We start from the raw sequence: 72089 nt of genomic DNA, 5'->3' as shown, positions 1-72089 counted from the left end.
TTAAAAAAAGAAAAATAATAGGGAGTTATAGTCAATAATAAAATAGCGTCTTGGGCTAAATGACATAACTCGTAAGGAGCATACAAATACCATAAGATAAAGAGTGAATAAACATGTGAAACTAACCCGTAATACGAATAGTACTTCATGCTTTAAGTCATTCATTAAATTATGGATTGAAACCTACGAACATTCATTCATTTGTTTTTATATAAATAATCAACAAAAAGTAATACATAAAAACCTAAATTAAATCAGAGAAATAAAACTACAAGTTAACAATAATCATTGTTATGACAGAAGTATACAATCAACAAAACCAATAGAAATAAAACAAACGAAATTCAAATATATGTAATATACAAGAATCGGTTTACAGAAAACATACTTGTATGATGACTACACAGAAAATATAATCACAAAAATTGTACAGATTGAGGCCTGCTTTGCAGTGTCCTAAGATATAAATTTCCCTGATAGGGATCTGTCAAGAGGATACAACAATCAACCAATATCTTCTCTTGATTCTGACGAAATTCACTATGTTCCCTTCATTGTTTGTGGAATACGAAATTATATGAGGAATATGTGTGTGGTTTTTCTGAACCCGAAATCTGGTCTTTGATGATCTATTTATAGATATACATTGACTGTTTTTCCCTCCAAAAACTGCCAACCGAAAATAACTGTCAAGACAGTTAAAACAAATTTAACAGATTTGTTTAATATAAAAATAAAAGTCAAAATCGGAATTAATATATATATATATATATATATATATATATATATATATATATATATATATATATATATATAAAATGTAACTAGTCAATGAGACCCCAAGGCCCAAGCCCAATCTTTTGACCATTAAATATATATATTAATCTAAGTCTTTCAAGACCAATTTGACTAGCCCAATCATCAAATCCAACCCAATCCCTTTAGTCCAAGCCTTTGATCTAATTGGTAAACAACCAGTAGGAGGCTTTTTAAGGGAGTATAAGTTTCCTCTTTCTTCCAATGTGGGACAAGTCCCATAGAGAAAGTTTTCATTTAACAAAGTTCCAACAATACCCCACATTTTCTATTCAAACTCCAACAATACCCCACATTTGAATAGAAAATAAGTGAACTTTGATATTCAAATCAGGGAAGTAAGATATGACATGCATCTGAATAGGTGTTGTAAAACTTAAACCTTTCATAGTGAGTACTGCTTGGGTCTACTTGGTGGATAGTGAACTAGAGTCTTGAACTAACCACTTTTTATAGTAGAATAAAAAACAAGAAGTATCACACATATCATATCTAAGCATATATCATTTCTTACCGATGTGTTCATTTCGGCCGTGAACAATCCTTTTTTCATGAGACTTTTAGAGAGCTTAGCCATATCAGCTCCCAAAGATGCGACCTCACATCCATCTCACATAGGTAATGCTAATCTGGAATAATCCGTACTATTCCACTATAAAAGCTATCAACATTATTAAGAATAAAGAATTCATCCCTATACCATCAACGAAAAAACACAAATAAATATCATAGGAGTGAGCATACCTTTGTGTTAGTGCTTCTTTGAGTCTTCCCCAACTAGTTGTCCTATTGAACCTAGACCATGGGATCTTCAATGTTGCTAGGTTAGGTTTCCGCCAGGTGGTGACTCATTGTGTTGGCTTTAAGCCTATTCCCCTCGATGTGAAGAGAACTTGCTCTCTACTAAGGCCTTTTGTCAAGGAATCAACTATATTTTCCTTTGACTTTATGTAACTAATGGAAATGATTCCATTCTTCAGCAAGTCTCTTATTGTAATATGTCTGCGCCTAATATGTCTCGACTTGCCATTGTATATCTGACTTTGTGCTCTAGTAAGAGCAGCCATACTATCACAATGTATGCCAATGGCAGTAACGGGTTGAGGCCACAGAGGAATACCTTCTCGGAAGCTTTTAAGCCATTCAGCTTCTTCAGCAGCTTTGTCTAAAGCAACAAACTTCTCTTCCATTGTAGAACGAGTATTCACAGTTTTCTTAGATGATTTCCAAGAGATAGCAGCTCCACCAAGAGTGAACACATATCCACTTGTGGATTTTGCCTCTGAAGTATTGGAAATCCAATTTGCATCACAATACCCTTCAAGAACAGGAGGATATCTCGTGTAATGCAATCCATAATTCATAGTATGCTTTAAATATCTAAGCACTCTCACTAATGCATACCAATGATCTTTCCCAGGATTGTGGGAGTAGCGAATCAATCTACTTACACTACATGCTAAGTCTGGTCTTGTACAATTCATAATATACATTAAGCTACCAAGAACTTGAGTATATTCTAACTGAGCTACACTATCACCTTTATTCTTCTTTAGATGACTAGAAGCATCAAATGGGGTGACGACCGGCTTGTCATCATAGTGTCCAAACCTCTTGAGTACACTTTCAATATAATGGGACTGAGTAAGAGTTTAACCATCTGGTCTTCTTTGAACTATTACACAAAGGATCACATTTACTACTCCCAAGTCCTTCATGGAAAAGGAGGAGTGTAGCATTTTCTTGGTTTGATTGATCACATCCAAATTAGTGCCCATTATAAGCATATCATCCACATACAAGCATATGATGATACAAGCATTCTTGTATTGTTTGACATAGACACATTTATCACATTCATTAATTATAAATCCATTAGAGAGTAATGTGTTGTCAAACTTCTCATGCCACTGCTTTGGAGCCTGTTTTAGTCCATAAAGTGATCTAACTAACTTACAGACTTTGTTTTCTTGACCTTTAACCGCAAACCCTTCAGTGTTGATTCATATATATCTCTTCATCTAGTTCACCATACAAGAAGGCAGTTTTCACATCCATTTGGAGTATTTCCAAATTATGAATGGCTGCAATTGCTACTAATGTGCGAATTGATGTAATTCTTGTAACAGGTGAATAGGTGTCAAAGAAGTCTTGACCCTCTTTTTGACGATACCCTTTAGCTACTAAACGAGCTTTGTATTTCTCAATGGTACCATCAGGTCTAAAATTTTTCTTGAATATCCATTTGTGCCCAATTGGTTTTTTCCCAGGTGGCAAATCTCCCAATTTCCAAGTGTTGTTCTGCACAATGGAGTCAATCTCACTTTTGATTGCCTCTTTACAAAAGGGAGCTTCAGAAGAATCCATAGCATCCTTATAAGTTTGTGGTTCTTTATTCACTACATAGGTCATGTAATCAGGTCCAAAATCTTTGGCAATTTTTCCCCGTTTGCTTCTTCTGGGTTCTAAGTTCTCTTCTTGAACCTTAGAAGAATTCTCTTCATTCGATTGTAAACTTTTGTCTGGAATGGTATCATTCAATCCATCATCTAAAGGTCTTTTCCTAGAGCAGGTAACCTGTAACACCCTGATTTACGAACACCTAGAAAGGAAAGAAAACCTCAAGATGAGGAAGTGACTCATCGAGTAGATGGGTGACTCGACGAGTAGGAGCGCTAATTTGGTCGCGGGATAAGTGACCTACTCGACGAGTCAGAAGATTAACTCGGCGAGTTGGCCAGGTTTTGGGAAAACCCTAAATGCGGGACTTGTACCCTATTTAAAGAACATTACAACCCTTCTTCAGCCCCCTTGATACTCTCTCAAGTTTAGAACGAAACCCTAGAGCCTCCCTCGAGTTTGTGAATCATTTTGTGAGTCTTGAAGCATTTTGAAGCTTGGAAGAACAAGAAGAAGGTTGGAAGGTCAAGGAGGAAGGAGTAGATCTAGAAGATTCACTCCATTTGCAGCTCATTTTTGTAATCAAGTTGTCACCTTAACTTCTAGTTTGATAGATCTCTCTATGTCCCTTTTTATGGAGTTTATGGTCCAAAGAGGATGTCTTGTGGGATTTGGACGTCCCCAAACTAGATCCTTCCAGATTTAGAGGTGTTTAGAGTAGTAGAGGCATAAAGGTAGAAGCTTTATGCCATTGTACCTCTCCATACAAAGTTTAAGGAGTTGTTTTGGCCTTTTGAGCAAAAAGGGCCATGAATGGGTGCAAAGGTAGTGGCTTTGTGTGATATCACGACCCTAGGAGGCCAGATCTGGATCTTGGATGCCTTAAGCTAGTTGGAAATCGTCTAAATAATGTTGGACATAGAGAGACTCGGCGAGTCAGTTGTGGGACTCGGCGAGTCAGGCCAGTTCTTGCCCCAAAACCCTTCTGTTAAGGGTATGAGTTGAGATTGGAAAGGGACTCAGCCAGTCTGAGTCCAGAATGGTCATGAAGTTCAACATACTCGACGAGTTCAAGGAAGAACTCGGCGAGTCTAAGGCAATATCCTTAGTTATGAAGATGGACTCGACGAGTTGTTCATAAAACTCGACGAGTCACAGACTAGACACATTCATATGTGGATGATGAACTCGACGAGTTCAAGGATGAACTCGGCGAGTCGGATGAAGTTGGTCCCGATTGTGTGGTTGAAGGAGAACCCGTCGACTTATTTCTAGACTCGACGAGTGGATTCGGGGTTGTATGGGGTTTGAGTAGTATGGACTCGACGAGTTGGTGGACCAACTCGGCGAGTCAGGTCAACTGGATGTTGAATTTGACCATTGACTTTGACCAAGTTGACCAGGGTTGACTTTTGGATTATTATGGTCTAAATGTTGTTTTGGGTATTAATAGTTCGGGAAGCCGAAGGGTCAGCAGTTCAGAAGTGTCGGTTAGCAGTCAGAAGTGCCCAGAGTGTGAGGTGAGTCTCCTCACTGATTGTATGGGTCTATGGCCACAATGTCGGCCCATTTAGTTTATGTATGGTAGGAAGACCCGGGGGTTAGCCCTAGGCAGTATGCATGAAAGACCAGGAGGAGGCTCCTGGCACACAGTATGATATTATGTATGGTAGGAAGACCCGGGGGTTAGCCCTAGGCATTATGAATGAATGACCAGGAGGAGGCTCCTAGCACACAGTATGCTATTATGTATGGTAGGAAGACCCGGGGGTTAGCCCTAGGCATTATGCATGAAAGACCAGGAGGAGACTCCTGGCACACAGTATGCTATTATGTATGGTAGGAAGACCCGGGGGTTAGCCCTAGACAATATGTATGAAAGACCAGGAGATGTCTTCTCGTACACCGTATGCTGAGTAGCCTAGTAGAGTAGTATGTATAGTTGTCTCTGTGATGCTTGCATGGAAGACCAGGGGGTGGCCCTTGGTACTTGTCTGTAAGACCCAGGGAGTGGCCCTAGGCTTGGCAAGGAAGACTACGTGCAGCCCGTGGCATAACAGCAAGACTATGTTTGGCACATAGCAGCTTACTTGATTATGGATATGTTTGTTATGTATGGCTCATGGTTACGTATGACATGTATGGATCAGGTGTGTCTGGACTCAAACTGAGGGTTTGATATGAAATTTTCAAAAGGAACTTTGAAAAGAACAAGGTGTGTGATGCGTGCAATCGACCGAGCTCAAGTAAGTGGTTCCCAAAATACCAATACATGTTTGATAAGTGACATGATATGATTAAATGAACTGCATGCTAGAGTAGGGCTAAGGATCTAGGAGGATGCCTTTTATGCCTGATATATGATTCTGAGAACTGCATGCTAGGTTAGGGCTGAGGATCTAGGAGGATGCCTTGAATGCCTGTTGTGTGAGCTACATGTTAGGACTGTCTAGTCAGCAGTAGGATAGCCTGATTATGTTATGCTTGATGTGGTTACTCAATGCACGAATGTTGCTTGCTTTGTGCTATAGGGGTCCTGACTAACTTTAACTAACTAGTGAGCGGATATGTAGCAGTATTCGCAAACTAGTTACGGAAAGGAAGTAGGGACTCCTAGTGCAGCTGATGGCGGAGAGTAGGTCGGAGGGTGCCCTAGGAAAGCCTAGGACGAGATTAGTGGGAAAGGGTATCGGCAAAGGGACTTGGTGAAGTTGAAGAAATCCTTGAGGAAAGTACGGATAGATGTGGAAAGTAGTATGGGCCCGAACTACTGGAAGCATAGGATCCGTACTCGAGTCAAGGAGGGCCGAAATGGAACCAGGAAACTTGGATGGTGTGTGAGACCTCTCGGGAGTATGTATGATCCTGACGTTTATGTGTTTATTCTCAGTATGGTGGCCACACGTCATGGAGCAGGAGGATCAGGATCTGGGTCAGGATTAGGATCAGGCTCGGGGGCAGGATCCGAGCAGGTTGATGACGGGCTACGCGAGTTCATCGCGTCTGAGATCACGAGAGGTATCCTTGAGTCAACCCCGGTCATTTTCGGGTCGATCAAGGAAGGGATTATTGAGCTGATGGAGGATCGCCTTAGAGCGTTCCGAAGTGATATGGCATCCAGCCAGTCAGAATCGCGCACATTGTCCTTCAAGGACTTCAGGGGGAGTGGCGCGCCAGACTTCCATGGGGTGAAGGACCCCATTGTCGCCACGAGATGGATTGCAGACATTGAGTCTGCACAGTTGACGAGCTTCTGCCCCGAGGGGTCGAAGGTTCGATTTGCTACAGGATGCTTGAGGGACAGAGCTAGAGACTGGTGGGAGTCAGTTGGTGATTCCTTGGGAGCCTCTGTCATTGAGGCTATGACTTGGTCCGACTTTGTGACCAGGTTTAGGGCGGAGTTTGCACCGGCTGTGGAGCTTCAGCAGCTGGCCAGGGAGTTCCTAGACATGAGACAGACGACGGAGTCGGTGGAGGAGATTACCGCCAAGTTTCGGGAGAGGGCCTTATTGGTGCCTCAGTATGCAGGGGATGATGAGATGCAGAGGACCCGCTATCATGACATGTTGAGAGCTGATATTAGGGAGCATGTCAGCTTTTCGGCATGCCCGACCCTGTACTCTATGATTGCCAGGGCACGAGAAAGGGAGATTGATTTGGAGCACATTGCGAAGAGGAGGTCGGATCAGATGTATACTTTGGAGGGTCCCGGGAAGAGACCCAAGACTTCCGATCAGTGATTAGTAGGTCAGCATGGCCGAAGTCAGTGCAGCACGTGCGGGAAACTGCACGAGGGAGTTTGTCGTTCAAGGGGTTCAGGCTGCTACAAGTGTGGCAGTGATGGTCACGTCAGTAGGGACTGCCCACAAGGGGCAAGCCCATTATGTTTTCACTGCAATCAGGTGGGCCACAAGAAGGCCGACTGCCCGACGATGAGGGGAGGAGCAGGGAGTGCTTCTGCCCCGACGACTTTGAGGATTGCGGATGGGCGAGAGGGTAGGGCCTTGCAGTGACTGATGAGGGAGGTCTGGATTACAGCAGGGAAGGTTGCAGGTATGTATAAATGGCTATTTTCGGTTCTATATGTATTAGGATTGTTCTTACCTCGGTCTCGGGTGATAGTATGTATGAGTTGTCACTCTGCTTGTATTCGGATTGTATTTTCAGAATTGTCATATGCCAAATTGCATACCATAAACTATTAGTAGCTAGTGTAAGGTCATCTTTCACTTCGGGTTCGAAGTGTCCAGTATTATCTCGGTTACAGCAGAAAACGGTTCAGGAGCGTTACGTGGAGGTCGGTGGGCAGGGTCCATGGAGTAGGCATCCACCATCATCAGGGTTCGGTGGTTCTAGTCTTGGTGTTTGGGATAGCTTTTGGAAGCATCAAGAATAGTGGTCTATCACTGAAGAGGTTGCTTTGAGCATTAGTTATTCGGACCTTAAGGACGACAGTTGAGCTCAGGGGATTATCAGTATTGGGGATGCAGGAAGTGTTCATCAAGTATTCGGTATTTAGAGTGGGCTAGTGACGGATCGCTAGAAATATTAAGGCGATGGTAGTTATCATGCCTTTTGGGTAAGGGAGGAAGGAATGGAAATCCTCGGATTTTCGCGTACCGTAAAAACTTAGCCGAAGCTAAGAGGGGGAGAAACAATCATGTTATAGGAGTAGAAGCGGTTTTGACACTGGGATAAGTTCGCTCTCCTGTCAGGGAGAAAGACGGCCAGGCGGCTGTATGAATTGAGGATAATGTGAATTGGAAGTTTGGAAAACTTGCCAATTGTGAGATCGCATTCTCGGGATGTCTAATAGCAGGATTCAGAAGAATCAGTTGGGAGTTTCAGTTAGGACATGAGTACAACTTGGGGTACTAGATTGTGCTTGTATGCTCAATTGTGGGTATGTACGGATTAGTAATGAGCGAAAGACCATGGTCAGCGGTCGAGTCAGTGTTGAAGGTGTTGTAAGACTATGGGCTAGCCGTAGCATCCACTAGCAGCCTGTCGGTGTGGAAGGTGTTGTCAGACTACCGGATAGTCGTAGCATTCACCAGTGGTCAGATAGTATGAGAAGTGTGGTAAAACTGCGGAGTGGTCCGTAGCAACGGTTAGCAGATAGTGTAGGAGTGTTGTAAGACTACGGGGTGGCCCGTAGCGTTCGATAGTTAGCAGATAGAGTAAGGGAGTTGTAAGACTGCGGTGTGGCCCGTAGCAATCGTATATTAGTATAGTTAGACTACGGTGTGGCCCGTAGCATTAGTATAGTAAGACTACGGGGTGGCCCGTAGCATTAGTCGGCAGATAGCGTAGAGGTGTGGTGAGACTGCGGGGTGGCCCGTAGCATCAGTTGGTTGGTAGCACAAAAGTGTTGTAAGACCATGGGGGGGGGGGTGGCCCGTAGCATTCACTAGTTGGAAGAACAAGTATAGAAGGACTACGGGGTGGCCCGTAGCATTCGTCGGTCCCTATTTGACAGTACGAATGTATTAGATGCGTGATTCGCTGGCAGGGTTTTTCAGATAGTTTAAGATAGGGCGGGGCAGCCGCCTAGATGTGAGTGGGCCACAATATGTTTGGATTCGGAAGGCGGTAGGTCATTGGAGACCAGGAGTGATGTAAGATTGCGGGTAAGCCGTAGCATTCATTAGCAACTTAGTTCGCGGAGTGTGGGCGGGGGCCCGTATCTCCTAGTTCGCGGAATGTGAGCGGGGGGGGGGGGGGGGGGGGGGGGGGCGTACCTCCGAGTTAGCATGATAAGATCAGGAAAGTCTAGCTAGTTGAGATTAGAGGAGGAGTGGGTCTGCATAACCCTGGATAGGTGAGACTTGTGGGAGAGGCCACACCGAAGTATAGATGGGTGAGACTCGTGTTCTTTTAGCAGCAGGTGAGACCTTAGGGTAAGGTAGGGGATCGGGGATCCTAGATCTTCTAGAGCCAGAGAGGCTGGGATGGTAGAGCAATTCAGGTAGTCGATGTATCTTCTTAAGTCGCTAAGAGCGACTAAGGGAATGTTCTTGCGTTCGGTATCCGGTGGGGGACCGGTATTTCAGGTAATGGTAGATCAGTTGGGACCAGGGTTGTCTCGGTTCATCCGGTAGGCGGATGGGAGTCAGCAGGACTTCAGGCAGGAATGATGGTGAGGGATTTGTTGTAAGAAGCCGAGAGCTGATCGGGTGGTGCTGAGTTGCTCACCGCGAAATCAAATGATCTCAGAGTAAATGATTTGGCTCGGTGATGCTGTTCTCATCTGAGCCTTAAACGTAGCAGAGAGGGATCTGCTACCCGTAGGGTTGTCTGAATTCTCACGCTGAGTGGAGTTTTCAGTATTGGAGCATCGATGTGGGATTGTTCTGGCACTGGTAGTGGCCGGGATTGCGGTTTCAGCAGAGGATTGGTCCTCGAAGGAGATTGGGAAGGTCTGTTGCTTGTGGGAAGTGCCTTGGCAAGGCCAGTGACAGTACAAGGAAAAGGGGTGGACCCCTTGTGTATCAGTGTAAGTGCACTGGGAGTACCGGTAGGGCTACCGGTTGGGTAAAAGTGTTGTACTCGAAGGTAGTAGTGATCGGAATATTCTGAAGATGACATCTTCAAGGTTTGGATCGGATGGGTGGAGTGTGTAGCTAGTGGTAAAGTGGTAACCGGATGGTAAGGTAGTTGACCGTGGCGGACTTCGAGGACGAAGTCTAGTTTAAGTGGGGGAGAGTTGTAACACCCTGATTTCCGAAGACCTAGAAAGGAAAGAAAACCTCAAGATGAGGAAGTGACTCGTCGAGTAGATGGGTGACTCGACGAGTAGGAGCGCTAATTTGGTCGCGAGATAAGTGACCTACTCGACGAGTCAGAACACTGACTCGGCGAGTTGGCCAGGTTTTGGGAAAACCCTAAATGCGAGACTTGTACCCTATTTAAAGAACATTACAACCCTTCTTCATCCCCCTTGATACTCTCTCAAGTTCAGAACGAAACCCTAGAGCCTCCCTCGAGTTTGTGAACCATTTTGTGAGTCTTGAAGCATTTTGAAGCTTTGAAGAACAAGAAGAAGGTTGGAAGGTCAAGTAGGAAGGAGTAGATCTAGAAGATTCACTCCATTTGCAGCTCATTTTGGTAATCAAGTTGTCACCTTAACTTCTAGTTTGATAGATCTCTCTATGTCCCTTTTTATGGAGTTTATGGTCCAAAGAGGATGTCTTGTGGGATTTGGACGTCCCCAAACTAGATCCTTCCAGATTTAGAGGTGTTCAGAGTAGTAGAGGCATAAAGGTGGAAGCTTTATGCCATTGTACCTCTCCATACAAAGTTTAAGGAGTTGTTTTGGCCTTTTGAGCAAAAAGGGCCATGAATGGGTGCAAAGGTAGTGGCTTTGTGTGATATCACGACCCTAGGAGGCCAGATCTGGATCTTGGATGCCTTAAGCTAGTTGGAAATCGTCTAAATAGTGTTGGACATAGAGAGACTCGGCGAGTCAGTTGTGGGACTCGGCGAGTCAGGCCAGTTCTTGCCCCAAAACCCTTCTGTTAAGGGTATGAGTTGAGATTGGAAAGGGACTCAGCCAGTCTGAGTCCAGAATGGTCATGAAGTTCATCATACTCGACGAGTTCAAGGAAGAACTCGACGAGTCTATTGCTAGACTCGACGAGTGGATTCGGGGTTGTATGGGGTTGGAATAGTATGGACTCGACGAGTTGGTGGACCAACTCGGCGAGTCAGGTCAACTGGATGTTGACTTTGACCATTGACTTTGACCAAGTTGACCAGGGTTGACTTTTGGATTATTATGGTCTAAATGTTGTTTTGGGTATTGATAGTTCGGGAAGCCGAAGGGTCAGCAGTTCAGAAGTGTCGGTTAGCAGTCAGAAGTGCTCAGCGAATCTTTGGCAGTGTGAGGTGAGTCTCCTCACTGATTGTATGGGTCTACGGCCACAATGCCGACCCATTTATTTTATGTATGGTAGGAAGACCCGGGGGTTAGCCCTAGGCATTATGCGTGAAAGACCAGGAGGAGGCTCCTGTCACACAGTATGCTATTATGTATGGTAGGAAGACCTGGGGGTTAGCCCTAGGCATTATGCATGAAAGACCAGGAGGAGGCTCCTGGCACACAGTATGCTATTATGTATGGTAGGAAGACCCGGGGGTTAGCCCTAGGCAATATGTATGAAAGACCAGGAGATGTCTTCTGGCACACCGTATGCTGAGTCGCCTAGTAGAGTAGTATGTATATTTGTCTCTATGATGCTTGCATGGAAGACCTGTTGGATTAATGTCTAAGTCCATAACTATAATTGGTAAGACTTGACCCGACCCGGCATGGTCCATTTGGGTTGCATGGCATCATGCATTTGGATAGACTATAATGAGAGAAATAACACTTAAGGTTGGTTAATATATTATAAGTTCTAATATATTAATAAGGTTATTTAATTAGTATTGATCAAGAATTAATTTGGAATTAATTAAGTGATCAAAAGGAGACTAATTAAATATATGGGTTGATTGTGTAAATCATTGATTCTTATATATGTGGGCTTGTGATCCAAGATTCCTTATGTTGGACTAAGTCCATGGGGTGACCCATGGATACTCCATGGAGGTTAAAATCCGTGGAGCATAAGGAATGGGTAAAGTTATGAGTTACATGGTGTAACCCTAATAGCCACCATATAAAAGAATCCCATGGCTCAAGAAATCGTGCACTAATGTGTGAGTGTGAGGGCTAGACGATTTCAAGGAGTGTTCAAGTTTCTCTCAAGTTATTCCAAGTGTATTTGGTGTTGTGTGAACCATTTGAGGTGTCACACTTGGGACACTAGGCACTCAAGCTTCATGAAGACATTCTACATCAAAGAGGTATGTATTCTATCTTGTTATATTTATTATTTTGTATGCTAGATTAGGATAATACCTTGGATGTTCATAATTGTATGTATAATAGAGAAAACATAGATCCAAAGTATTTAGGGTTGCATGTACACTTAGGAGTGTTAGAATGCTCATAACCCAACAGTGGTATCAGAGCCTAGGCTTGTTTTCTTGTTATACTTGCAAAAGTAGCTGAAAAATCGAGTTGGATGCATATATTTGATTGTTTTGGCTGGAATTGGACTAGGAACATTACCCTAAGATGTTTTTGGACTTATAAACTTGTTTTTGATGTGGTAATGTTCATGCTAATCCAATTTCTAAGATAATTGTCATAATTTCTAGATTTGTATTAGTTTGTATGTTCATGCTAATTTCTTGAAGATTGATGATTTGAATTATCTTGTTCTTATGAGGTTCTTAGATTAATAGAAAAGTTGTGTGAAATAGTTGTTTTCAATCCATTTTAATCTAAGAGTTGATTCCAAAGTGTGTTTTTGTAACTTGTCCTCAAGTTATATGAAAAGTCACATTTAAGAATCATAAAACTCATAAAAGTTGGCAAAGGTTACAAAATGAAGAGTCTAGTTCTAATTAAATGGTTTTATGACTCCATAACTTGTCCTCAAGTTATGGAGGTTCAAGAGTCTCTTCATTAAATTAAAAAAAAAGTGTAACCTTAATTAGTTCCATAAGTTACAATAAAAAAAAGTTATTTTTTTATTAATTAGTTTAAAGTCTTCCATAACTTGTCCTCAAGTTATGGAACTTGAAGAGTTTTTTTTTTAATTAAAACTACTTTAAACTCATAAGTTATGGAATTAATTAGTTTTGAATAGTTTCAAAATTTTCCCTCAAGTTTTGGAATTTGAAAAGTTTTCACTTATGAATACTTTAATTCCAAGTTAGCCCTTAGAATTTTAAAAGTTAAAATTCAACCCTTATACTTTATAATATTATAAGTTAATAATATTTATATATATGTATAAGAGTAAAGTCAGTCTTACCGTTAGTAGGCCTCATTCACGAAGCCGGTCTATAAGGGGGGTATAAGGTTACTGCCTATAAAATGGCAGTTTAATGGGTGTCCACTCTCACCCACCGCTTCCTTGACTGGTGGAGGGTCGTTAGCCGAACGGGTAGGACAAGGACTATAATTCTCCTTTCATTAAAAGTATTAATGATAAATACTAAGTAACTAAACTCTTATTAATACCCAATCTTAGTTACTTAGGAAAATGTGAATTTGGTGCTAATCCATGAAATTACACTTTGCACTTTGCTTAAGTCGTTAGTGGAGCGTGTGTAGTTAACCGGCACACTAACCTAGACTTAACAAGGTAGGCAAAGGGTAACTTAATATTTATCATAGTATCGGTGGAGCGTGTGTGGTTAACCGGCACACTGATTAAGGGGTAAATATTAAGGGTACCAAGTATATTTGCATGGTTATTCACACCTTGTTTTGTGATCCTCGGCATCCCAGTCACAAAACCTGAAGGGCACACTCGAGATTGAAACATGCCTTTGAACAGTTCAATGAATCTCAAAGATCTAGGACTTTCAAATCCAATTAAAACCTAATAAATTATTTCGTTTTTCATGGTGGAAATTGGTGAATCGTCATTCACCTACCTTCAAATATTTTATAGCTTGGATTACGGTATCCCTCTTCTAAGTTATAAAATAGTTTGTTGGGTCCTAGCCTTAATATTTCATATTGGGTGTCATATTAAGGACTTTAAATCAACTATCTTGAATATCTCCCAAAAAGATGTCTGGTCTAGACATTTATGATCTTCCCAAATATCTTGAAACAAGCTTTCCTAAATGAAGATGATGTCCCATGGATATCATACTTCTTTCACCTCCTCCAATTATTCTCCTAACCCACAAGTTCCTAAAAAGTTTAAGGTCACTCAAGCCCTATTGGCAAGGCAAGGTCTAGGTGTGATCACATCTTGGAGATGTAGTCACATATTGACAAGCCGGGAGAGTTGGGTGTCAAAGTCTTGAGAAAGTTGGTGGCTCAACTACTTTCTAAGTCACATAGTGAGTTCTTTTAAGAATCCTATGAAACAGACTAAGACAAGACCCTTAATGATCTTATATATTTGCTAAGATCAAATTCCTAAAACGCTATGGACATTGACAATGATGACATTGGATATCCAGGAAAGCTCTCTCTTCCCAATGGAAAGGGATCGGACATAGTCAACTCGGTTGACCCAATGGTAAAGAGAGAGGCGAAGTCTGAGATAGTCCCATTATCAAGGGTCCATAGGTAACTATTGCCAAAGGAAGGGGCATTGGTTACGAAGCTGCCAAATTTACCTAAGGATGTTAAAGTCAATAAGTTTGGCTCTACTTCAGGTAAAGTCCATTGTCTAACTCTATTAAGTACATGCTGATTCTGATCGCGAAGATGGATTTCAATCGCATGGTTCGGTGATCAGAATTTTGGGCTATTACTTAAGAGTTATGATATTTATATTGCTTAGGAATAGATAACAACAAGGTTTTCATATGGATTGTAAGGATAAGTTTTTCCGCAAAGTTTTAAAATAAAAGAAAAAGGTTTTGATTTTATTTATTTTAAGTATCCTTACAATGGCATTTGTGAAAAGTTGTTGCTTATAAGATTCCATTGATAGCAATATTGGAAAAATGGATTTGATTCTTTCGGTTGTGGTAGTGTCTAATATTACCAAATAAGGAAAGATTCTCATCACCCAAGGTTCAATTGGACTGAAACTTGGAATCATGCAAGTTGTATAGTATGATGAATGAGAACTTTCAGCTTGGAAAATTAAGACTAATTCCTTATGTGAATAAGGAAAGGACTAAGGGATCGAGTACACATTCTTGTGCACTGGTCAAGTCCACCACAAAAGATCAAGAAGACTATTCGTCATGATTTACTTAAGTTCAGTAAATATGATTATACTTATAAGTTTAAGTATAAGTCTGTAGCATTGGAGAAGTTTCAACGTGAGACAGAACGAATAAGAAGAATCAAAGTATGACAGAAAGATAAAAGTTTCTCAAATCTGAAAAGATGGGAGAGTACTTTAGTATCATGTTTATGATCATCTTAATGATTAAGATACCATATCACAATTGGTCCTCTAAAGTCATCTTAGTGCATTCTTATGACTAAGAAGAGGAGTCATGAATTGTTGAAATGGTTAAATCAAAAAGATGAGTCATACTTCGTTCCAAAACAATTCTTAGAGTCGTACTCCAAGATTGTAACTTGAGTGACATATCTTAAAGAGGGTTTGTTAACACTAGTCCAATGTAAGAGTAAAAGGTTATCTACTCTTATACATTTGAAATTGGTAAGTTGTGATGTTTTGGATAAAACAGAGACCAACTTAGGCCAATTGTGTAAAGTGTTAGTCTTGATAAAGAATCCACACTATCTCTTGAATATTTGACAATGGAGTCTTATATGTCAAGAGGACAGTGGGAGTCTTAAAGCTCTTGAAAGTTTCAAGACTTAATCAAGAATAAAACCTAAAGTCCTTCACTAGCACACGACTTGAGGTTTATAACCTATCGTGTTGAAATTTTTGTGCCTATTCAAGTTGGCTTTGCATAGGAGTTCTGAGAGTTCTCAATTGGTTGCACAACTACTTGGAAGCAATGGCAGGCACCTGAGCTGCCAAATGGCAAGAATTTAAGATTGCACAAGTTTAATCAATATGAGTTTGGATTTGTCACTAACCTTGTCTTGTGATTATGGTTTTGACAAATTCACATGGATAAGAACACATACACTATTAAATCTAAGTGTCATAAGGTTTCTCTCCGATTCATGAAAATGATGGTGAGGAAACACTTTCACTAAGTAGATTTTAGCTAGATAGCAATTGTGATATTTGCATTCTCAAAGTCGTTAGTGGAGCGTGTGTGGTTTACCGGCACACTAACATGGACTTGTGAGAAGTGGCAAAGGTCTAAACAATTGAGACTATGATTACGGCATCCCTTTTCATAGTTCTAAAATTGTTTAGACACACATGTGAGCTATCTAAGAGAGGTGTATGATTTTGATAAAGTTTTATCAAAACAATCGAGTATCAGAAATCTGAACTTTGGTAAGAAAGTCAACTGATTTCTGAGTACATGTCAAAGCTAGTGGGAGCATAAGTGTTATGCTAATAATCATCATGTTAGTAGGAGCATGATAATTATGACAAAGGTTGCAAGTTAGCAATGTTAATTATAGAAAACAAAAGTTTCAATTCGTGAGGTTGCAGGGGTTGAAAAAGTTGTTTTGCTATAATTAAGGGAAAGGAAATTATACTTCATTTCAATTCTAAAAGCTTATATTGAGATTTTAATCGTATTTAATCAATGATATATATATGAATTTCATGTTGGAATGGCTCAACATAAGGAAATTCTATATATGGGTCCATTATTTGCGTTCTAAAATTCGATTATGATTACGGCATCCCTTTTCATAATCTGAATTTTGAGAACTTGGCAAATTGAAATGGAAATATTATAGCAAAAGACTGGTTTAGTCTTTATGTGAGACATCATGAATCGTGTCCCATATTCTTCGGATATAGGATCGATTACATGTGCTATATTCATCCTTTCTAAAATTTTCCAAATGCCTGGGGCATTATGAAGGGAAAAGGTCTAGAATTGGATATGACTAAAATGATTAAGCAATTATCGAGGACAATCTAAGGTTTACCAAAGATTGGTTGCTCAAGGACAGTTGGAAGTATAATGTTAATTCTGGAAGGACCATATTGACATAATCTGTAAGGAGGCAACTCTTGCTCAGAATTGATAGTCAAAATGGAATATGGAAATGTTTCAAAGTTAGAAATTATTCAATCTATGTAAGATTAGGAAACTTAATGAAAGAAGGATGTTTCCAAGGAGCTGATCTCCTTTGGAATGCTCTGTAATGATTGTTGTCAAGTTTTTCTGACTTTGTGCATAATCATTAAGAGGATCCATGCATATAAGTTTAGAATCTAACAGATTTCAGTAAATGGCATGAATTTGGAATTCTTGCATTTACAGTAAGGATTTGGGACTGTGAAAAGAGGATCATTGGAGTGATGTTCAATTGATCTATTTTACAAAGTAAAGATCATACACAAACATAGTATGCATACTTGGTGTATGGCATGACTAGTGTTTAGAAAACATAGTGTACATGCTTGGAGCATGGGACAACTATTGTTTTAAATTCAAGTATAAAGTTGATAAAACCGAAACAATGAATAATGAGTAATCAGTATGGTGATAAATAAAAGTGTTTATTTATATTCATAGGGTTTGATACCATATTTGATTCATTTATTCTTGTGTTTCACTTTGCATGTTTTGACTTCCAGAATAACTAAGTCGCTCTTCCTGAATGATTAAGTTATTCAAACCATCCACAGTCGGTCATATGTTGGAAGTAGATATGAATCAAGACTGTCATGGGTTGGTTTGTAGAGGTCCAAGTTGGTGGACAAAGTGGTGCTACAACACTCATGAGTGCTCATAAGTTCTGAGTATTGGATTCAACCCGCGCTCATTTGAATCACTTCATGGATTTTATCACGAGTGATCATGAGACGATAATATCTTATATTCTTCAAACCTAGAGATATGAGTTGTTACTATGAGTTGGTTATACATTGATTGCACGAAAACGCATTGGTAACTCGATGTTATAAAACGTGCCTTTGTGTATGATTCAACAAGTAGTAGAACAAGCCATATGAGTCGAAGTTTATCCATTCCTTTTACCTTCGGGATAAAAGCGATATCTGTGGGCCCCTCGATGATTTAAAGATGATACATGTGAGTGCTTGGCCAAGCCAGGACTGATTTGATTTGTTCAATCAGTCAGTCATCATGAATCGGAAATCGGGAAACAACAAATGGACAGAGAGAATGATTGATAATCCATGTCTCAGTCCATATGATATCTAGAATGGAGGAATATATGATCCCTTATCTAATGGACAAGTCATTGACAAAGGTCAGAGTTCATCAACAAGGTCAGAGTTCGACAGAAGCTTTTGAGAGCTACGATTACTGATCGGTTCCTGAAATCATATGCAATAATAGTTTTAGACTTATCCAAGTGGGAGACTGTTGGATTAATGTCTAAGTCCATAACTATAATTGGTAAGACTTGACCCGACCCGACATGGTCCATTTGGGTTGCATGGCATCATGCATTTGGATAGACTATAATGAGAGAAATAACACTCAAGGTTGGTTAATATATTATAAGTTCTAATATATTAATAAGGTTATTTAATTAGTATTGATCAAGAATTAATTTGGAATTAATTAAGTGATCAAAAGGAGACTAATTAAATATATGGGTTGATTGTGTAAATCATTGATTCTTATATATGTGGGCTTGTGATCCAAGATTCCTTATGTTGGACTAAGTCCATGGGGTGACCCATGGATACTCCATGGAGGTTAAAATCCATGGAGCATAAGGAATGGGTAAAGTTATGAGTTACATGGTGTAACCCTAATAGCCACCATATAAAAGAATCCCATGGCTCAAGAAATCGTGCACTAATGTGTGAGTGTGAGGGCTAGACGATTTCAAGGAGTGTTCAAGTTTCTCTCAAGTTATTCCAAGTGTATTTGGTGTTGTGTGAACCATTTGAGGTGTCACACTTGGGGCACTAGGCACTCAAGCTTCATGAAGACATTCTACATCAAAGAGGTATGTATTCTATCTTGTTATATTTATTATTTTGTATGCTAGATTAGGATAATACCTTGGATGTTCATAATTGTATGTATAATAGAGAAAACATAGATCCAAGGTATTTAGGGTTGCATGTACACTTAGGAGTGTTAGAATGCTCATAACCCAACAAGACCAGGGGGTGGCCCTTGGCACTTGTCTGTAAGACCCAAGGAGTGGCCCCATGCTTGGCAAGGAAGACCACGTGCGGCCCGTGGCATAACAGCAAGACTATGTTTGGCACATAGCACCTTACTTGATTATGGATATGTTTGTTATGTATGGCTCATGGTTACGTATGGCATGTATGGATCAGTTGATATGTATGGTATGTGGTATCTGGGGAACTCACTAAGCTTCGTGCTTATGGTTTTCAGTTATTTGTCTTGGTTCAGAATAACAATACAGTCGTTGATAATGATGAAGATGGGATTCCAACAAATGGTACTGCAGCGGACCGTGAATATATGACCCATTTACGGGATGAAATTGCCGAACAATTGAAGCAAAATATGGAATGAGAATTATTCAAGTTTGGTTGTATGAATTTTATTTAAAAATGTTATTGTAAGAGTAATTTGGTTGTTTGAATTTTATTTCAATGTTTTAAGACTACAATTATTAAATTTTTGTTATTAAAAAACTATTTTCGGTTTATTAAATTACTTTATTTTAAATTTTTTAATATCTGCAGCAGCCTGCAGACGTTAAAAAAACAAACATGCTTCTCATTACAGTCTGCAACACTTTGGTCTACCTCTTCTGCTGCAGAGGTCTGCAGAAGTGGTCCGCAGACTTCAGACAGTTTCACTTCGGAAAAACAAACAACACCTTACTCTTTCTTTTCACATTTTTTCAATACCTATTGTTGCATATTATCAAGAAAAGACCAAATTGCCACACATATCCCAAATGCAACCACTTTCTCCTTTCCAATATATTATTTCTAAAAAACATGTTATTTCTTTCTTCCATATATGATACATAAGATGCTTCTGAGAGCAAGCTTTTTGATTAAATTTCCAATACTTTCTTTTTTCGAAGTGTCTTGTAAAGCTATAATTAAATCATTCCTAAGCAAAGGAAGATTCGACATATGCTACAAAAAAATTGTTACCTTCATGCCCTTGGATGTTGCGAATTCAGCCATCAAAAAGCCAAAAATATCCACTGAAACAATGGGAAATAAATCAATAAAATGAGATTAAAAAAAGAAAAATAATAGGGAGTTATAGTCAATAATAAAATAGCGTCTTGGGCTAAATGACATAACTCGTAAGGAGCATACAAATACCATAAGATAAAGAGTGAATAAACATGTGAAACTAACCCGTAATACGAATAGTACTTCATGCTTTAAGTCATTCATTAAATTATGGATTGAAACCTACGAACATTCATTCATTTGTTTTTATATAAATAATCAACAAAAAGTAATACATAAAAACCTAAATTAAATCAGAGAAATAAAACTACAAGTTAACAATAATCATTGTTATGACAGAAGTATACAATCAACAAAACCAATAGAAATAAAACAAACGAAATTCAAATATATGTAATATACAAGAATCGGTTTACAGAAAACATACTTGTATGATGACTACACAGAAAATATAATCACAAAAATTGTACAGATTGAGGCCTGCTTTGCAGTGTCCTAAGATATAAATTTCCCTGATAGGGATCTGTCAAGAGGATACAACAATCAACCAATATCTTCTCTTGATTCTGACGAAATTCACTATGTTCCCTTCATTGTTTGTGGAATACGAAATTATATGAGGAATATGTGTGTGGTTTTTCTGAACCCGAAATCTGGTCTTTGATGATCTATTTATAGATATACATTGACTGTTTTTCCCTCCAAAAACTGCCAACCGAAAATAACTGTCAAGACAGTTAAAACAAATTTAACAGATTTGTTTAATATAAAAATAAAAGTCAAAATCGGAATTAATATATATATATATATATATATATATATATATATATATATAAAATGTAACTAGTCAATGAGACCCCAAGGCCCAAGCCCAATCTTTTGACCATTAAATATATATATTAATCTAAGTCTTTCAAGACCAATTTGACTAGCCCAATCATCAAATCCAACCCAATCCCTTTAGTCCAAGCCTTTGATCTAATTGGTAAACAACCAGTAGGAGGCTTTTTAAGGGAGTATAAGTTTCCTCTTTCTTCCAATGTGGGACAAGTCCCATAGAGAAAGTTTTCATTTAACAAAGTTCCAACAATACCCCACATTTTCTATTCAAACTCCAACAATACCCCACATTTGAATAGAAAATAAGTGAACTTTGATATTCAAATCAGGGAAGTAAGATATGACATGCATCTGAATAGGTGTTGTAAAACTTAAACCTTTCATAGTGAGTACTGCTTGGGTCTACTTGGTGGATAGTGAACTAGAGTCTTGAACTAACCACTTTTTATAGTAGAATAAAAAACAAGAAGTATCACACATATCATATCTAAGCATATATCATTTCTTACCGATGTGTTCATTTCGGCCGTGAACAATCCTTTTTTCATGAGACTTTTAGAGAGCTTAGCCATATCAGCTCCCAAAGATGCGACCTCACATCCATCTCACATAGGTAATGCTAATCTGGAATAATCCGTACTATTCCACTATAAAAGCTATCAACATTATTAAGAATAAAGAATTCATCCCTATACCATCAACGAAAAAACACAAATAAATATCATAGGAGTGAGCATACCTTTGTGTTAGTGCTTCTTTGAGTCTTCCCCAACTAGTTGTCCTATTGAACCTAGACCATGGGATCTTCAATGTTGCTAGGTTAGGTTTCCGCCAGGTGGTGACTCATTGTGTTGGCTTTAAGCCTATTCCCCTCGATGTGAAGAGAACTTGCTCTCTACTAAGGCCTTTTGTCAAGGAATCAACTATATTTTCCTTTGACTTTATGTAACTAATGGAAATGATTCCATTCTTCAGCAAGTCTCTTATTGTAATATGTCTGCGCCTAATATGTCTCGACTTGCCATTGTATATCTGACTTTGTGCTCTAGTAAGAGCAGCCATACTATCACAATGTATGCCAATGGCAGTAACGGGTTGAGGCCACAGAGGAATACCTTCTCGGAAGCTTTTAAGCCATTCAGCTTCTTCAGCAGCTTTGTCTAAAGCAACAAACTTCTCTTCCATTGTAGAACGAGTATTCACAGTTTTCTTAGATGATTTCCAAGAGATAGCAGCTCCACCAAGAGTGAACACATATCCACTTGTGGATTTTGCCTCTGAAGTATTGGAAATCCAATTTGCATCACAATACCCTTCAAGAACAGGAGGATATCTCGTGTAATGCAATCCATAATTCATAGTATGCTTTAAATATCTAAGCACTCTCACTAATGCATACCAATGATCTTTCCCAGGATTGTGGGAGTAGCGAATCAATCTACTTACACTACATGCTAAGTCTGGTCTTGTACAATTCATAATATACATTAAGCTACCAAGAACTTGAGTATATTCTAACTGAGCTACACTATCACCTTTATTCTTCTTTAGATGACTAGAAGCATCAAATGGGGTGACGACCGGCTTGTCATCATAGTGTCCAAACCTCTTGAGTACACTTTCAATATAATGGGACTGAGTAAGAGTTTAACCATCTGGTCTTCTTTGAACTATTACACAAAGGATCACATTTACTACTCCCAAGTCCTTCATGGAAAAGGAGGAGTGTAGCATTTTCTTGGTTTGATTGATCACATCCAAATTAGTGCCCATTATAAGCATATCATCCACATACAAGCATATGATGACACAAGCATTCTTGTATTGTTTGACATAGACACATTTATCACATTCATTAATTCTAAATCCATTAGAGAGTAATGTGTTGTCAAACTTCTCATGCCACTGCTTTGGAGCCTGTTTTAGTCCATAAAGTGATCTAACTAACTTACAGACTTTGTTTTCTTGACCTTTAACCGCAAACCCTTCAGTGTTGATTCATATATATCTCTTCATCTAGTTCACCATACAAGAAGGCAGTTTTCACATCCATTTGGAGTATTTCCAAATTATGAATGGCTGCAATTGCTACTAATGTGCGAATTGATGTAATTCTTGTAACAGGTGAATAGGTGTCAAAGAAGTCTTGACCCTCTTTTTGACGATACCCTTTAGCTACTAAACGAGCTTTGTATTTCTCAATGGTACCATCAGGTCTAAACTTTTTCTTGAACATCCATTTGTGCCCAATTGGTTTTTGCCCAGGTGTCAAATATACCAATTTCCAAGTGTTGTTCTGCACAATGGAGTCAATCTCACTTTTGATTGCCTCTTTACAAAAGGGAGCTTCAGAAGAATCCATAGCATCCTTATAAGTTTGTGGTTCTTTATTCACTACATAGGTCATGTAATCAGGTCCAAAATCTTTGGCAATTTTGCCCCGTTTGCTTCTTCTGGGTTCTAAGTTCTCTTCTTGAACCTTAGAAGAATTCTCTTCATTCGATTGTAAACTTTTGTCTGGAATGGTATCATTCAGTCCATCATCTAGAGGTCTTTTCCTAGAGCAGGTAACCTGTAACACCCTGATTTCCGAAGACCTAGAAAGGAAAGAAAACCTCAAGATGAGGAAGTGACTCGTCGAGTAGATGGGTGAGTCGACGAGTAGGAGCGCTAATTTGGTCGCGAGATAAGTGACCTACTCGACGAGTTAGAAGACTGACTCGGCGAGTTAGCCAGGTTTTGGAAAAAGCCTAAATGCGTGACTTATACCCTATTTAAAGAACATTACAACCCTTCTTCAGCCCCCTTGATACTCTCTCAAGTTCAGAACGAAACCCTAGAGCCTCCCTCGAGTTTGTGAACCATTTTGTGAGTCTTGAAGCATTTTGAAGCTTTGAAGAACAAGAAGAAGGTTGGAAGGTCAAGGAGGAAGGAGTAGATCCAGAAGATTCACTCCATTTGCTACTCATTTTGGTAATCAAGTTCTCACCTTGACTTCTAGTTTGATAGATCTCTCTATGTCCCTTTTTATGGAGTTTATGGTCCAAAGAGGATATCTTGTGGGATTTGGACGTCCCCAAACTAGATTCCTTCCAGATTTAGAGGTGTTCAGAGTAGTAGAGGCATAAAGGTGGAAGCTTTATGCCATTGTACCTCTCTATACAAAGTTTAAGGAGTTGTTTTGGCCTTTTGAGCAAAAAGGGCCATGAATGGGTGCAAAGGTAGTGGCTTTGTGTGATATCACGACCCTAGGAGGCCAGATCTGGATCTTGGATGCCTTAAGCTAGTTGGAAATCATCTAAATAGTGTTGGACATAGAGAGACTCGGCGAGTCAGTTGTGGGAGTCGGCGAGTCAGGCCAGTTCTTGCCCCAAAACCCTTCTGTTAAGGGTATGAGTTGAGATTGGAAAGGGACTCAGCCAGTCTGAGTCCAGAATGGTCATGAAGTTCAACATACTCGACGAGTTCAAGGAAGAACTCGGCGAGTCTAAGGCAATCTCCTTAGTTATGAAGATGGACTCGACGAGTTGTTCATACAACTCGACGAGTCACAGACTAGACACATTCATATGTGGATGATGAACTCGACGAGTTCAAGGATGAACTCGATGAGTTCAAGGATGAACTCGGTGAGTCGGATGAAGTTGGTCCCGATTGTGTGGTTGAAGGAGAACCCGTCGAGTTATTGCTAGACTCGACGAGTGGATTCGGGGTTGTATGGGTTGGAATAGTATGGACTCGACGAGTTGGTGGACCAACTCGGCGAGTCAGGTCAACTGGATGTTGACTTTGACCATTGACTTTGACCAAGTTGACCAGGGTTGACTTTTGGATTATTATGGTCTAAATGTTGTTTTGGGTATTGATAGTTCGGGAAGCCGAAGGGTCAGCAGTTCAGAAGTGTCGGTTAGCAGTCAGAAGTGCTCAGCGAATCTTCGGCAGTGTGAGGTGAGTCTCCTCACTGATTGTATGGGTCTACGGCCATAATGCCGACCCATTTAGTTTATGTATGGTAGGAAGACCCGGGGGTTAGCCCTAGGCATTATGCATGAAAGACCAGGAGGAAGCTCCTGGCACACAGTATGCTATTATGTATGGTAGGAAGACCCGGGGGTTAGCCCTAGGCATTATGCATGAAAGACCAGGAGGAGGCTCCTGGCACACAATATGCTATTCTGTATGGTAGGAAGACCCGAGGGTTAGCCCTAGGCAATATGTATGAAAGACCAGGAGATGTCTTCTGGCACACCGTATGTTGAGTACCCTAGTAGAGTAGTATGTATAGTTGTCTATGTGATGCTTGCATGGAAGACCAGGGGGTGGCCCTTGGCACTTGTCTGTAAGACCCAAGGAGTGGCCCCAGGCTTGGCAAGGAAGACCATGTGTGGCCCGTGGCATAACAACAAGACTATGTTTGGCACATAGCACCTTACTTGATTATGGATATGTTTGTTATGTATGGCTCATGGTTACGTATGGCATGTATGGATCAGTTGATATGTATGGTATGTGGTATCTGGGGAACTCACTAAGCTTCGTGCTTACGGTTTTCAATTATTTGTTTCAGGTATTAATGTTTTTTCCAAGGAAGGAGCCCGGGGCGATCGCAGCGCATCACACCATGTTTTCCGCACTAGATGATATTTGGGATTTAAAACTCTGATAAATGTCTTATTGAGAATGTTATTAAATGATTGAGCAAAATTTATTTAGCGATTTTTAATTAATCAAAGCGAAATTTTTGGTCTTGAATTTTGGGATGTTACATAACCTCTTTCCCTTTATCCTTAAAAGGAAAAATATTTTCAAAGAATTCAGCCTCTGCTGATTGCATGATGGTTTGGTTATGGATATCATCAACATGTGATTTATACACAAGAAACCTATAGGTTGCACTATGCATGGCAGGTCCATGATAGATGCAATCTATGGTTTTTGGTCCAAGTTTAGTCCTCTTAGGAAGAGGTACTTGTACCTTAGCAAGGCAACCCACACTTTCATCCTTTTATAAGAGGGTAACCTCCCTTTCCACAGATGATAGGGTGATTTATCACTATTTTTATGAGGAATTCTATTAAGTATTGAATTTGCTGCAAGACATGCTTCTCCCCACATATTATGTGGTGCTCCAGAAGTAATTAACATTGAGTTTATCATGTTTTTCAATGTTCTATTCTTCCTTTCAGCAACTCCATTTTGTTGTGGAGTATATGGAGCAGTTGTTTGATGTATAATACCATTTAAAGAACAAAAGTCAGCAAAGTCTTTGGATTCATATTTTCCTCCTCGATCAGACCTTAGAATTTTGATATTTTTATCAAGTTGATTTTCAACTTCAGCCTTGTAATTCTTAAAAGAATTCAAGGTTTCATCCTTGGTATTTAATAAATAAATATAAAAATACTTGCTGCAATCATCAATAAAAGAAATATAATAATTGTTTCCTCCTCTTGTAGGTGTTGCTCTAAAATCACATAAATCAGAGTGGATTAAGCCAAGTATTTCATTAGATTTTTCAACTGATTTATGAGGATGTTGTGAAAATTTGATTCCACACAAACCTCACATTTTAGGTTTTTGTCTAATGAACATTTTGGTAACATGCCAAGTTTTGCCATTCTTTGAATAGAATGAAAATTGACATGTCCCAAACGAGAATGCCACAAAAATGAAGGATCATGCATATACATAGAAGAGGAGCTAGTAGTGCCCATTATTGCATTAACATTAACATTGGTTACATCATTGTTTGGTGTTTCAACACCATAGTACAAAGGTAAGACACTGACTTTGAAGAGACCCTCACTAAGGTATCCCTTTCCAACATACGCCCCACCCTTTGTGAGAACAAACTTATCAGACTCAAATACAAGTTTAAAACCTTTGTTACTAAGAATAGGACCAGAAATCAGATTCTTAGTAATTTCAGGAACATGCAAGACATCACTTAAAACAAGTTCTTTTTCAGAAGTCAGTTGTAGCTTCACTTTTCCCTTTCCTTCAATTTTTTGCAGTAGAGCCATTCCCCATAAACATTGGTTCAGAAGCCGAGACTTTCTGGTATGTAGAAAACATGGTTCGGGAGTTGCAAATGTGCCTTGTGGCTCCAGTATCAATCCACCAATCCACACAATTGCTAACCATGTTGGTTTGAATCACAACAACAAACTGATTTGGTGATTCAACCATGTTGGTTTGACTAGAATTTCCTCCACCAGAATTGCCACCATTGTTTCCATTGTTCCCTCCATTGTTTCCTCCATTATTTCCTCCTTGACCCTTCCTGAATCTGCAATCTTTGGCCTTGTGTCCAGTTTTGCCACAAACATAACATGGACCATAATTCTTCTTGTTAGGGCCATGATTTTTGTCATATTTGGAAGAGTGTTTGGAGCCTTGCTTCCCTTTCTTGTTTTTGTGCTTTGTCCTTGAAGTACTTGCTTCTCCAACAAAGTTTGCACTTGGTTCCAAGGAATTTGCATCTGCTTTCTCATTCAATCTGTTATCTTCTTCCACACGAATTCTCAACACAAGTTGCTCAAAACTCATGTCATCAGTTAAGTGCTTAAGATATAGTTTGAAATTCTTCCAAGAAGGAGGAAGTTTTTCAATGATTGAACCAACAAGAAAGTTAGATTTTATACCCATACCTTCAGCTTCAAGATCATGTGCAATGACTTGAATTTCCTCCACTTGTTTGAGCACAGATTTGGTATCCACCATCTTGTAATTCATGAACTTTCCAATCACGAATTTCTTGGAACATGCCCCTTCTGTTTTGTATTTTTTTTCCAGTGATTCCCATATCTCTCTTGCAGTAGTCATGGTAGAGTAGATATCATAGAGGGAATCATCCAAAGCATTCAGGATATAATTTCTGCAATTATATTCATTTGTGTTCCAAGTTTCCACAGCCCTTTGATGTTCTACCAATTGGGCTGCAGTGGGTGGTGTTGTTCGTTCTGCAGTGGTTACACCAGTAGGAGGAGAGGGAGAATCATCAGTGAGAACATTGGAAACATGAAGAGTTGTTAGATAAAACAACATCTTCTGTTGACATCTCCGGAAATCTGAGCCTTTGAATTTCTCAGGCTTTTCCACATGTGTTTTGATGATGGAATTTTGATCCATTCTTCACTTTTGCTTTTTGGCTTAGACTGTTATGACATAAGTATACAATCAACAAAACCAATCGAAATAAAACAAACGAAATTCAAATGTATGTAATATACAAGAATTAATTTACAGAAAACATACTTGTATGATGACTTCGCAGAAAATATAATCACGAAACTGTATAGATTGAGGTCTACTTTGCAGTGTCCTAAGACATAAATTTCCCTAGTAGGGATCTGTCAAGAGGATACAACAATCAACCAAGATCTTCTCTTGATTCTGACGAAATTCACTATGTTCCCTTCATTGTTTGTGGAATACGAAATTATATGAGGAATATGTGTGTGGTTTTTCTGAACCCGAAATCTGGTCTTTGGTGATCTATTTATAGATATACATTGACTGTTTTTCCCTCCAAAAACTGCCAACCGAAAATAACTGTCAAGACAGTTAAAACGAATTTAACAGATTTGTTTAATATAAAAATAAAAGTCAAAATCAGAATTAATATATATAATAATAATAATAATAATGTAACTAGTCAATGAGACCCCAAGGCCAATCTTTTGACCATTAAATATATATATATATATATATATATATATATATATATATATATATATATATATAAATCTAAGTCTTTCAAGACCAATTTGACTAGCCCAATCACCAAATCCAACCAAATCCCTTTAGTCCAAGCTTTTGATCTAATTGGTAAACAACTAGTAGTAGGCTTTTTAAGGGAGTATAAGTTTCCTCTTTCTTCCAATGTGGGACAAGTCCCATAGAGAAAGTTTTCATTTAACAAAGTTCCAACAATCATTGGATCAAAGCAGTCTTAAAAATGATTAAATCCAAAAACTTGTCATTTCGTAATATGACATAATGTACACCAAGTTTATTCATGAAAAAAAATAGGAAGAATGAATCAGTCTTTTACAAAAATACTTGAAATCATATGCATCAAGTTTTCTCATAAGGAAATAAGATGAAGTGAGGAAACATTTTAACAACTCCATTAAATCATCTAGTACCAGGTTTGCTTCAGTTAATCCATCTTTTACTCATACTAACGTAAATCATTCTCGAGGCTAGGATCCTTAGGTTGTAAAAGATTAACATAAATCACCCATAAGTAAACCAAATGTCAACATGCCAAAACATAACCAAATCACAAAATGTAGTGAGCAATAGGAAAACATATCAATGGAAAATTTGTTAATATAAGTATTAGCATTTCTTGCCTAGCATAAAGTATCATCACATAGATGGGTGATTGCAGTTCCCAGATGGTTCTTGATGTCACACACATAGTTGCATTATAGCAGGGCAAATGATGGTTATTAGAAGCCCAAAAGGTTATATGAGATAAATGAAGTGTATAACCATAAAGTAGTAGATGTGAATATTTGAATTGGCCTATAGATCAGAAATGGCCCTGCATTATTGGCAATAACCATTTCACTGAAACAAATATTGGAAACTTCCAGTTAATGTACAACAAAAATATCAAAGTTATACTTTTTTGTCAATAGCGAACAATGTAGCCAAAAGAAAACCATATCAAAGAATTAAAATGTTTGTGGTGTCAACAGTTATTTCTTTGAGGCATTCTATTGAACACCATATATGCATTCCAACATCCAAAAGCCTTCAAATAGTAGACTTACATCAACAGGGACCAATGCAGCGAAAAGAAAACCAAAATACTTAAGACTTTGCATATTCTATAGTCAATTGATTTGCAAAAAAGGTCATCATTAAAACAAAATCATGTATAACAAATAATAAATTCAATAAAAAGAATTTAATACACAAAATCACTTTGCTAACCTTGTGTAGATGGTAGTGTAGTCGATTATGAATATGCAGAATAAAGGATTTGAAGAACAACCAAATAAATTAAACTACTAAGAATAAGAATAAAATATGTAGAAAATCATATATACATCATATTGAAAATTGATTTTGGAAATGATTCCACTATAGAAACAACATGATTGATATCACGATTGAATTCATTTCCTTCAACATTGTATAAATTTGGAATTGTTATCAGACCATTAATTGTGAAATTGGAATGATAGATGCATCATATTAGTGATTTTAAAAAAGGAAAGAAATAAAGGTTTGTTGAGCAATTATTTTGATTAAATACGTTACATATATAAATATTAAGTCAAATGTTGTTTTTAATTTTAAGAAAAGAGAAAATAGCAGAAAATGACAAGTAGAAAATAAAAATTGTTGAATATTTTAAAAGATGTCATGTATCAAAATAAATGAGAATAAGATATGTGACAAAAAAACATCTTTATTTATTAGGGAGATTCAACCGATATATATATATATATATATATATATATATATATATATATATATATATATATATATATATATATATATATATATATATATATATCTTTGACTAAACGTGAACACAACATAAACTTATTACTTTTATAAGTCATTATCCTTAAATACGTGAAACAAAATTTATGGTTTATCACATGTTATAGTTAAAACTTTGATGACACTAGATGGCAAATTAAAACCATTTTTTAACAATATTTAGAAGAAGTTAATAAATGACACGAGATGGCAAATTAAAACCATTTTTTAACAATCTTCAGAAGAAATTAATAAATCTAATTTTAGTTTCGAAACATAGGTTTGTTTTAAAAATATAATATTATGAGTAAATTACACGAATGGTCCCTATGGTTTGGGCTAATTTGCACGTTTGGTCCCTAACTTATTTTTTTAAGTCGGAAGGTCCATATTGTTTCTTTTTTGCTACGCGCTTGGTCCCTACTGTTTGTTTTTGTTACGCGCTTGGTCCTTACTGTTTGTTTTTGTTACGCGTTTGGTCACTGTCTTACCTAAAAAGACTATTATTTAAATAGAGAAAAATGATGGAGTAAGTAAGGTAAGGTGGGGGGGGGGGGTTGTGGGTGTGTTTATTTAAATAAATTAATAAATCAAGGTCAAAATAGTCTTTTTAGGTAAGACAGGGACCAAGTGCGTAACAAAAACAAACAATAAGGACCTTCCGAGTTAAAAAATTAAGTTAGGGATAAAATAGATGAATTACCCTAAACCATAAGGACCATGTAATTTACTCTAATATTATTAACCAAAATCCTTCTATCAAAGTATTTCCTCTTCCGTTACATCTTTAAATATTAAATTAAGTCGGCCGTAATTATCTGCGTGACAATTCATCTTACTCACCTTCTTCCACTTTTCCCAACACCCACATATCCACAACACATATTTTCACACGCATTTCAAACTCTTTATATCTTCCCCGATTATTTCTTTCAGATTTCAGACCTCGAGAATTTCTATCAGAAATGGGAAATTACGCTTCAGCTTGCAATTCCATGTTGTCGCCTAGAATCAAGAGCAACAAAGCAGCCAGAGTTATATTTCCGGCCGGTGAAATCCGACAGTTTCAGGAGTCCGTCGAGGCGGCAGAGATCATGCTCGAGTGTCCCGACTTCTTCCTCGTCAACTCCCAGTCGTTAAACATCAACAGAAGATTTTCACCTCTGTCAGCGGATGAAGAATTGGAGTCTAATAACATTTATATTATGTTTCCGATGAGGAGGTTGAATTCGATGGTTACACCTGCGGATATGGCGGTTTTCTGGATGGCAGCTAACAATGCCGCTAAGCGGATTTCGGGGAGGATATCTCCGGAGTTGGAGAAAAGTGGCGATGTGAACGTGGTGGAGACGGAGCACCGGAGTGTGGTGGTGGAGATGCCGGAATTTAGTTATAGGCTGGCGTTTTGTAGGTCAAGAAAACCGTCACTCGGCACAATTACGGAGGAGCCTAGTTGTTGTTGATGACAGATGTTTATTTTCCGTTCTGGGTGAATGTTATAATTATTGTAAATATAATTTTGTTTAAATATTAAAATATCTGTCAAAAAAATAAAAAAAGAATTAATGTTAAAATATGTTAAAATGACTAGATAATTTTTTTCGTACTAAAGAAACGACACTTAGAGCAATTGAAATCTTCTACTCTCAAATATTTTAAAGATTTTTATGTTGTTCAACAAGTTATTGACCAATTCTTATATAAGTATAATATTAAGATTTTTAACCCGAGGAATTAAAGTTTGTTTATTAATGAAATCAACTTGTATTGAATTGGATCCAATTGATTCATTGTAATTACAACTAGGAAGGCAAAAACTATTACGTTTGACGCATTCAAAATGAAATTGTGTCTACCAACTTTAAATCAATTTTCAAACAAGAACCGCCTACTAATTTGAGATCAATTTTCAAACGACAAAAGTGAACAATGATTAACATTACTTAAAATAATAATAATAATAATAAATAAATAAATAAAATCTAGGCATCCTATTGAAAGAAACTGAAACTAAATATATAAGCATGCATCTGGTATTAGAGATCCAAAATAAAACTAGATGGTAGTTTAAATAAGCTAAGGAAAGGCTCTCGTGACTACCTTAGTTAACCAGTGTTATAACTTATAAGTGATCCAAGACGAGAACAAATTCCCAGACCATTGATATCATGTCTCATAGACATGTTTCTAAGCAGTTCATAATCATTTTGGGGTACTAAACATACATACTAAACTTGCTCTCGTGAGGAAGCTTAATATTTGATGAGTGAAATTCTACACACCGGGTCCAGGGTTCAAACTAAACTTTGACTCACCCAAAATATTGTTAGTGTTCTGCAACTGACCTCTCATATTGACATTAGAACAGACTGACGTGAGCTGTTCAGATGATACGGTTTACCAACTTTTTTATACTAAACTAAATACACGGTCTCAATGCCAACTATTACCTTTTTATGCTCAAGGTAAAACACTTACAAGCATATTCTCATAACTTGAGATTCTTAAAAAAAAATAGACTTTCTTATTGAATCACATACATTTATTCACATTTAGTGCGGCGACATTTTAAAGATCTTACAACTCGGTATCTCTTTCCATTTTCAAAATCTCATCTTCTCACAACAAAACCAAAATAACTTTGGTTTCATTCTCATGGCACAACTACTTTACATCCGCCTTCATTTATATAAGGGACCATCAATCCCACATAGTGCTTGGAACATAAATTGTATTTCACAATTTAATTCATACTACTCTCAAGAGTTTGGCCATTAAAGTTAACAAATAACAACCATATAATGCTGAAGTTATCATTAAAATGTAAAATGTTATAATCAACATTAATATAAAAGTTCAATGTTATAATTGAAAAAAACCATGGGATATTTTTTCGTGGACCACCGAACATTTTTTGTCTTGGCACCGTAGATTTTCGGTGACCGGCACTAAAAATTTTGGCCTATGATTTTTACTCACTGATTAAATATCTTATCATTTGGTGATCTTGCTCGAAACATGCCATGAAATTCCATGAAATTTACCATTAAAGGTTCCCCATTAATTTCAAAAAACTTTTGTTTTTGTTAAGTAGACTGTGATCCATAGCCTTATAAATAAAAAATATTCGAAAGGGTAAAATTGTGACATGCATAGAACTTACATTTGCACTTGTGTAATGTAAAGCTTAAAAGAATATAACTGTAGTTGATCGGTTTTGCGGTTTTTAAAACCGTTTAAATGTAAGAACTACATTAACCAAACCAAACCACACAAAAATAAAATTGCACCTAAAATTGCAAATACCAACAAACAAAAAAAATCAAACGATACAATTTTAACAAACTAAAAACCAACAATCCAACATATGCTATTTTTTATACGATTTTAACTAAAAGCCACACCACGATTTTATACGATTCTAGCCTTCTGTCATGAGATCCAATTGAGTAAGATATACTAATCATATATACGATATTGAGATATTCTGACAAGTTATACTTGATTAACTCATACAATATTTGTTTGGAGTTTGGACCTTATTTGATTTTTAATATTCAATAATGCATATAAATTACAAGTCAAAACTCAAGAATGCTGAAGATGTTGAAATTGACATCATAAGTTGAATTCTGTCATTTAATATGGCTCTAAATATCCAATTATTAATTAATGTGCTTATTAAATTACAAACCAATATATGTCATATCTTTAAAGTTTAAACCAACAATGTCCAATAATTTTCTTTAATATAAAAAAATCAATCGTGTCCTCTCACACAGTTACACATTCTGTGTGTGTATAGAGAGAAGAGAAACCATGTACAAGATTACAGAGGAGCAAGAAAGAAATTTATTATAGTGTACATGAATGAATGGATTCCACTATGCAAATTGAGTGCTCCTTACAAGAGGGATTTCCAAAGCTGAAAGCAAAACCCTCATAAGAGCCTCAAATATTCATAACTTTCTTGGCTTTCAACTCATCCGATCCCCATCTTGTAAGTTTCATCTTTCCTCTTTTTTTCACCTTTCTTCCATTACTATATATCTAAGATTCTCGTTTATAATCTGTATTTCCATGCCTTTAGGTGTTATTCGTTCCAAGAAAGATAACCCGCTTTTTACTCATCTGGAGGTACTCATCCTTTTGCCCTTACTTTTTCGCTTTTGTCAAATTAGGGTTTTGAATCTTTATGAACGACATCATGTTTGTTTCGATCGAAATTTCACCTTTTTGATTTCATAAGGGTTCCTTTTCTGTCTTAATGCTTCACCTTTTTTGAAATTGTTTTTTTTTATCGACTTTAGCTTGTTCTTCATCTTGACTCCTTTTCCAGCTCTTATGAAACTGTTATTTTTTATATAAAAAAAAATTGAAGCTTTATATATGGCCTTAGCTTTGTTTTGATCGAAAGTTCATCTTTCTGGAAGGTATGGGCTCCTTTTTCCACTAATTTTTGCTTTTCTTGAATTGGGTTTTGCTATTTGAATCTTTTTACACAACTTTATTTCGATTGGAATTCATTTTATTTTGCAAGGAAGTATTTTTCTGGTGTTTTTTCTAAATATTATGATTGTTCTAAATATAAACTGGCAAATATAATGGTTACAAAGTAAATCCCTATCGGATTATTTTGATGCTTTTATTCATCTGGGCGCCCGTTTTTTTATATGCTTTTATCTTCTTTAGAATTTATTTTGATGCATAATTAAATTATTAATGTCGAGGGGTTTCTTTGTTCAGGATAATAAAATATTGGTGTTGTGATGGGGGATCATTTCGTCTTTTTGGTTGATCGATTGCTCACAGAATCAACATTAGAAGCTGCAATCGAAAGCAGAAACCCTTCAAAGAATTTGGGAAAAGATGACACAGTTATCGATTGTTCTTCTTCTTCTCATGTTGACTTCACTCCAAAGAAATTGGTTGAATGCAGAATATGTCAAGATGAGGATTTCGATTCAAATATGGAGACCCCATGCTCTTGTTGTGGTAGCTTGAAGGTTAGTTATTCAACATTTGAGACGTTCTCATTTGTCTACTTTTTCTTATTAAATAAAAATGCAATTTTCACAAAATGGTTTGTTTTACCTTTTGTAGTATGCTCATCGCAGATGTGTTCAAAGATGGTGTAATGAGAAAGGTGACACCATGTGTGAAATTTGTCACCAGGTGTCTTATCATTATCATTATTATTTCTTAATCTCTTTTTTTTTTTTGGGAAATATCATTTATTGTTCTCAAAATCATATATTTATTTATTCATCTAGATCATAAGATTCTGAAAGAGTTTTATAATTTAATTGCAGCAATTCAAACCGGGTTACACAGCACCATCACGTGTTTTTCGGTTAGGGGGAATTCCATTGAACTTGAGGTACATATTCACATTCTGTTACTATATGAAAAAAAAAAAGTGGAATAATTTGACTTTTGAGGTCAAATATATATTTTAAGAGTCTTGACAATTTGAAGTTAAGAATCGGTTCATTTGACCTCAAAAGTCAAACCTCTTTAATTTGATTGCTAAATCTTTTCATTTGTGAGGTTTTCAGGGGACATTGGCATGTAACTAGAAGGGATATAAACAATAATCCTCGATTAATTACAGTTGTTTCACCCGATCGTAATTTCCTCGATCAAGATTATGATGAATATGTGGACCCCACTTCTAGAAGCTTCACATGCTTCCGCTCAGTTGCCGCCATTGTATGCAATCTACCCCCCCCCCCCCCCCCCCACCCACCCACCACTCCAATTAATTAATTTTTTTCTTATGTTTTGTTTGTAGTTTGTGGTTCTTCTATTCTTGCGTCACTCACTTCCTGCTATTGTAAATGGAACATGGAATTACTCGTTTCCTATGTTTGTGGTAAGATAAAGATTATTTATTTGTCTTTCTTTTATTTTCTAGTTTGATAATCAACTTTTTTTTTTTTTTTTTTTAGTTATGGTTCTTAAGAACTTCAGCAATTGTTGTACCAATATATATCATGATGAGAGCGATGGTGGCTTTGATACAGTGGCGACGAAGATTGGTGAGTATTTTACATTCTCTTGTTTTTCCAATTGGTGTTGCTACGAGGGCATTTACGTCTTTTGTATTGACAAAAAGCTTCATTTTTTTTTGTCATGTTGACACCAGTCAAGCACTTACTTTGTTTTGGCGTTGATTTTTTTAGGCTTTAAGTGCATCAATGTCGTCTCTTTCTTCTGATGATGATGAGGGAGAAGGTAGTCTAACGCCACCTCAGCAACAGCCACCTGTCACACGTGTTCACTGATCTGTGTTGGCATGAGGTTTGAGCAATCAGGACCAAATGTTGAAGTGTTGACACGTGTTCAATGTTTAGTGTCTTAAATGTGTATTCTAAGGGGATTATTGGAAAATGAAGTAGCCTTGCGTTAAGCATAATCTGTATCATGTACGATTTATGTATCTTGTTATCGTATGTAAAATTTTCACTTACAAAAGTAAATGAAGCAAATGAAGCGAAATGTCTTTTTTTTTTTTTTTTTTTTTTTTTTTGTATGGTATTTTGGTAAAGATGTAAATTTGATGTTGTTGTGAAATTCTTAATTAAAGGGTAAAATAGTCATTTTATTATTCAACACAATTATTCAAAGGCTTGACCAAACAACATGTTTTCATCTAGAGACATATTCAATGGCCTCTGAATCAATCAAAATAAAATATAAAATTGAATTAAATACCATAAAATTTCAAAATAAAAATAGTTTTAGCTATTCTAAAATATAATATATATATATATATATATATATATATATATATATATATATATATATATATATATATATATACTCTAGTTTATTTTATGAAAAACATTTGTGTTTTTTTCTTTTGAACAACGGACTTTATTAAATTAGTCTATCACTAGTTACGAACAACAAAAAACTATATATAATGTTAGGATTTTCTCTAGTTGACTCAATATAGGTATGCTTGTGCTCTATATTCTATAAACCCTAAATCGTCAATAATATTTCTTATAGAAACTACTGAAAAAGATCATAATTTGTTTCTGCAGAGTTAGAAATTTGAAAAAAATATCATTAAATCGCCGATAAATTTTCCTATGTGTTGATGGAATTGATCTATAATGTATAATTTTATATTTCTATTTCATCAATATATAGAAAAAAAACACCACTTCCCCTTGGAATTAAAATCAATCATGGAAATGGAATAATAATCCTTATGAAAATGCTACACTTTATTCACATGTGGTAAACATTTTTTTTTCATTTTGTTTTAATTGTCACTATCATTATGGTTTAATTAAAACTAGACGAAAGAAGTTTCTGATTTATGATCTAAAAGTGGATGAAACATAAATCATACTTTGGTATTTTAGTAGTGTAAAACTCATACATTTTTTGGTAGTTGTTCCGTCTATGGGGTAGGTGTTAGGTTTGTAGTCGTTAGGGTGGGGGAAATAGCGGTTTATATTTTATATGATTATTCTTGGCAAAAGAATGTTTCAAAATTAATGTTTTAAGTATTGCTATTTTAAAGTAATGGTATTATGAAATAAATTTTATACTTTTCAATTATATGTTAAATAAAAATTATAAAACACATATTTATACTCGTATGGTTAAATCAGTCTCATCTTCTATATAGGATCTTAATCGAAATAACTAGATACAAATAGTCCTTATATCTTGCGAAATTTTATTTTATATCGGTTATGCTATAAATCATGAGTATTTATTGTACGCTATTAACAATCTCAAGTCGTTATCTTAGTTGTTTTGAAAGTTATAAAATGGGCATTGTTTATTACTCTAAGTTAGGGAGAATACACGTACACCATGAAAACGAAAATAGACCAGCTCAATTGAATTATATGAAATGAAATTAATAACAATTGATGGTTGATGGCGCTATTTAAATTCATTTATTTAATAATAGTGATTTTAATTGATGCTTACAAGTAGTACCATATGGAAATTAAAACAACAATTTATGCTGCTTGACATCTTAAACTCTTTTCAAAATCAAACAAAAAACAACTTTCAAACTTTAATCTATATTGGAATCTAATTTGACTCAACTCATTATTTAAACATTGTATTATTATCAAATTTCAAATTAGGAGATGCATACCCTTCGGCAAGCAAACGAAATATTTTGGAGACCAAAGGTTTTGCTTATGCTAACTAAAGGTTCACTGTTAGCTAATTTGAAATTGAATAATAGTGAATGCTTAAGGAATTTGTTGACTATGTTATATGTCTTTTAACGGAAAAAATGGGTCAAAAAGGAATCTAATGCCGTTATTATGAATCAAATTACTATTAAAGTTTTTAACAGGAAAAATATGAAATCTAAAATTAGATTTCGAAAATAGATAGGAGCTTGAAAAATATTTTCTATTTGATTCTAAAACAATGTGAGATTTTAGGTCAACCTAGATGGTTGGTTATTAGCTGCTATTATCCCCGTGCATGCTTTAAGTAGATTTTATTAGGGGTGTGCAAAAAACCGCACAAACCGCCCGCACCGCACAAACTGCACCGCATAATGCGGTTTAGAATTTCGTGGTGCGGTTTGCGGTTCATCATTTTATCAAACCGCACTATGCGGTGTGGTTTGCGGTTTGTATTTATAAAACCGCGGTTCAAACCGCACCGCACCACATGTTATATATATACTTTTTTTTTCTTTACTTTGTTATAATTTCAAATCACGATTTAGAAACGATGTATTTAAATATATTTCTTACAATAACCAAATATCTATAAAGTAACATTAAATCACTATTAGATGAAGATCTCACGGTTTACAAGAATATAGCAACTATAACGGCAATATAAAGCAATAACAATGACACTTACAAAACCATAGTAGCATGAATCACAATTTATTAAAAACGATTTAACTTGAAAATTGTATTTGTTTTTATAAAATGAAAGCAATCAATTTTTATAACCAGGTCAGTTTTTTGGTTTTTTGATAGATTTAATGTTGAACAACTCATTAAACCGCACAAGCCGCAACCAAACCGCATAAACCGCCCACATCAAACCGCACCGCATAATGCGGTTTCGAACATCTGTTGTGTGGTTTGCGGTAGGGGTGTTCAAAAATATCCGTATCCGCAATTCCGATCCGAAATTCCGAATCCGAATTATCCGAAAAATCAGATATCCGAATTTTCGGATATCCGAATTTTCGGATATCCGAAATTTCGGATATCCGATTTTTCGGAATCGGAATTGGATAGTGTTTTTCAGATTTTTCGGATAATTCGGATATCCGATATCCGAAAATTTTGATTTTAGTTTATACATTATATGTTATCTTAATCACATATGTCTTATAATATGAATGTTAGTAACTAAAACATATTCATAATACCCTTAATTAGATACATATATTACTTCATATGCCTTTCTATTTTAAAAATATGTTTTTCTAATATAAAATTTTCAAATTTGAACGAAATTACAAATTTTCGGATATCCGTTTTGGTATCCGAATCCGTATCCGAAATTTCGGATACGGAATCGGATACCAAAAATCAATTATCCGAAATTTCGGATATCCGAAATTCGGATATCCGAATTTTCGGATATCCGGTTATGAACACCCCTAGTTTGCGGTTTCTAAAATATTCAAACCGCATATGCGGTGCGGTTTGCGGTTTTGACTCTAAACCGCACCTAACCGCACCGCGCACACCCCTAGATTTTACTATGTATTTTTCCAACAAGAATTGGCTACAATAATATTTATTTTTGTTTAAAAAAATTAAATGTTTCCTTCGAATTCTAATGTTGAAAACCATTAAGAACAACATACCAACCACAATAAGAAAATCAAGGGAATCATGATCCAAAACGAAAAAACGGTGTAAAATTAAAAGGTTATCGTTAAACCTGTTAAAAGAGTCAAATAAAAAAAATTGTTAGGATTTTTTTATAATAAAAAAAATCATAAAATGTTAGATATTTTACACAATCAAGCTTTTAGAATATAATGTACATTTTCTATAGATGGAAACCTAGAAATAAGATTATTAGGTCTTCAAAACTTCTTAGAAATCTTGGTGAGGTTTTTTCTTTTGTGGAAACATAAGACTAAAATAAAACTCAGATTGAATGGTACAAAAAATGATACATCAAAGATGCTAAAATAATTCAAATTAAATTCAAGAATGTGTATGTATTGTTAAAATATAATCTATAATTAACTTGGCAGAATTTACTAAATTACTAAAAACCAAGGTTTTGAAAACCGAACCAGCCGTCTTATCGATTTGATAGTTCAACTGGTTGGACCGGTCATAAAAACCGGATGATGTCATTATTACATTATTATTAATTTTAATAAAATAAAAATACAAACAATAAAAAAGAATAATTTTCTTTTAAAATTCCAGTTCGACCAGATCGGTTTTGACCGGTTCCCATAATTAATAATTTTTTTGATTCTAAGAACTGGATTTATGACTGATTTACGATTGAACCAGCCGATCCGGTCCAATTTTCAAAACATGCTCCAAACTTCTTTATACTATAATATATTTATTTTATTAAAGATTATTGCCAAGTAATAGCTTTTATTGAAAATATGATAAATGTTTTAAAAAAAATTAACAAATTAGTTAACTAAAAACATATTTTAAGATTAGTTGGTAAATAAAAAATGGTTATAATAATAGATTTTTATTAAATAAAGTTAAATATTAAATTTCTTTAAAGATTTTTAATAAATTTAGCTCTAAAATATAAAATAAATAAAGAAACGACTTTCTCATAAATAGAATCAAATTGCATTTTTTTTAATACAATAACGTTTAATCATAAAAAAGGTTAAAGTGTTTTAATGGTAATGTATTTTGCACAATTTATTTCTTCAAAACACCGGTTACTTTGGAGTCTTGGACAGACTTCCCGTTTTCAATCGGAAGTAGCGCCGTACGCACCTTTCTCCGCCGGTCAACCAAATTTTCCGAACAGCACTCCGATCTCTCAGAACCTCCCCTCTCTCTTTCTCTATATCCATGTCTTCGGGGTTTAGGCTTTTGACGACGCCCCTGCTTCTCTGGAGCTTCTTATCATTATCCTTGTTCTCATCGGCTTCGATAATCAATCATGCGGCGGGATCTCGATTGCTCCTACGTGCCGTCAACAGCGGTGGAGATCAACCTGATTTCGCTGTTGATTTGAACGCCACCAACTTCGATGCAGTTCTCAAGGATACACCCGCTACTTTTGCCATCGTGGAGTTCTTCGCTCACTGGTTGGTCTATGACATCCCTTTTCTTTATTTCTAGGGTTTATTAAGTTAGATCTTACTTTATTGAGGAATTTTCTGCTGTCAGTTTTTTCATTTCCTTTACGTGAAGTTATGCTCTACTCTGTTTCTTCTTTTCACAATTTCCATATTTGGAAACATAAATCAGAACCTCTGTTATTCCAAATGGATACCGTTACAAATTTATGGGACAATTGTTTCATCCAGTGATTTTTCTCTAAATACAATCTGGAATTCATATCAATCTGGAGTAAAGTAGAGTGTTTTTACCTAAAATCCACAAATTACCTCGATTTGGAAAGGATGTAGCAATCAGATCCTACTCGGATGTTGCTGCAGGAAAAGAAATCAAGAACAGAGATGAACAATCATACCATTGCAGAAAATTGTAGGATGTCTGAACCTTAAAAGGAAATATCTAAAGTTTCATGGCTATAAAGATTCTATTTTTTTAGTTACAAAAGGATTCTCATTCACTTCTTCTCTTCCATACCTATAGTACACTTGGTCTATCTATACCTAGAAATTTCTTGAATTTGTACCTTTCATGAAAACAATTTTCCCCTGGAGTCAATCTATATCTTCCATTTATAGCCCTAATTTGTTGCTGTTATTACTCTTTGCAGGTGTCCAGCTTGCAGAAATTATAAGGTACTTATATAGTTTCCTCACAATGTTAATATTTCTGATGCATTGCTTAATCTTTTATCTTTAATTTCACAGCCTCAATATGAAAAGGTTGCTAGGCTTTTCAATGGAGCCAATGCTGTTCATCCAGGGATTATATTAATGACACGAGTAGACTGTGCCAATAAGGTAAGGTTACAATTCTTCATTCTTAATATTTTCATTAAGTCACTTAATTATTATATGGTTTAGCAACAAATTCCTTTTTTACCCATGTTTGGCAGCACAGATAAACACTAATCTATGCGATAAATTCTCTATTAGTCACTACCCTACACTATTCTGGGGCCCACCTTCTAAATTTGTGGGTGGTAGCTGGAATGGGAAAGATGAAAAAAGTAAAATTGTTTCTATTGAAGATGGAAGAACTTCTGATCGTTTACTCAAATGGATTAATACACAATTAGGAAGGTATATACTATATAATTGTTAAGAAGCTATATTGTTTTTTTTTTTTTTTGTGTATACAATGTTAATGAGTTTTTAATTTTAACTATATGTTTTACTTTTTTACATAGTTCATATAAATTGGAAGATGAAAAGTATGAAAATGATGAGCTTCTTCAGTCAAATTTCTCAGACCCTGGACAGGTTTGAATCAATTCTTCATTTTTCTATAAAAGTAAGATTTTTATTTTTTATTTTATTTGTAATATTAAAGCTTGAAATTACTTATTTTTTTATAGATTGCACGTGCTGTTTATGATGTTGAAGAGGCTACTTCTCTTGCTTTTGACATTATTCTTGAAAACAAGATGATTAAACAAGAAACTCGAGCTACTCTTATAAAGTTTATGCAATTAATGACAGCTCATCACCCTTCAAGGAGGTTCATATTTTAAATAACAAACCCATTTTTCTTTGTTTCATTTTTTTTTCTTCTATTTACTTAGTTTATAATTTTAAATATTGTAGGTGTCGAAGAGGAAGTGCTGATATACTTGTGAATTTTGACGATTTATACCCTTCAAATATTTTGTCACCATCTGAAAAAAACGACACTCAACATGGTGGTCTTACTAAATTTGAGATATGTGGAAAAGAAGTCCCACGTGGATATTGGGTAATTTTTATATTTTCTTAAAAAGAGATAAAAAAAATTAATACTTTTGAAAATCCTGATCTTGGCTATTATATGTACAGATGTTTTGTCGTGGTAGCAAAAATGGTACAAGAGGATTCAGGTATATAATATATTATTATTAAATATTAATCTTATAATTCTATATATAACAAATTTTTTTTTATTACAGTTGTGGTTTATGGGTTTTGCTACATTCATTATCTGTGAGAGTTGAAAACGAAGAAAGTCAAATGGCATTTACGTCAATTTGCGATTTTATACATAAGTTTTTTGCTTGTGAAGAGTGTAGTCAACACTTCTACAATATGTGCTCAAGGTAAGAAAGTCAAAGTTTGTTACGTTGACTTTTAATGTTAATTTTTAGTCTCTCATATGAATGTGGTTGCAGGGTAAGTACTCCGTTCACGAGCACACGTGATTTTGTCCTGTGGTTATGGACAGCACACAATGAAGTCAACGAGAGACTAAAGTCAACGGAAGCGCTTTATAAAACGGGTGACCCGAAGTTCCCAAAAGCAATCTGGCCTTCAAGACACCTCTGCCCGGAATGCTACACAAGTGCCCGGGATGGGGATTGGGATCGGGAAGAGGTGTACAAGTTTTTGGGCAGGTACTACGGGCAGATGCTAGTGTCACTTTACATGGAGAAAGAGAAGAGTCTATTCGAGCAGGCCCAAATGAAAATCCGGGCAGTTTCGGAGGATTTGATACAATCAACAAATGCGCTTGTGGTGCCTGTGGGGGCCGCTGTGGGGATTGCGGTTGCCAGCTGTTTGTTTGGGGCGCTTGCGTGCTTTTGGAGGTCACAGCAGAAGAACCGGAAGTATTTTCATAAACCTCAACTTTTAAAGATTGTGTAGTGTAGTTTATATTTATTTATGGGGAGAAATGAAAGAAGAAATAGATTGTATGAATTTTAAGAGAAGAAGAGGAAAGGAAATATATATATTATAATGATTTTGTTGCGCAACAATTTCAGGCCAAGAAGGAACTGGAGCTGATTCATTCATTCATTGATTGGTTGATGGAAGCAAATGCAAATGCAAATGCAAATGAATTTACAAGAATTGATCAAAATTGTGGTGTATGCTTATGCATGAGGTCCCATTCTTACTTCTTTTTGACATACATACATCTATTCTATTATCTATAAATATTTTTATACATATGGAAATGAATGTACAGAGATTTGGTCCGGTTTTTGTAACATGATGAATGACATTAGTCTTTAACGTATTTGAGTTGCGACTACAATTTCATTAAAAATCTGTGGAAGGTTGGAAGGATATATGAAATCCTATAAACCTCGAATTCTCTTCAAATCTTCAATGGTATAGTTAATATATTTTAAATTAAGTATATCAATTAACATTTTATTGTAAGCATCTGCTCGTGTTAATAAACAAACACATTGTCTTTTTAACATAGAATCAAAGTTTCATACCATTTATTCGTATGCCATTTCCTTATTTCATGAAAATAATAAAAACGAATTTATTATTATGAGAAATAATAAAAATAAAGGTTTTATACGAAAGATTTAAGAAAAATAAATGTTGGGCAGGGTGATGCAACTTTACAACTTACAAGGATGTTTATTTTATTTTTAAGCGGGTGTTTTTAGTTATTACCGTTTGTTTAGAGCTCTGGTTAGTAGTCTTTAAATGGGATTGTAGCATGTATCAGAAAATTCACTCCAACCCATCGCATTTGTAATCTCCCCTAACCTTGTACACTTGCACAATGTGCAAGAATAAAATTGAAAGGTAAAATATTGAACCTTGATTCAAAACCTATGCCATGTCAATAATGGAAAGCTAGAGGCCATGGTTGTCAAATGCATCTTCAAACAAGCATGTCAAATTTGAGAAAGAGCCGAGAGCATAGTATTGATTTATGCAACACATCAGACAAAGAGATTATTACAGCTTGTGACAACACGCCTACTCTTGCAGGAAATACCGTAGCTTATGCTTTTAATATGATAAGCCTTCATCATATAACGAGGCCATTACTCCTGATGATTGCAATGGGTGGATGATACTCATTCATGATTAGATGGGCTTATAAGGAATAGGAAGGTATTACTTCAAAGGATGAGGCTAGATAAAAAAAAAAACTAGGCTAGTCACAAAAGAGTATAGCCAAATCCCTAAAATTGAATTCAATCAATGGAGTCTTCTCACGTGTTGTGAAACATAGCTTGATTTGCACTTTACTTAGCATACTTGTTACACCTGATTTCGAGCTTCAACAATTAGACATCAAAACTGCATTTTTACATGAGTACAACATTAGTTGCAAATTTCATATTATCATCATCTTTATACCTAAATGAAATTGATTATATGTCAAAGGCTCCATATTTCAGTGTAGTTAGTTCACTTATGTATGCATTTATGCAATGTAGTTGGTTCACTTAGGTATGCACTGGGTTGCCTGCATCCTGACTTATCTCATGTACTTAGTGTTGTTAGTCGGTTTGTGGCAAACTTGGGTAAGGAGCACTGAAAATCACTTCAATGAATTTTCATATACCTTTGTGGTATATGTACTGCTTGTCTGGAGTTTTGAAAATTGAAATAGGGATTGTAGATTTGTACTATGATGGGGATTTGGACAAAGGAAGATCACTCATAGATTATCTTAGAAATACATTGGCATAAGGCTTGAAAAGGAAGGAGTGAGTGTTTATTAATTCGTGTAGTAAATTTTGTTTTGATATTTAATTTAAGATTTTTGTTGCAAGATTTTGAGAGATTGTTAATTAGGACCTTTATTTGTTAAGTGTAAGATGAGATGATTTCTAAGGAATTATTAGCCTTCACGACCACTAATACTTTGGGTAACACGGAACATGGATGTTATCTTTACTATCTTATAAAATAGTTAAGACTTTTAAGAAAAATATAATTTAATTTTTTAAGTCGTACAAATAAATAAGCTATGATTGCAAATTATTTAAGCATAAACGAGATGGATTTTTATCCAAAATCCAAAATACTTTGGAAATGAGAGGCGACATCCTATCTTTACCATGTCATTTTTTAAATTTAAATCATCATTTGAATTCTTATTTAATCTTATTTGTTTTCAAAATTCTTTACTATCGTATAAAGTATTTAGACTTTAAAGACAAATATTATTTAATTTTTTAGCCGTACAAATAAGTAAGCTATGGTTACAAATTATTTATGCATAAAGATAAAGGATATGAATTATTATCCAAATTACCAAACTAAGACATGACCTTTAGGCCATGAGTATGGTCACTAGAGATGCACAAAACCCAAATCCGATCCGGATCCGAATCCAATCCGGTTTCTCTTACGTAATCAAAAATCCGGATCCGGTCAAAATCCGATCCGGTTCCAACCAAAATCCAAATCCGATTTGAAACCGGTTTAAACCGATTTTAGTGGGTTTTAATTGGATTTTGGGGTGGATTTGGATCCGGTTTTTAGCAAATCTGGTTTACGATCCGGTATCAAATCTGATTTGGAATATAGGATTACGATCCGATTGAAAATTCGGTTTTAAATCCGATCCGATCCGGTTTGGTCAAAACCGGCTTTGACCCAATCCGGTTTCGGATTGGATTCGGTTTTGAATAGTGAAACCGGTTTTTGTGTGTATCTCTAATGGTCACTACATGTTCACTAGAAAAGTGATGTCATCTATGCGCCACATCACCTCCACTATATGTTCACTAGCCTTTTGAAATGGTTATCATTTCATATTGTTTATCTTTTTTTATTTTTTTATATATATATATTTTTATATTTAGATTAAATAAAAAACATAATTAATGGTTATCATTCCACTACATGTTTACTAGCCTTTTGAAATGGTTATTGTTTTTATATATATATATATATATATATATATATATATATATATATATATATATTTAAATTAAATAAAAAACATAATTAATAAACATAAATAAATATCTCACATTACATAAAAACACATTACATAACTTAAATTACTAAAAAAACATAAAAACATAAAATTTCAAACCTAAATTACTAAAAAAACCATAAACTTATAGAGGTCGACACCAAAATCCACATCCGACTCGGAAGTTCTTGGCCTTTTGTTGGAGCCGGTGGTCGATTCCGAATGCGAAGTCTCTGGTTTAAGGACCCATTTTGGACCCTTGCGACAAATTTCCTATGCTTTTTGGTGGTCGAATGCTTTACCGTTGTTGGTAACCTTGTATTGTTGGCAAGCGGTTGATAAAATATTGAAATCGTTGCTACCACTTTTATGCATATTTTTCAGATTTTCATATATGGCATTAAACTTGGTGCAAGCCGCTCGTAGTTCACGCCATTTTCCATTGACCGCGTCGTACGTTCGATCCGTTTGCCTTCCCAAAAGCGAGTGAAAGTTATCTAAAACACGAAGCCAAAAACTGTTTCCCGTTTGCGTGTTGCCCGTTCTCGAGTCACACGATATAAAAATCCAAGCTTTAGATAAAGCTTCCTCCTCATCTTCGTTCGAAGTCGTTCTTCGGGTTTTTTTTTTTTTTTTTTTTTTTTGTAGCTTTTTCTTTTGGTTGCCTTCTTCTAGATGATTGTGTTTCTTGGACCCATTCGTTATCGTCATTGTCGAGATTTATAGGTTGAGATTGAGATAATGAGACTTGAGATTGAGATTGTTGAGATTGAGATAATGAGACTTGAGATTGAGATTTGGAATTGTTGAGATTGAGATTTGGAATTGTTGAGATTGAAATTGTTGAAAAGTTTGGAATTAAAATTGATTGAATTGTTGTGGTCTTTGTTAGAAGGAAAATTTTAAGTTTATGCGTTCCCAAGTTAGAAGGAAAAGAAAATAAAACTAACACATTTTCCTTCCCCTCACTTTCTTCTGGAATCCGCCAATTTGGGAAGAAAATTTGGAAGGGAAATATGGCTCCAAAATCCCTTCATTTCCCTCACTTTCCTTCCATCAATTAAACTCGAGAACACGATTTCCTTTTAAAATCCCTCACCTTCCCTCTTAAATAGAACTTGGGAACAAGGCGTAAAGGAGCTGAAACTCTTCCGTTTTCTTACTTAGGGTTGCCTATGATGTCCAAGGTTTCTAGGGTGGATAGTTGGAAGATTGGCATTCAAAGGTTTATGAAAAAAATTGTCTTGGAAGGTGAATATACTTTCTGATGGAGGACATCTAATTTTCATTAAAATTTTCCTTTGTAACTTGGCATCTATTATATGTTGTTGTTTAAGGCTTAAGATATGGTACACCGATTATTGGAATCTTTGGGATCTCTCTTCTTTTGGGGTGGACAAGATTACAACGGGAATATAAGTTGGATCAAGTGTGATAACATGTTAAGTTCTAAAGATAAAGGCGACTTTGGATTTGGAAGTTTGTATGCTTTCTTGTGCTTTCATTACAAAATTGGAGATGACGTTTTCTCAGTGATATATTTGGGTTATGGTGATAAAAGGCATACATGGTATTAATGAAGTATTGGTTTAGAGTATTGGTTCAGTATGGGGAAAAGTGGAAAGTTGTTGGTTGCTAGTTGGCTATGGTGGATTCTTTTATAACTAGATAATAAACACATTATTCCTCACTTTACTAAATGAAGGAGGGTAGGTAATGGTGCTTATACTCGGTTTTGGGAGGAGGCTTGGGTAGGAGATTTCAGCTTAAGGATCGAATTCCCTAGACTATATGCTTTAGAAGTGGATAAAGAATGTCTTATTACTGACTGTTTGTGAGTTAGTGGGAGGATATGGAATCGACGTAGGCTTTCTAGGGGAGTAGCAAAAGCTTATAAGCTATCGACCTTGAGTGTACTGCTAAGTAATGTTCAAACGACTAAGGGATGGATAGATGGGAGTGAGATCTTGATCCTAATGGCACGTTCACCGGTTAGTTGTTTTTGGTATTATTTTTATGATATTCTCTTAAACATGGGTGATAATTGTACTCTTTGGAATAAATATGTTCCAATAAAAATCAACATTTTGATATGGATAATTTTGATGAATAAAATCCTAACTAGAGAGAACTTGGTTGCTATAAGTATTGGTTTGCCTTCAAATCTATGTCCTTCCTGTTATAACTATTATAGCTAAAATGAAGACATAAACCATATGCTCTTGTTTTGTGGTGTAGCTGAAATTTGGTTGCAGATTGCAAAATGGTTTCATATCCCTTTACTTTGCTAAATATTTTGGAACTATTATTGTAACGCCTGTAGATTCGGGCTAGTCAATTTAGAGACGATAAACGTCAAAAATGACTTTTTAATAGAAGATTATTTAGAATGAATAATCTTAAGTAAGTCATAGTATATGTTACAAGGGTTCCGTACATATAAAGAACGCCGAAATCCGAGTTATAACGAAGAAGTTATGGCCCGTCGAAGTTTTACGGCAAAACCGGCACGGCACCGGGAGACGTAAATAGTGAATTTACGATAGAAGACTTTTTAGACTTAGTGATCTAAACAAAAGTTGTAGTATACGTTAAACCGAGATCATACAAAAAAAGAACGTCAAAATCTGACTTCGTATGAGGAAGTTATGATTTTTCTAAGATTTGACATAGCAGTGCACAACCCGAAATTCGAATTTTAGATCGATCGATTTTTGGCCAATGCAACCTAAATGAGAATTGAAGATCTCATTAATAGTAGCGCAACGGTAAAAAGACAGACGAAAACGGACGTTGGATGAAGAAGTTATGAATTTTTAACGGACTTTTCCTGTCCCGGCCTGTTAAAAATATAACTTTAAAAATAAAATCAAAATTAGCCGATGGAGTCTAAATGAAAGTTGTAGAGTACGTCTCCACCTACACGTGGATATAAAGAGCGTCAAAAACGGAGTTCGTATGAACAAATTATAAATTATAATAGCATATTTACGTATTAAAATAAAGTATAAATCATATATACGTATACATATATATACAAATGTATATATCATTAGAAATGTATCGACGATGCGGTCATTATAAGACTAGTGTTGAGTATTTTCGACATTAGTTTAGTACAAATATCGTTAAATCTATTTAAAATAGTATTATGAAGGGGTGTTTAGTCGTTTATATACCTATAAGGTCATTAAGTAATTATGAATGGTAGTTTTTGTAAATTCAGTTACCATAAATAAGAGCATTGGACTCTCATATTTCTTGCACCATTCTCTTGATTCAAGAGTCTTTCTCTTCTTATCCCCCGAACATTTCGGTCCCTCGTGATTCGACTTCTATTTCTGTAGTTTTAGTATAGTAAGGTGAGCGCTGAAGCGCTGCACGAATCTTTCCTAGAAAGATTCAGCGTCGAAGTTCTGCCCCTGCAGAGCCCGACTCCTAGCTAAAACCCCATTGTAAGTAAGTTATGCTTACCCTATTTTAATATAGCTTATATTTAAAATTAGTATTGTTATTATGAACTTATAATAAATATTTGGGCTATTATTATGACTTATATAAGTGTCGTTATAATATCTTTTAACTACTCACGGTACGAGGAATCTAGTTTAAAGGGTCGCATAGGGTTGTTGGATTTCAGAAGTGCTCTATGCCAAAATGGTCCGGCCCTCCGGTGTTTTATGTCTAGCCCCTGTCTGTACATAGTGGTTGGAAAATATTGTTTAAACGCTTATATAATAATAATAATAATAATAATAATAATAATAATAATAATAATAATAATAATAATAATAATAAGACTAATAATTAGCCACGGTAAATATTAGACTAAAATCTAGTGATAATAATACTAGGTTTCGTCGAAGGAAATTATTTTTAAGAAGCGAAGCGCTGTCTGAGTTCGGAATCACCACCTTAACAAGTGAGTGCATAATTACTTTCCTCTTACACATAGATATGCAGTATTTAATATAAATTACATGCTATGTGTGCATATTGTCTGTATACTTGCCGTCTATGCTGGGTGAAAGATTTTTATACATGTTTTAAATGATTTAAACTGTATATGTATTTTATATCTACAAAATGTGTTGGGTAAAACATGGGTAGATGAAATAGTTGTTGTGTGACAAAAAATAAAATGATGAGAGGTGATATAGACCATGCGATAAGGGTGGGAGGTGAACCATGAGAGAAACCTTTTACCCAAGTGTTGGCCCCGTCATCTAGCAGAGTATGGATGACAACCACGGACTATTCTAGACAATCCAGTGGAGCACTAGCAGGCTCGTAACCTGTAGGTGTTATTTGAACTATGTATTCACCAGCTGTACTCTAAAAACCCATTGACATGTATTGCGAGTGGATTCTCGGAAATGATACTGTCGATAAACGAGATAAAAACTCATTGACATGTATTGCGAGTGGATTCTCGAAAACGATATTGTCAATAAACGAGATAACCCAGGCAGATGCGCCAAAAGGACTCTACCGGCAGAAGCGCCTAATAGAGAACCTCATAACCCCGACAGATGCGCCTAAAGGACAATACCGACAGATGCGCCTCATAAGGAATGCCACAATTTTGGCAGCTGCGCCTAAGTGATAATATTAGTAGTTGTGCTTGACAGATGTGTCATTAGCAACGATGGATTTCGTGTCTATTCCTTAGGATAATTCTTAGGAATGAATGAACGAGGAATAGCTGATTCGTAGGGTAGATCCTTAAGAGTAAGGAAGATAATGAGGATGGGTAATTGGGTTGATTGTTTGATGTTTAAACATAATAATTATATTATTGTGGGTTGAAAATCCTATTTACTCACCAGGTTTCCCAACCTGACCCACTCAAGCTTATTTGTATCACATGTGTCGATACGAAGCTACTTTACACTGAGAGATTTAAAAGAGATGTAGATCACTAGTGTAAATAAATGTAAGTTCTGTTTATGCTTATGTTTCTGTATTGACGATGACATCCCAAATGTTTTAAAATGAATAAAATACATTTCTTAGGAAATGCTTTGATAACGTATTTATCATGTTTTTCTGGGAACAAATTCCGCAACACTTTTATTAAAAGAGGTACTCTGATTTTTATAAAACATAAACAAAATCTCGGTCTTTTCTGACCGTGAAAATGGGGATGTCACAATTATCCTGGGTGGATATAATGTTATTGACTTTGATGGAGAGAAAAGCATTGGAGGTGATATTTATGACTACCATTTGGATGATTTAGAAGTAGCATAAATCTTTGGTCTACAAAACGATCCAATTTCCAAGAAGTGCTATTCTATTTTTGAGAAGATTGTTTTTCGTCATTTGATGTTCTCGAATATAAACGGAAAAGTTGTATTGTTTGGAGTACGTCGTTGCAAAACCCAATTATAAATAGCCATATGTAATTTTTGTCCTTAACTAGCTCATTGCTAGTTGTTTCTAATAAAATTAAGTTGTTAAAAAAAATCACAAAATACAGTCTAAATTGCATAGAAAAAAAGGCATGTTAAAATTTTCGAAACTTGTTTTTTCAAAATACCTTTTTTTGAGCACAATATTTTGAAATGCTTTTCGAAGTATGTATTTTTAAAAATGTTCTTATCACCGCAAATAATTTTCAGTTGTTCATAATCTTCAAAGCTTATAAGTACTAAATCTTGTATAAAAGTTGTTTAACGAAAAGTTGTTTAACGAAACCCTATCTAAAAACTCTAATAAAACTTGTTTTCAAAGTCGAAGAACATTTTTAAAAATCCTCGTATGATTTTCTAAAACGTTCTTCAACTTTGAAAGTTGTTTTTCTAGTAAATAAATCACTTTAAACGGACTGCACTACAATTAAAAGTATAAAACTTACATGTTTTTACATGTTTGCGGATGCAGATTGTCGAAGTCGTTGAATTTGGAGAGTATTCGAAAAATGTTTTTTCATGTAAAACATAAGTGATTTTCAAAAATCGAAAGTCTTTTTATTTTTGAAAATCATGGTTAGTTTTTGAAATCTAATAAGGAATAGTTATTTTTTAAATTCATTTGCATAAAGGTTACCAGGGTTAATAAAACCCCCTTCCATCCACCGAAAAAAAAAAACCAACAGTTTCAAGTTTTGACAAGGGAAGTGATTCGTACACAATAGTTTTTTGCCATACACAACAATTTATGCATTATATAGTTGTACAATACAACATTTTAAAGCACCAATTGTTGTGTATGGAAAAAAATTGTTGTGTACATAAAACATGATTGTTCTTGCAACGAATGGCACATCGTTGACCTCAATGTTGTATCTATGCATTTAACATGGAGGCATTTGCCTTGTTTCTCTTTTTAGGTTAAAATGAAGAAATAATTATATATTTAATTTTATTGGTATATTATAAAGCATCTTATGTTTTCATTAATTTCTATTATAGTCTCACATTAAAAAATCTACAATAGTTTTCTTCAAATATGAGTTTATATGATGGAAATTATAAAGTTGTTTATATGCGACTCATCTAGGGGTAAATGCAAACAAATGGCAGTTGGTTTGTTAACAACATCTTACCTTCAGTTATTTCTATTACAACATCACAATTGTTATTTTTCAACTAGAATTAAAATAAAATAAAAAAAGTAAGCCTTTTTTTTTTCTCATTAAGGCATTTCATTTTATAAAAAAATACACACAGTTATATCAATGAAAATGACTTTGTATTCGGACAACATTGCTATAATTAGATAAAATTTCAAACTAAAACGCTGTAATAACAACATACTCCAAAATCTAGTAGTCAAGAATTCATTCAAGAACATTATAAACAAATAAATGAAAATAACAACATACTCCAAAATCTAGTAGTCAAGGATTCACTCAATCAAGAACATTTAAAAAGGTTTCAAACAAGTTTTAACAGTCACAAATTCAGATAAAAAAACCACAAGGACTTGAACAATAATAACACGGCTGCGGATTGTTTTGGGCGACCACGGATAGCTGTGGAACCGATTCCGGTGGTGAGGATGGACTTTAGAGGAACAGAGTCTTTGAAGTAGTGATTTGGTTTCCATGGAAGACAATGTTCAATGTCATACACTTGTCGATACCAAGACAATGTTCAATGTCATTAAGAAATGAGTAATTTAAACCTCCGTGTCTATTTTTAATAGAGACTCTCAGAATATGAACGACCCATAAAAAAGAGACGTACAACTGTGAGACGATTGGTATCCACCCAGGGCTAGAGCTCAAGAAATCTTCAGTATTATTCATCATTTGATCACAAATACTCAGCACATGAAACATCATCTGGCTGTCGGGGATGAACAAGTTTGGAGAATAACTGTGGATGGTACGCATCGGAAAAGCAGAAGCTAGCTCGAGCAAAGGAGAATCACCGGCGACTGCGACAGATGGACCAGCAGAATCTGCGCCGCGTGGGTTACGATTGCGACGGTGGTTAGGAGCAGCGCCGCCGGGTTGTGCTAGCAGTGGGTGGTGTGCCATTATGGTGGTGCTACTAGTTAGACTAGTTTAAATGGACTAACAATTTATTTTCCATTTCCCTCCATTTTATTTTGGAAAAGATGGTACTAGATGCATGCTTCAGCAAAAAAAACCCAAAAAAATAAAATAAACAAACAGAGAATTGAGGAATCCATCTAGTTGCGTTTCTATTTGCGTGACCAGATTGCGAATCAATTTGGGGTCAAATTAAATTTGTAGGATTTCATTTGGTTTTAGTATGATTTTGTGGATTTAAAAATATTTATGTTTGATTTGGATTTGTGTTTAATTTAATTTCTAAACAAACACTTGAATTCAATAAAAAATAAAACAGAAGGGTAAAATGGTAATTTTATTAGTTCAGCACAGCAATTCAGAGGTCCCAACCAAACAACATGTTAAACATTCAGCTCTTAAAATTTCAGACCCTCTTAGAAATTCAGATCTCTTAAAAATTCAGATCTTAAAAATTCAGATCCTGCCAAACAACCCCTAAACTCCATTAGTTCTAATAACATTATATTGGTAATTATGTCCTAGTCAAAACCAAATTATTTGACTAATACAGTACAATTTACGAATTACTACATGATAGATACCCAAAGCAAAGATGGATCAAACAAAAAGCAATAAAATCACAAAAACTATCATCTTCAACAAATATCGATCAGGCCATAAGCAATGAATCAGAAAGCTTATAAAATTGAACACACTATAATTCACATAAACTAATGAACTAAAACGCACTATAAATAGAAAAAATTAATGAACTAAAACAGATGAGCAATTAAACCGATGGTATGGTAAAAAAAAATATTAATTGAAGAATTTCAATTGCCAATAAAATGAACATTTTACCATTGATTGTAACTTCATGTAAACAAGCTTTTAGGAACGTTTTCTCTACACCTTCAGCCTTCCAACACAAAGACACATTTTCAACAACAAATTCAACAAAAAAAAAATGCAATTCAGCAACAAATTCAACAAAAAAAATGCATAATTCAGCAACAATTTCAACAAAAAAATGCAATTAGCAACAATTTCAACAAAAAGTGCACAATTCAGCAACATCTGAAAATATATTTCATTTAACATAAGATTTCATAGCTAGAACCAGATTTCATGGAAAAATTCTGCACATTTAACATCATCATTCATAACATTATAACATATTCTAGATTTCACCATATCAAGAGTTTGATTTCAGATTTCACCAAGTTTGATTTCAGGAAAAAAAATTGCATTTAATTTCAACAAAAATTGATTCCCGATTTCACAATAAGCTTTGTATAAAAACTGATTTCATAAGTTGTTTGAGAAGAAAACCGATGAGAACTTGTAATGATTTCAACATGGATTTCAGAAGAAAGTAATGGAGGGATTTACCTACAGAAATCGTTGCTGTCAAGAGGTGGAATTGCAGAAATCGCTGTTATCAATGTGGAGGCGGAGTGTTGTGGTGCTGCGTCGGAGCTGTCGCCGGAGAAGAAGACGCTGACGACTGTTATGGCGGGGACGGAAGACGGCTGGAGGCGATGTCGCTAGCTGCTGTGCGTCAATGAGAAGGAACTCTGAAGAGGCGAGGTGTTGAGAAGAATAGAAAAGGCGATACCTAGGGCTCAAGTTACGCTTGAGATTCGCGAATTCCATATCATTCTCGACTATATTCTAGATTGATGTGTCGGTTAACCACACGAGCTCCACCAACAGAATATAAAGAGAATGTGCAATTTTCATGGATAATATAAACTCACATTCTATTAATAAAATGGGATTTGTTTTATACTTGTATTTAGAATACTTTTAGATTGACCATTATCACTATCAAACCCTTTCGGTAACTCCATTCTCAAAATGCAATAGGGCGGTGAGGGTGGTAAGCGCGAAGCATATTAAAAACCGACCTCATTAGGAATCAAAGAGATCTCCTTAAACCCTTACATTAGAACGGGTGAGCCTAGTCGAGGTAAGACTGACAATGTCAATGTTTAAACACACGAGGGCGCATGTTGTAACTTTCTTATACATATAATAGTCATAATTCTAATATATATAAATACAAGGGGTAAATTTAAAACTCTTTAAATTTAGTTGTCTATTATTAATTCTAATTAATTGTCTATTATATAAAACTCTTTAAATTTAGTTGTCTATTACAAATACAATGTAACAATTAATAAATCATAAGGGTGTAATATTCAAATTTATAAATCTCTATTATAAAATATTAAATATTTAAATTCACTATTCAAATAACAAATAAATATTCAAATTCAAATAAACACATTTAAACAATATATTTCAATTATCTAATAAATATTCAAATTCAAATAAACACATTTAAATAATATTTATCAATTTTCCAGATTTAAAACAATTTAAATTAGGTATTTATCCATGTTTATCAAAGCTACATATTCGAAAAATGGCAAAAAATCCGAAACCCTAAATTCTGTTGAGCTCACGTCGTGAACTCCTAGTTCACGTCGTGAGCTGCGACTAAGGTTTTAACACATTACGAATTTTTCAATTATTCTTCTTCCATTTAGTTTCAAACAATTTTTTACACAAAACATGGATCTAGGGTGAAAGTAACCATGAACCAATGGCTCTAATACCACTGTTGGGTTTTCTACGCATCAAATACACTCTAAAACTAGGCAGTGGAAAAATCAAAACAACGATATACCTAAGTGTACATGCATCCTATGGATCTATGGCTTCATGCTAATTACATCAACCCTAGAAAACTAAAACATAAGTAAGAAAGCATACCTCTTATGTAGCCCTTGATCTCCATGCTTGAGATCTTGAACCTCCATGAAGTTGCTTGGATGAAAGGATCCAAACCAGAATCCCTCTAATGGTATCACACTCAATGACACCAAAGAGTGGAATAAAATAACTAGGAGAATGGTCAATTTCACAAACCCAAAGGGGTTAGAAATCGTCCCTAAGAGGGGAGGAAGAAGGGTTGGCGAATACTTCAAGCCAAGGTGCAAGGAGAAATGAAATCCCTAAGACCCTATTTATAGCCTTGGATGTCTCCTTAGGTTTAGTACTCCTTCCCATGTGGGATGGAGGCATAACCACGAAATTTCACTCCTTTCCCATGTGGGATGGAGTGATTTGCATCCAACCCTAATTCCATAAGGTTCTGGAACATTCCTGATTAACCAACTATCGATTAATGAACATTCAACCATTTAATTAATTATACAGTTAACTATTCCCAAAATATATTTCCAAAATATATTTCCAATTAGTTTCTAATTAATTATTAATCATAATAATTAATAAACTAATTTCTCCTTTATTTATCCTACTCAATTTGGGTCTTGAGGGCAACCCAAAAGGACCCTGCTATTATCAGAAATATTACCAATAGTTAATGACATTGGACACTATTCCAACAGTTTCGTGGATTAGGGTTTGGGACATGGAGGTTGGAAATGAGGCCAAGGGGTGGGGGTTAAGGAGCTTAAATAGGTGCAAAACCCCGAAATTAGGGTTTCACTCTGGCCGATCTACTCGCCGAGTCGAGGGCTCTTGACTCGTCAAGTAGATAGCTTAAACCCCGCGTATATTCTGCCCTCTATTCGACGAGTTAGGGCCACCAACTCGTCGAGTTACCCTTTCAAAATAAATAAATTAATAAGTTAAATGCATAGCAGGAACCAGGCGTTACAGCATCCCACACCATTTGTGACGAGGTAGATCTCGAAACAAGAGCCAAGGCACGCTCTGATAATGTGGAATTCGGCCAAAGCAGCACATACCGATCCCGTTTCTTCCATGTAGTGAACTCAGGATTAGGTTCGGTTGAAGCGGGAGTGGTTTCTGTGGCCGGAACAACTTGGGTTTCTGGTGGAGGTTTAGGGTTGATGATATGTGATTCAAGATCAAAAGTTTCTAGGGTTGACACAATATTTGTCTTCCACAAGGCGTAATTATCTCTATTGAGTTTCACACTGATAGATGGTATTTGAAAATTGGGAAGAGAATTGAAGTTTGTTAGTGACAGTATTCCTGCCATTTATGTGAAGCAGTGAAAGAAAAAAAAAAGGAAAAGAAAAAGCTGGCGCTCTGATACCATAAAACGAATTTGTATTCTGCTTGTTCAATCAAGGAGCGTCCAAATCAATTTATACAAAAGAGAAGGTACGAAAAATACATGGAATAAGGAAATAAAAAAGGGCACGTTGGTATGCACATGTGAGACTAAGTCTTGGGCTAAGCTCTTTTACTTGGTCCATAATTTTTGTGTATTAGTGTATAACTCAGATGTTTAAAATATCCATAATAACATCATCATGGATTCAACATAAGATAAGTTCTTTGAAAATAATTTTCCTTACAAGGATAAAGGAAAAATGTTTCCTATTTAAAGAAAAAAAACCTCTAGATGAAGGAGGACAAGGAGGACCGACCAATCTTGACAAAAGTTTACATTCAAATAAAAAAAAAGTTATTCTAAGGTTCAAGAAGAGAACTTAAAACCTAGAGAAGTAAACAATAGCCAAAAATTTTGGATCCAAATTACATGACAATCATAATAAATAACAAACTCCAAACACAAGGAATTTATGAATTCATTTGAAGCTTCTTATTGGAAAGAGGCAATCAAAAGTGGAATCGACTCCATTGCATAGAAAAACACTTGGAAATTGATAGATTTGCCTACTAAACAAAAATCAATTAGGCACAAATGGATATTCTAGAAGAAGTTTGAACCTGATGGTAGTATAAGGCTAGCTTAGTAGCTAAAAGATATAACAAAATAAAAACAAACATTTATGTCAATTCATTAACAATTTAGTTAACAACCTCTAAATATGGAAATTTATGCTTTATGACAACGAATTCAAACAAGAACCATATAGGATTACACATTATACGCCTGCTCAAAATCCAAAATGGTGCTTCGCTCCATATTGAATCTGGCAGGGAAAGGGAAGATCACAACGAAAAACCCCGTATCACATTACTCTATAAATATATGTATATATATAACCTAATACCATCATAACCCAACTTTCCTAACATCTTAAACTTCACCTCTTGCCATTTTCATACTTCTGGATTCTACATCAATGCTCATATTACTACCATTGCATTTTCCCATCATTTTACACGAGATCTTTCCAAACACTTCCTCCCTTTGAGGCCGGTTTGCATACATAATCCAAAGTGCAAGACTAAGCATCACTCCTACAGAAACAAGAGCCAACCCTGCATTCACCATTCGAAGACGATCTTCTAATGGAGGGCAATGATCGGAGGTGATGATTCTGAATGTTTCACGTACAAAATTGCAGTCTTGAAGGCTGAGCAATGGTGGTGCATAGTGTTGCAGGGCATAGCTTATGTTCACTGCTCCAACCAGTTCCTGATACATCTCCGGTGTCAATCTTCCTGTGCTCCTGCAATAACCTGATTCCGACACACTGCAAGTGTAGTTCTGCCACACCTGTAAATCCAAAAGTCAAGCTAGTCAAATCTGGAAAATGTACAACTATCGATGCACAAGGTACAAGTCACTACACGATCACACTTCCAGGAAAAGATTTTGCCTATCTACTAAGAACCCCAAATGCAAAAATGGGTGTTTCAAATCTTGATAAATGTACAAAGGTATCCAAGTTGAATAGGGAGCTAAAAAGGTTGAATCTTGAGAAATGTACAAAGCCCAATGCATGAGGTACAAGTCCCTATCGAATTACTTCAAGGAATAAAACTTGCGGGATGTACTAGAACTTCAAATACAAAATTGGGTGTTTTTCAATGGTACAAAGTTACATAATACTAAAGTTCGTAACCATAACCACATTAAACACTGTAACAAATGAAACACCTCGATATTTTTTGGGATTCAATTCATAACAAAATTCACACAAATTCGGAAGATGAAAGTTGGTCAAAATTGACCTTAAAAGGTCAAATTCACGTACCACAGAAGCGTTTGCCATTGAAACCAATTGGGAGGGGCATTCTAGGTCGTGCAGTTGAGAGTCATACGGATAGCAAAGATATGGCATCAAAGGTCCAGATTGGTTGTAGTAATTAGAGTTCCCTCCAGGTGGCGCATTTGAATTGGCAAAAGAACCTATGAATCCATTGATGATATTTGTAATATCATTAACCACTAATTTGCTTTTATACAATGTGTCATTAGTAGTTGCTTGATCAACACATGGAAGGATGTTGCTAAGGGCAGTTTCGGCATGTGGATTATCCACCCATTGACCCATTGCCATACAAGTGTCCGTGATTGCACTGAAAAAAAAAACACATTAGCGCATTAGTTTGGTAATGGGCAATTTCGTAATTTTAACTTATCACATTGCCAAAAACAAGAAAGTTTGGAACTTTACTTGTTGATAATCACAAAGGCTCCACATAGAATGAAGGTAACTGCAACAAGCAGCCATCCACTGATAATGAATCTGCATAAAGAGATACGATGAGTTAATTACAATTATACCCTTCAAAAAACAAGTCCATAAAACGAACTTTACATGTAGATTGTGTTCTTGTGACCAAGGATAGACAAAACTGCAATAAAACGAGGGAAAACACAATGAAAATCATAAAAAACAAGCCAAAAAACAATCATGTTATGAATGGAAGTAAGTAGCTTCATGCTTTTAATGCATACTTACAAAGGCCTAAAAGTGAAACAAGAAGCATCACTACAGCAACAGCAATCATTGACAATCGCCTAAAACACACAAAGAATCAGACACTTTTTCAAAATTTAACATAAATAGGATAATAATCTTGTGTTCATAGGAGGAATCATACACTGTATCAAAAACGGTTTTTATCGTATGTGAGTTTTGATTCGTTTTCAGCCTCAATGTATTTGCAGCATTGTTTAAGTCAACATTCAAGTGGTCAATATCATCTTTCACATCTGAAGGAAGAAAAACCTGGGCCACATTTACAGTTTTTGCTAGTGACAAATACCCCGTGACATTTACAAGTGTTTGAACAGTGTAATCTGATTGGTTTACAACATAATTCAACGTATCCATAGCTTTCCCATGAAATTGATCTTGTCCCACTGAAAGAAGTATGCACCCAATCCTGTGAAGCAATATGATTGTTACCAAAATTCACAATAAAAATCAATAATAAAGTTGACATAATATGAAAAACTTACGCAGAAGCACATGTGAAAACAAGAAGCAGAATCAAGCAAAGCCTTTGAGAGCTGTGTGATTGTTGGCCTTTAATGTCTATTCTCCATCCACAACAATGGTGGATGATCATGGCCAATCCAAAGGACACAAACCATAATATTGCAAGAATGAAAGCAGCAACGCCTGTAAATCCAACAGACTGTTGATAATTTCACTAAAAGCTTGAAAATTTGGATATTTTAATGTATGAATGCGACTAAATTTATGAATCTTTCAGACTTACAGCCCAGTAATGTTTATTGGTAATGTCCCATCCAGCTTGATAATGTTTGAAATGGTTAAGAATGTCGGGTCTTTTTGTTCTTGATCCTGCTAATACAAGTGTGTTGGGTGGATAGTTGGAGGGAGAAGGAGCTTCAGTTGCAGGTGTTGAGCTTAAGATCCCGTTTCTCCAATGGCCGAAGTTATCTTTCCCTATGATTAAAAGATTTAATTTCGCATAGGAATTGTGTATTATTAACATAAGTGCAGAAATGTTATAATTCAACAAAAGCATCATATTCGTTGTTAATGTTGATTTCAGTACAAGAAACGAAATGACTGGAAACTAACGACCTAAAGATAGTTAACGTGATATTTGGAAGCAACGACATTAGCATAAAGAGAAGAGATTGAACAGGCTGAAAAAGAGCCGGTTCGGTGAGGAAACATCTTCCAATAATCTCCAGTGTAAAGGGCGTTCTCTTCAATGTTGAAAAATTTGTCATTGTCGTTGTTAATTTTGGACCAATTGATATTCGTAAAAGAGATGATGGCATATCGTTCCGCTAGTTCTTCAATCTCATGGTGGGCATGAGAGAAAGTAACATCTAAATCATTCGGAATAGGTCGCAGTGGTTGGAATCGAGTAGAGGTAAAAGGAGTGATTTGGTTATCAGGCGGGTAAAGCCACCGTGACACGGCTGCGGATTGTTTTGGGCGGCCACGGACAGATGTGGAGCCGATTCCGGCGGTGATGATGGACTTTAGAGGAACAGACTCTTTGAAGTAGCGACTGTACTTTTCCATGACAATGGCTACTTTTGGGAACCATGCAATTTGATCGGTTCCATTTTGGGTAGCAAAACCTAAAACTTGTTTGAAGTTTGTCAAGTTAGGTTGGTTAGCACCGAGGTGGAGTCTTGTAAAATCACCAAGTACAGAAGCCCAGAAGTTGCGGGCAATGTCATGCTGTGACTGACTTACAAACAGAGAACCACAGGTTTGTGGTCCTACAAAGTAGAGGCGTTCAGCGTCTTTAAAATCGATGTTGAAGACGTTTGAATACCATTGAAAAGTGGTGTAATTAGAGTCTTGACCAGGATCAGGAACAGAAGCTCCGAATCTTGCAAGTTGATCGAGCATGAGAGCAGGAAAAGGTATCTGTCTTGCGTAGTTGTGAGATGGGGATCTGGTGGTGTTATCCCAGAATTCATGGAAGCTTGGGAAGCGAGGGAGGATATCGGCTATCCAGTCGAAAGGGCCGTTGACGGCGGCGATGGATTCGAAGAAAGAAACGAGAGGACCGGGAATCATGCACCAGTCGATACCAAGGCATCGGATAATGCCATTAAGAAGCGAGGAATGGTGGAGAGCTCCATGTCCATGATTAACAGAGACTCTGAGAATATGAACGACCCATAAAACAGAGACGTACAGCTGTGAGACAATTGGTATCCACCCAGGGCTAGAGTTCAAGAAATCTTCAGTATTATTCATCATTTGATCACAAATACTCAGGATTTAAAACATCATCTGGCTGTCAGGGATGAACAAGTTTGGTGAATGACGGTAGATGGTACGAAACGGAAAAGCAGAAGCTAGCTTGAGCAAAGGATGAGCACCGGTGACTGCGACAGATGGAGCAGCAGCAGCAACTGGGCCGCGTGGGTTACGACTGCGACGGTGGTTAGGAGCAGCGCCGCTGCCGGGTTGTGCTAGCGGTGGGTGGTGTGCCATTAGGGTGCTACTATAGTTACACTAGTTTAAAGGGCCTAACAATATATTTATACACTAAAGAAAATGACCCAATGTCTCTACACTACATTGATCCAATTAGAAACAGACATATTCACCAAACTCCAAACAACAAAACAGCAAAAATGAAAAACCCCAATTCCAAAACTCACCAAATTTATAATCTTCATAAATCATATTAATGAACTTTAATGATGGAAAACATGAACAGGAAGTAAAGTATGACCAGAAAGTGACCTATCAGTTTACGAAACATTCTCAATTTCGAAGAAAAATTCAACAAGAACCTTGAATCCTTAACCCCATTTTTAGAAAATTCAGAAATTCGATTAAAGATGATTTCTTTGTTGGTGAAACATGTTGAATTCCGCAAACACGAAAAAACCCAGAACCGACATATCAATAAGCATTAAAAAGATCATATAAAGGGAGCAATGGTTGCGAGCAAACCTAATATAAACTTGGATTGATCTTCTGATTGTACGGATAGAGGTGAAACAGAGGTGATGAAGACGATGAAGAACAATAAAGACAAGGGGTTCTTAGCCATTCTTCCTTCAGGTGCTGATGATGTTTGAAGTTGAAAATTTCAGTCAAGAAATCAAAGGAACCCCAAATTCTTGATAGTCTTGAAATCCATTTATATGATTGAATTACGGAAAGAAAACACGAAACATGACGAAAGCTCGTCTTTCACATTAGTCTTCTAAGCTGACGTATACGTATAGAAATTGTGTATATATAGAGAGAGTGAGAGATCGGGATGAGATGAGGGTGTGATCGCACATGGGTGATGGAGGCGAAGAAGCGAAAAGGCGGGTAAGGAAGGCTGTGTGAATGCAGGAGTGTACAGATTACAGAGAAGAAAGGTATATAAGAAGATTTATGGGTTTTATTTGTCTTTTCTAAAATAATATCAAATTTTAATGTATAAACTAGAAAGGTTACCCCGCTATGCGGGGACCATAAGCTTTCAATGTTGTTTCTGAATTGATAAATATGACAGACATAGAAAGTGCAAGGATGAAAAGTCCGGGCTTTGCCCCGGAAAAAAAATGTAAAAGTTTTGACTGCAAAGACCAAAAGTGTGAAAATGGCTAAAGAATTAAAGGGGTAGGAATTAACAACTTTTTAGAAAAGGGATTAAAGTTGGCAAACCGTTAAAGTTTTGTGGCCAAACTTTAAATATTAAAAGGTTCCAAAAAAGTGTAAAAATATTGATTGCAATGACCAAAAGTGTCAAAATGGATAAAGAATAATGACCAAAGTTGCCAAAAAAACATCCAAATTTAGTATTCCTAACTTTCAACAATAATACAGGGACCAATTCTGCCATAAAAATGGGAAGTTGAATGGAACACATACCCAACAATAATACAGGGACCAATTCTGCCAAAAAAATGGGAAGTTGAATGGAACACAAGCAAAAGGACATGAATAAATTAATTAAAGAAGTACAGGGACCGGATATATAAATCAAGGGACCAAACCTGAACAAAATATCCCAAGTTTACTATTCTTTTCTTCCACAACTTTAATATATATATATATATATATATATATATATATATATATATATATATAATAATGCGTAATAAAAAATAGCGATCTTTATGATCGATAGTTCAATACATAAAAATATATATTCTATTAAATAAAATAATAGAATTAAAATCGAAATATATTATAATAAATCATAAAATTAAACAACTATCCCCGATTTTTAATGAGCATTTATAAACAAATAATACTTTTTGAAACAGAAGAAAATGCGTCTAATCCATAATAAAACTTGGTCAAAAAGCCGAAAAGAAACATAAAAATATATAAAAAAATCACGAAAGTGGGATTTTAGTTGTTTCGGTGATATAAGTTTTATTTATTTTATGAGACCGACTTCTTGTCTTTTAAACATGGTAAAACATAAAATAATAATGTGTTTTTATTTCCGGGGTGTATTTTTATTTTCGTGTTAACTTTCTATTATTGTGTATAATATTTTTAAAATACATAATTATATAACCGATTGTAGATTAATGGTCAACACATGCAGAGATGTTAACGAGTCAAACCGAGACTGATTATAATCGAACCAAGTTTGTTTATAGTTATAGAAGTTAGAACTCGTTAAGAGTTTTTAGTACCAGATAAAAAAACAAAAAAAAATGTGTATATTTATTTAATAGAATTAGTTTGTTGACAACTTGGTCAACAAAAGCCATCGAAATAGTTTGTTTCTAAAAAAAAAAAAAAAAAAAACTATGTTAACCCTAAAATTAATAAAATATAAAATAAAATTAGCTGTAACATTTCTTCTCTTGCAAGATAACAAATGAACAAATAACAAACATGGAAAACGAAAGCATAGTAAGGATGGAAACTTGCTTTAAAGAAAAAAGGAGTTAGGCACCTTGTCCTGAATGTTTCTTTGATAAATTACCCAAGTTTAATTCTTTTCCAATGAATACATTAGAAAATGGGAAATTTTCATGATCTAAATAAAAAACGTTTTACATTAAAGTTCGAAATTTTAAAGACTAAATATGCATAGATCATACTACCATGATACAGAAAAGCGACATTTAATTTAGGTGCAACATTTATATCGGGTTCGTTTTACATGTGGGCCTTCCCGGATCTTAGTGCTTTCCTCTTTTTAATGCTTTAATAGGTCCCACGTGACCACCACATGTTGCCTAATTTACCACTAATCACTCTTTTGTTTCGCCGCTAAATGACCATTTTTCCCATAGTTTATTTGTCTCATAACTATATTATTCAATTGAGTAATATGTAAAAATGTTCCCTTATTTTATTATTATTATTATTATTATTATTATTATTACTATTATTATTATTGGTTTTTTCTTATAAAATTACAAAAAGTATGTTTGTGACAGGTTTGTCATTGTCTCTATGATATTTTTCTTCTCCTTTCTAAATAAACTCTAAAATATAATACTTTCAACCAAAATCTCAACAATTAAATGTAAACTTAATCATAACAAAATCCAAACCCACAGGCCACACTCAGATTGTTGCGAGTACGAAAGAAACTAACCCTTTGGTTGTAGTGATTTGGTAAAATATACAGAAAATATAGAAAATATAGTGATAATTTATTGACTCATGTTCAAATCCTAATATTACTCGGTTCATATAGTCATGGAGGTTCATCTGCACTGACTTCAGCACATGAGACATAACCTTATGTTCGCAGAAAGGGATTAGTCGGTGCACAAAAGTTGGCACGAAAACCCTCGTTAAGGAAACTCTCTTTCAAAAAAAAAAAAAAAAAAAAACAAATTAAAGAAACAAATGGAAGCAAATTGTAGCAAGCTACGGAGATGAATCCACAACAAGGTTAGAGATGGCATACATTCCTTGGTCGTCATGGGATGATGGGTAGCAACCATATTATATACGTGGTACAAGATTAAAGTTATATTAGTGTGGTCTAAAAAGACTATAATGTTGATCAATCAGAAATGAAGTCAAAAAAACTTGAACAAAAGTTATGTATGAACTGTTTCATGACTTTGAAAAACTCGTGATCATAACATAAGAAATCAATGTGATGGCGTTATGGAAACTTATAAGTTTTATGTAACTATAGCAAAGTGGTTTGAGAAGTAGTCTACCATTATGAATTGGAGAATTATTTACGACATGGTATTGTTGGACATGTAAATATGTTAAATGGAATGGTTGACACTTGTAAATTCACCAATATATGTTTTATATGTAATATATTACTTATTAGTTTAAAGAAAATCGGTAAAAAATTCCTTATATTTTGACTCTATTGACAAAAAAAATCATTCATGGTTATTTTTTGTAATTTAACCATTGAAATCGCTAAACACTTGCAAAACAACCATTGTAACTAGTTTAGTGTCGATTTTAAGTGTTAAATTTGAAAAAAAAAAAATCATGGATGACTTTTTCGTTAATAATGTTAAAGTTTAAAGACTGTTCTGATGATTTTCTTTATTATATATATTAAATTTATTTGAATAAACCTTATATTTATTTATTAAAAAACATAAAATGATTTTCTCATGATATATATATATATATATATATATATATATATATATATATATATATATATATATATATGGCCTAGAAATGCAATCCTTACGACAAATCAACAAAAGTCATAATAATTGTATTTAGCATGTGTGTTTTATAACTATTGTAGCTCTTATATTATGATTGTTGCCATAAAAGCCCTCATATTTACATGAAATGTATGGTTATGTCCTAAGTCTAAATTTATGTTTATTAATGCCTCATAAGTATGTAACTTTTGACATTTTAGGCTTTTTAGAATGTTATGAAGAGAAAAACCAGTAGGTGAACGATGATAACGATGATGGGTTGGAGATGAAGAATGCAGAAGGTGGGTCGGAGATGGTGTTGATGGGGGCTATCGGTGTGGTGAAGATGGTATTGTTGGTGACAAAAGGTGGTGGTGGTGACAGTATAGTGTTGGTGGCAAAGCGTGGTGGTGGTAACATCCTCTGATATACATTTATTTTCTGAAGTGTCGTTGATTGTGAAATGATCTTCGATAAGTTGTAGTTTTATGGTAAACGTTTTACACCCAAGACCTAAAAATTTAACAATGAAGTAACATTTGGCCTAGAAATACACTTCTTGAGACAAATCAACAAATTCCTCTTAAGTTATATAGAATATAGATGATATTTTTATGATTTTAGTAATGATATTTATTAAAGAGAATCACAAAAAATTCCAAACATGATATATAAATTATCATTATTGTGTTTTTTTATTAAAAAAAATTATCTTTATTTTGAGTTTTTTAATAAATAAATATAAGCTTTCTTCAAATAAATTTAATATATATAAAAACAAAAATCTCAAAAAAAAATCTTAAACTTTAACCTTATTAACGTAAAAGTCATCCATAATTTTTTTTTTTTTTTTTTTGCAATTTAACCATTAAAACCGCCACTAACTGGTTATAAGGGTTGTTTTGCAAGTGTTTATCGGTTTTAATGATTAAATTACAAAAAAATAATCAGAGGTGATTTTTTGTCAATAGAGCCAAAATATAATAACTTTTTTTTACAGATATCCCTAGTTTTAATGACAACTTTTTATTTTATTAGTGTATCAAAGTGACTTCGTAATAGCTTAACTTGAACAATGAAGAATTTATTTTTGTGGTAATTATAAAGAAACTAAAGGTCTCCCGTTAAATTACAGTTTAGTGTTATATTTTAGAATTTGTATAAGATGTTTGGTTTCCTGTTAAATTATAGTTTAGTGTAATATTTTGGAATTTGTATAAGATGTTTGGATACTTACGATTCATTTTTGGTGATGAAAGAGTATTTTAGTTATTTTGAACTCTTAGTCATTGTGAACTCGTTTAAGATGTTTGGATATTTACAATACCTTTTTGACGATGAAAGAGTCTTTTAGTCATTGTAAACTCATTGAGATTATTTACTGTAATTGGAATTCATAAGACTGAGTCCTACGTTACATATGAAGTTTAATCTAGTTTTTTAGACAAATTCCAAGTTGGGTTTTCAAGGAATAGTGATTATTGTGGTTATTTTTACATGAGGATCTGTAACGCTCGGTTCTAGGGACTCGATGAGTTGGAGGCCCCAAACTCGTCGAGTAGGAATTGGATATGTTGGACGCGGGACTTGAAGTCTACTCGACGAGTCGAGGAGCCTCGACTCGACGAGTAGGTCTGCCAGATTGAAACACTAATTTTCAGGGTTTGCACCTTATTTAAAAGCCTTAAGACCCCCATTGTGGCCTCCCTCATCGCCTCCCTTAGTCCAGAAAACCCTAATTCGAAACCCTAACCCATTTTGAGTGTTCTTGAGCCATTGTTGTGTGTTTTTGGTGGTTTTGAAGCTTGAGAAAGAAGAAGAAGCTTGGGAGTTCAAGAGGAAGCAAGTAGATCCAGAGTTTGTGCTCCATTTCCAACTCATTTGAGGTATAAGAAGTCATTTTTGGAACCATTCATTTATTAGATCTCTTCTTGGAGTAGTTTAGGGCTTTAAGAAGCCATTTTTGGAACCATCCAGGGATGCAAACATGTTTTGGGGTATTGACTTCAGATCTAGAGTCTTTGAGGGACTCCATGGCATAAAGGTGCCAACTTTATGGCCATGGGAGTCCCATACATCCTATGAACCACTTTTTAGGGCTTTTTGAGCTAAATGGCTCATGCATGAACGTAAAGTTTGTAACTTTACGTGTTATATCGACCCTATGAGGCCAGATCTATGTTTTGGATGCATTAAGTCTGACTGAAATCAACTGGATAGATTTGGATCATGGGGGACTCGACGAGTCATTCTTAGGACTCGGCGAGTTGGGTCGTGGTTCCCCAAACTTCTGTGTTACTTAGCAGACTTGTTGAGTCTAGAAGATGACTCAGCCAGATAGACGTGCTTTGGACTTAAAGGTCAAGAACTCGACAACTCTAAGGATGAACTCGGCGAGTCAATGAGCAAATGTCCCGACCTATATGAAGGAGAACTCGACGAGTCCAAGGAAGGACTCGACGAGTTCAAATGGAAAATCCTGATTCTGTCATAAGGAGAACTCGACGAGTTAGAGGATAACTCGACGAGTCAGATCGCGAATTCGAGATTCTCTGAATTATGGAAGTCGACGAGCTGATGGACCAACTCGGCGAGTTGAGTCAACCAGGATGTTGACTTTGACCAGAGCGTTGACCTTGACTTTGACTTTGACCATTATCCAAGATTGACTCTTAAAGGGGATATGAATATGAAAGAGTAACTGAAGGAGACCGTTATGTGTAGGAGTTTGAGGAGAGTTGATCCCAACACCGAGGACAGTTCAGTTACTGTACGACATTGAGGTGAGTTACCTTCTAGTAGAAGTGGGTCTAAGGCCACAATGTCGGCCTACTAGTAGGAGTTGTTTGTTAGATGATTGTCTTTGTGATAATTGTCTAGTATGTCACTATTTGTTATGCTTTATGTGCTAGGATGCTATGATATATGTGTTAATAGTAGTAGGGGTGAAATAGTCCCCGGTTACCGGTTGAAAGATACCGAAGGGGTAGACAGTACCCATGCATGCCTAGCAGTATGTTCATGTTATGTTATTATATGGTAGTGGTAGGGGTGAAATAGTCCCCGGTTACCGGTTGAAAGATACTGAAGGGGAGGTCAGCTCCCGGTTACCGGTTGAAAGATACTGAAGGGGAGGTCAGCTCTCGATTACCGGTTGAAAGATACCGAAGGGAAGTCCAGCTTCCGGTTATGCCAGTCAGATACCGGTTGAAAGATACCGAGGGATAGGCATTATGTGATTATGGTATGTGGTATGATGGGGGAACTCACTAAGCTTTGTGCTTACGGTTTACAGTTTTTGTTTCAGGTCCTTCTTCGTCGAAGGGAAAGGAGTCGGCGCGGTAGCAGCGCATCACACCACTATTTTGGGATTGTACTCTGACATTGTTACTACATTATGTCATGTTTTTAGACGTATGATCTTTGATTTGGATGAAATGAATTAACTTGATGATGTTTTCCTAAAACTGTTTTATGAGTTGTTATATCAAAAATGAAATTTTTTGTCATGATTTTTGGGATGTTACAGGATCCCCGTTACCCTATGGGGATACATGCAAACCCAAATTTGGGGATAAATTCCAAGTTTGGATTGGGGTTTACAATATCAAAATTCTTTGTGAACCTATCATGTCGTCATACTTTTTCTCTGTGTCTTGAATGTGCACATGTCATGTCGAAGGAGAAAAGACTAAAGGTGGAAGCAACAAATATATGGATCATAAAGGATCTAACATTTAGCTAATAAATATATGGATCATGGTTAATATTGAGAACTTGAAGCAGGTTAGGCTATGAGGTATGGTCCTTATGACCTTCCGTAAGGGTGAGTTAGCACCCAAACCCACGCATGAATAATGTAACAGAAGAGAGAATATTGTAATGGTCACTTGACCGTTTGTGCCTTTTAAACATTTTTTTAATTACCATTTTTACATATAAATACTAACTTGTTTTATACACATTTCACACTACAAATATCACACATTCTTTACAAATATTTCTATACATTCTACACAAACACAATTAAATGATGA

At 35.7% G+C, this 72089-nt stretch overlaps 5 protein-coding genes across 7 annotated transcripts; 3 read left to right on the top strand and 2 right to left on the bottom strand.

The window, feature by feature from the left end:
• Positions 1–22812: 22812 nt before the first annotated feature.
• Positions 22813–27956, bottom strand: LOC145163958 (uncharacterized). The gene is made up of 3 exons (XM_079082691.1): positions 26967–27956; positions 26387–26818; positions 22813–23397 (listed from the first exon to the last, which is right to left on the bottom strand). Exons 1-3 carry the CDS (start codon positions 27954–27956, stop codon positions 22813–22815), a joined length of 2007 nt encoding a protein of 668 aa, XP_078938817.1.
• A 3341-nt stretch (positions 27957–31297) lies between these two features.
• Positions 31298–31795, top strand: LOC145163957 (uncharacterized). The gene has a single exon (XM_079082690.1). It carries the CDS (start codon positions 31298–31300, stop codon positions 31793–31795), a length of 498 nt encoding a protein of 165 aa, XP_078938816.1.
• A 2289-nt stretch (positions 31796–34084) lies between these two features.
• LOC145166451 (uncharacterized) lies at positions 34085–36833 on the top strand. Its single transcript, XM_079085429.1, has 9 exons — positions 34085–34332; positions 34423–34469; positions 35079–35338; positions 35436–35507; positions 35645–35712; positions 35891–36044; positions 36127–36207; positions 36284–36373; positions 36518–36833. Exons 3-9 carry the CDS (start codon positions 35102–35104, stop codon positions 36617–36619), a joined length of 804 nt encoding a protein of 267 aa, XP_078941555.1. The 5' UTR covers positions 34085–34332; positions 34423–34469; positions 35079–35101; the 3' UTR covers positions 36620–36833.
• Positions 36834–41200: 4367 nt separating this feature from the next.
• Positions 41201–44625, top strand: LOC145166450 (sulfhydryl oxidase 2-like). 2 transcript variants are annotated; one of them, XM_079085428.1, is made up of 11 exons: positions 41201–41607; positions 42249–42273; positions 42346–42438; positions 42539–42720; positions 42828–42900; positions 42996–43138; positions 43225–43372; positions 43453–43493; positions 43563–43709; positions 43782–44216; positions 44373–44625. In XM_079085428.1, the coding sequence occupies exons 1-11, from the start codon at positions 41369–41371 to the stop codon at positions 44392–44394; spliced, it is 1548 nt and encodes a 515-aa protein (XP_078941554.1). In that variant the 5' UTR covers positions 41201–41368; the 3' UTR covers positions 44395–44625. The 2 variants fall into 2 exon arrangements, with proteins under 2 accessions (XP_078941554.1, XP_078941553.1); XM_079085427.1 differs by lacking the exon at positions 44373–44625 and having other exon boundaries at positions 43782–44366.
• A 14944-nt stretch (positions 44626–59569) lies between these two features.
• LOC145166448 (uncharacterized) lies at positions 59570–64803 on the bottom strand. 2 transcript variants are annotated; one of them, XM_079085425.1, is made up of 9 exons: positions 64400–64803; positions 62217–62407; positions 61954–62132; positions 61593–61877; positions 61451–61509; positions 61307–61343; positions 61163–61234; positions 60740–61064; positions 59570–60258 (listed from the first exon to the last, which is right to left on the bottom strand). In XM_079085425.1, the coding sequence occupies exons 1-9, from the start codon at positions 64497–64499 to the stop codon at positions 59836–59838; spliced, it is 1671 nt and encodes a 556-aa protein (XP_078941551.1). In that variant the 5' UTR covers positions 64500–64803; the 3' UTR covers positions 59570–59835. The 2 variants fall into 2 exon arrangements, with proteins under 2 accessions (XP_078941551.1, XP_078941552.1); XM_079085426.1 differs by lacking the exon at positions 64400–64803 and having other exon boundaries at positions 61954–62116; positions 62217–62323.
• Between the last annotated feature and the right edge of the window lie 7286 nt (positions 64804–72089).

This window comes from Lactuca virosa, chromosome 3 (genome assembly GCF_052849685.1).
Source record: "Lactuca virosa cultivar CGN04683 chromosome 3, Lactuca_virosa_CGN04683_v6, whole genome shotgun sequence".
Lineage (NCBI taxonomy): Eukaryota > Viridiplantae > Streptophyta > Magnoliopsida > Asterales > Asteraceae > Lactuca > Lactuca virosa.
The sequence above is the reverse complement of the archived record's forward strand: the minus strand, read 5'-3'. Positions and strand labels throughout refer to the sequence as shown.

Excerpts from the sequence above, each read along its gene's own strand:
- LOC145163957 (XM_079082690.1), top strand. The coding sequence starts at position 31,298 with ATGGGAAATTACGCTTCAGCTTGCAATTCCATGTTGTCGCCTAGAATC.
- LOC145166448 (XM_079085425.1), bottom strand. The coding sequence starts at position 64,499 with ATGGCTAAGAACCCCTTGTCTTTATTGTTCTTCATCGTCTTCATCACC. Across the intron at positions 62,133-62,216 it reads CCAATAAACATTACTGGGCT|TCTGTTGGATTTACAGGCGT; the intron begins GTAAGTCTGAAA and ends AATTATCAACAG. Across the intron at positions 61,235-61,306 it reads CACAAGAACACAATCTACAT|ATTCATTATCAGTGGATGGC; the intron begins GTAAAGTTCGTT and ends CTCTTTATGCAG.
- LOC145166450 (XM_079085427.1), top strand. The coding sequence starts at position 41,369 with ATGTCTTCGGGGTTTAGGCTTTTGACGACGCCCCTGCTTCTCTGGAGC. Across the intron at positions 41,608-42,248 it reads GTGGAGTTCTTCGCTCACTG|GTGTCCAGCTTGCAGAAATT; the intron begins GTTGGTCTATGA and ends TACTCTTTGCAG. Across the intron at positions 42,439-42,538 it reads GAGTAGACTGTGCCAATAAG|ATAAACACTAATCTATGCGA; the intron begins GTAAGGTTACAA and ends TTGGCAGCACAG.
- LOC145163958 (XM_079082691.1), bottom strand. The coding sequence starts at position 27,956 with ATGGATCAAAATTCCATCATCAAAACACATGTGGAAAAGCCTGAGAAA. Across the intron at positions 26,819-26,966 it reads TTGTGATTCAAACCAACATG|GGAAAAGTGAAGCTACAACT; the intron begins GTTAGCAATTGT and ends ATTGAAGGAAAG. Across the intron at positions 23,398-26,386 it reads ACAAAAACCTAAAATGTGAG|GTTACCTGCTCTAGGAAAAG; the intron begins GTTTGTGTGGAA and ends AGGGTGTTACAG.
- LOC145166451 (XM_079085429.1), top strand. The coding sequence starts at position 35,102 with ATGGGGGATCATTTCGTCTTTTTGGTTGATCGATTGCTCACAGAATCA. Across the intron at positions 35,713-35,890 it reads GGAATTCCATTGAACTTGAG|GGGACATTGGCATGTAACTA; the intron begins GTACATATTCAC and ends TGAGGTTTTCAG. Across the intron at positions 36,045-36,126 it reads TCCGCTCAGTTGCCGCCATT|TTTGTGGTTCTTCTATTCTT; the intron begins GTATGCAATCTA and ends TTTTGTTTGTAG.